This window comes from Elaeis guineensis, chromosome 4, assembly GCF_000442705.2.
Source record: "Elaeis guineensis isolate ETL-2024a chromosome 4, EG11, whole genome shotgun sequence".
Taxonomy (NCBI): domain Eukaryota; kingdom Viridiplantae; phylum Streptophyta; class Magnoliopsida; order Arecales; family Arecaceae; genus Elaeis; species Elaeis guineensis.
Window position 1 is genome coordinate 18,108,726 of NC_025996.2, and position 72,089 is coordinate 18,180,814.

At 37.3% G+C, this 72,089-nt stretch overlaps 3 protein-coding genes and 1 pseudogene across 3 annotated transcripts in view; 3 read left to right on the forward strand and 1 right to left on the reverse strand.

Annotated features, from left to right (window-relative positions):
* Positions 1-13,147: 13,147 nt before the first annotated feature.
* LOC105043601 (probable trehalose-phosphate phosphatase F) lies at positions 13,148-19,112 on the forward strand. The gene is given in 14 exon segments (XM_073255748.1): positions 13,148-13,264; positions 13,351-13,474; positions 15,993-16,095; positions 16,165-16,614; positions 16,617-16,657; positions 16,752-16,892; positions 17,027-17,098; positions 17,232-17,360; positions 17,746-17,802; positions 17,892-17,993; positions 18,116-18,193; positions 18,295-18,435; positions 18,549-18,641; positions 18,749-19,112. Coding segments are annotated over 11 exon segments (1,167 nt in total). The 5' UTR covers positions 13,148-13,264; positions 13,351-13,474; positions 15,993-16,095; positions 16,165-16,355; the 3' UTR covers positions 18,803-19,112.
* A 1,554-nt stretch (positions 19,113-20,666) lies between these two features.
* Positions 20,667-23,206, reverse strand: LOC105043861 (beta-ureidopropionase-like; annotated as a pseudogene).
* A 3,941-nt stretch (positions 23,207-27,147) lies between these two features.
* On the forward strand, positions 27,148-40,405 carry LOC105043600 (small ribosomal subunit protein mS47). The gene is made up of 14 exons (XM_010921183.4): positions 27,148-27,432; positions 27,537-27,617; positions 27,774-27,842; positions 27,970-28,033; positions 29,624-29,703; positions 31,057-31,140; positions 32,795-32,879; positions 35,058-35,143; positions 35,258-35,379; positions 38,390-38,450; positions 39,528-39,626; positions 39,704-39,805; positions 39,880-39,921; positions 40,000-40,405. Exons 1-14 carry the CDS (start codon positions 27,310-27,312, stop codon positions 40,117-40,119), a joined length of 1,218 nt encoding a protein of 405 aa, XP_010919485.1. The 5' UTR covers positions 27,148-27,309; the 3' UTR covers positions 40,120-40,405.
* Positions 40,406-67,304: 26,899 nt separating this feature from the next.
* LOC105043596 (uncharacterized) overlaps positions 67,305-72,089 on the forward strand; it is an 11,106-nt gene continuing 6,321 nt past the window's right edge. Inside the window, exons 1-6 of the mRNA XM_010921178.4 lie at positions 67,305-67,457; positions 67,546-67,660; positions 67,738-67,816; positions 67,900-67,975; positions 68,133-68,216; positions 68,282-68,386. Of these exons, the coding sequence (XP_010919480.1) occupies positions 67,407-67,457; positions 67,546-67,660; positions 67,738-67,816; positions 67,900-67,975; positions 68,133-68,216; positions 68,282-68,386 (510 nt within the window). The 5' untranslated portion in view covers positions 67,305-67,406. The remainder of the gene's footprint in view (positions 67,458-67,545; positions 67,661-67,737; positions 67,817-67,899; positions 67,976-68,132; positions 68,217-68,281; positions 68,387-72,089) is intronic.

The following is a 72,089-nucleotide window of genomic DNA, read 5'->3' on the forward strand; positions in this document are numbered from 1 at the left end:
AAAATAAAAATAACTCAGTCTATATAGAACTCAATCCTTATTTTTTTCTATGAATTCAAATTTTCATTTCAATTTCGATTCCAACTCTTATTTCAATCACGGATCAAATATTTTAGAAGATTTGACCATTTCGATTTCAAACCATTCTGATTCTCATTTTTATTTCGATTTTGATTATGAACCAAACACCTCTTTGGACCTGTGGTCCTTAAAATGCTAAGGTGCTTTCTAGTTCCTAATGAAATCTTATTAAATGTTATCATAGATACTTAAAATCAAAATTATCTCGTCAGGATACACCAACTCAAAAACAAGAAGGCCTTCAACGCATGGTCTTCCCAGCTTTGTCTCTCGTCTTGTTTTTGTTTTTCGATTTTTCTGTTGTTATTCTTTCCAACTCGTATCCTTTAATCTTAGACAGGGACAGGAGCTTGTTTCATCCATATTTTGTGACACGGAAACAGAGTGCGTCTTTTACCATTTCTCTCATAAATAAGAAGAGCAGAGCCCTCGACACGACTGCAACTATTGTCGTCATGGGAAGCAACGTCACATGCTGGTGTTCTTCATCTGTTGGATTTGATATTGATATTTCTGTACAGAAAAAAAAAAAAAAAAAGAAAAAGTTAGATGCGAGCACAACATTCTCCCTACAGAATCAGAGAAGAAGCAGAGCTTTGAACAATCGTACTAGTTGAGAACCTTGAGCAGAAGATAAATTGTGAACCTAGATTTTACCCCATCTCCATCTTATATCGAAATTAGATATGAACTTGTTTTCAAAAAAAAGAAAAAAGAAAATTACATATAAATATAACAGATCACCAATGGTGCCCTTGCATTGGTTATTTTTTTTAATATTTTCAGTATTTATGTAAATAGTAGAATTACCTCAACTCATAGTCATATCACAATAAACAAAATCTCTCTCTCTCTCTCTCTCTGCGCATGCGCGCATGTGTGTGTTTTGTAAGTTTGATTAAAATAATCATGTTGTGCCCGTTTTTGTATAAGACAAAAAGAGTTCACATTGTTCACGTACATCGGATGATTTAACATCGCCAACGGGGATGCACAACCGACCCTCAACATTTTTATGAGCCCCAGTTTATATCATCCATAATTATGTTGTGAAGACTTTAACAATGGATGGATGTTTGATCGGTACATTATTTTTTAAATTTTTTTTAATATCATATGATATAATAAAAAAAATAATTAATTAATTAAATATATAAATTAATAAAAAAAATTTATCTTTACAAGACATGTAAATTTTACTATGAAAAAAAAATATTACAAAAGAAGATCTCATCCCCAACCTTCGTATATTCAATTTTTTCTTCACAAAAAATTTTTCCTCACAAAAGCTATCTCTCTGATAGAACCCTTTGAATTTCTGAAACAATCGCTGTCTGCTGTCCAGAAACTTCCCTGCTCCTCTCTTCAGCACCGCATCACCTCTCTCACGAGTTCTCGATTTTTCTGGGTCTGCATGAAGCCGTTTGCATGGCACCAAAATCACGCCGCGCTACCAACGTCCTCTATTCACCAGATCAGCCTTAAAAAGGCTTAAATCCATGTTAGATTAGGGTTAAGAGTCCTAATCAGACCCAAACAACATTCAGAAAAATTTCTGAGCCGTCGAATCAACACGGGGATCAACCCACACCCTCCAATCGTGCGTCGGTCCATGAAACAGTACCGTAGACCATGAGAAATACCCATGTAGCCCACGGACCTCCCTGTGCACCATCCGATCCATTGTGGATCGGGCAACAGGCTCCCAGCGCAGCGTGCTGGGCCTGGGCTGGCCCGCGTGTTCGCACGCCTGGGCCTGAGCCACTCCCCACGCGTCTGGGCCCAGGGACCCCTGAGCCCTATGCAGTCGTGCCTGGACCGTGCCACACCTCACGCAGCCGCACCGTCGTCGCTCCGCCGGCCCACCGGCGGTCCTCCACCACTCCGGATTTCGTGTAGACTTCTCTCACACATATCTTCTCAGTCCGAGCTCCGTTTGAGATGATCTTGATCTTGTTGGATTCCGTTTTTCGTCACGAACCTCGCTGTGGGCTCAATATAAATCGAATCTCGAGATGTCAAATCCTAATATTTAATCTCTCAACATCTTTATGAGCCCTTGATGGACAATAAAAAAGCAGCTATATAAAATCATTATTTATTTATATCATCTATAATTATATTGTGAAGGCTTTAGTTCCATATCAATTATACAATGGATAGATCATGAGCATTTATATAAAATTTAAAAAATTAAATAATATTTTTTATTAATCATTTAAGTGAGATCTTTGATTATTATAAATAATATCAAAATAAGTTTAATTTATAATTATTAATATATGGGCCTTAAATATTTTTATATGGACCATCGATGGCATTAGAGTTGGTCTTATTTACTTTCTTCGTGTAGATTTGGATCGTCACATTTGAGTGCATAATATCTTAGATATCATATCTTCACCAAGTAATATTAATATGGTTTGCAGGACATTAAGTATGATTGTCGACATTTTTTAGTACTTCTTCTAGTTCTTCATATTTGTAATATCTTTTAATATTTTTTGTTTTTGTTTGCAGACAAAAATTTGAGTGATGTAGGTCATCCTTGAAATGACGGCATATCTTAATGTTTCAGTTATGACTGTTCATGGTACGAACGGTTTGTAGGTCCGCACGAGCCACTTTTTTCTTGTGGGTCTTACCATGCCTTCCTGTAATTTTTCGTTGGTCCTTGTTCGCGTTATGGGGACGGGAAACAATTCCATCTCTAAAGTTAGAAGCATAGGATACTCTACCGGTCATCTATCTTTATGGTACAAATTATTACGTTATGAGTCACAAGGCTTGTAGATCCTCACCATGTTAGCTAACATGTCTTGTAAGTGCGGTACTTATCTTTTGTCCACATTAGGAGGGTGAAGCATCAGTGTACTGGTGATTTGTCTCCACCATCGCTCATTTCTGCAAAGGAAAAATATCTATTTTTTTTATCTTCGAATTATCTAGATACCATAAATAGGAAAAAAATTATTTTGGACAAGTGCACTGCAGTTGGTCTGCCAATTATTGTGATGGTGCATAGCAGCAGCCATTTCTTAAAATTAATCTTCATTGTCGTTGCTTACCATCCCATCGTCTCAAATGAGGTCAGTTCAGTCACTAAATAAACAGGGAAAACCACCAGGCTAATTTTCCTAACTCTCCTGTTACAAATAACCAGTATATTAATTGATAGGGGGTAGAAAATTCTTTCTGTCATAGGTAGTGCCGGACCGAAGACACTAACTAACATTGATCGCAATCGATCCAAAAATCGGCTGCTGACCCATACTTCGGCTGTTGGTCTGTGCATCGACTACCAACCCCTATCTCCAATAATCATTATGTTTCAATCATAAATCTTTACTTCAATCGATCTCTATTTTGATCGATAAATTTGAAAGGGTTGATCAGGAGACTTCGCATATCCCTTCAAACTATGAGATTGCTGGGAGCAGCTGGCTACGGGTCGGATAAGGCAACCACAACCACTAAATCTCAAAAAATATGGTGAAAATTTTCGAAATAATGTGCCTAAAGAAGCTGCAATAGCCTTCCACAACTCTTCCTTTTTACGGCTCTCGCCTTGATGTATAAATAGAGATAATTAGAAGACATCCAGGTACATAATCTCTCTCTTATGCGTTTCTTACCATTTATTCTACAAGTTTCTAACTTGAATGTCAGAGGATTCCTGCTGGAGTCAATCCCGATCAGGGACTTATTTTACATATTCGATCATCATCACCTTATTGATCGCTGCCCAACTCTAGCTAAGCTGGTCAAGCCAAAAATTTACAGCAATATTTTTCTTGGTTAAAACCGATGCATAGGGAAGCTGAGCCCTATCTAATCTTAATGCTGGTCGACCCAAGCTAGAAAAATCTAAAAATCGATGTGACAACTTGTCGTGAGCAGATAAGAAAGAAAATAATAAACATATGATATATTGCCAGATAAAGTGGGAGATAATGAACGTATCATCCCCAATGAGATAAGGAATAACAGCCTGATTCTCCTTCTTTATCACGGCACCTTAATGTCTATCTATAAAGATCCATAGGGGATCCCAAAGTATGTCATCTCTTCTCTTCAATATATACTCATATATTTCCATCTGTTTTAGATTTCTGACTTGAATATTGGAGGATTCTCATCGAAATCAACTTCGGTCAAAAATTTATTTTGCACGTTCAGTCGTCACCATCTTGTAGTCGTCGTCCAACTCCAGCTAAATCAATCCGAGCTGGTAAGGTAATCTGCAACAACACTAATCCACATTTTGTTGAATGAGTGTGAATCTTTGTTAAATTAATGCATACTTCCATGGACCAAGGTGTATCTTTTTGGCTTGTATGCCATGGGTAATTGGTGTTTACATTAAGATTTTCACAAAATGATGGTAATGTGTTAAATTAACTCCTCATGATCTAACTACATGATTCAATAAAAAGATCATTAATCGCAAACTAACACCATGACTACATGGTGCTCCCATGTGCTTTATGACTCCTCCATGAGTTGGCAATGACTGAAACTTTCGACAACCAATCCCTTGAAGATGCTTGGAACGCAATGTGCGCACTTGCCAACACTATTAGGCACACCTACTAATTGAATGTGCACCGAATTATCGGTGCAATCAAATTAGTTCCAAGTACCATCACTGATCAATACTTCCAACCACAATGTCTCGAAACTAAGTTCCAAGTATCACACATCCATGGGACTCACCGCGGGTTGTTGCTGCATCATTGGCGACGAGTCTGCAAGGCCTTGTCAAGCTTAAGGTCATTGATTCAATCATGGTCATCAATGTTTGCTTAAGGTCTTATGGAGCTCTCAGCGGCAAATTTTACAGACACTTCCATGAAGCTTCCCTTCAGCAGTTGCAGGCCTTTGTCGGTGGACTTGACCCAAAGCGATTCTTGAAGACGACTCAAGAGAATCATCGCACCGCATACTTTGGGGTAATTGTCACCTGAGGGGACCGTAACCGGAGTCAATTCTTCCTCCTAATTGTAATCATAGGCGCGTTTGGAGTTGGAGGGGGAATCGACGACTTTTTTAGGTGGTAGTCGACCTGGCGTTGGTCCTCGTCAGCACGGAGTCAAGAGGGTGCGGCGTCGCTGCCACGTCATCGCGACAGCTAAAGCTGGGTGGTCGCGGGGTAGTTAGTTAGTTGGACGTGCGCGAGGCAACGGTGGGGTGGGCCCAGCGCGCCACGTAGGCGCCGTACACGGCGGTAGGGTCCGATGATTGGCTCGAGCACCGGGACACTTGGAGACAAGACGAGTGAGCGGTGGGACCCGGCGGGTCTTGTCGAGCCGTGGTCGACGACAAGCTGGCCTCGTGGATCCGAGGTGGATCCGAGGTCGCCTCACTCCATACGTCGCCAGTTGTCGGGCGTTGATACAACGGCACCCGTATTTTTTATTTTTATTTTTATTTTTTGGTAGAACGGCACCCGTATTTAATCTCACAAAATGGAACGGTTTAGTGACTTTAATCACCAGTTCTTTTGTCTTTTTATCCCATGTAGACCGGAAGCAGCTCTTTCTTTTTCTTTATTAGTAGTTTCAGGTAGCGTCAAGCGTGGACGGCGGATGTTACATCACATGATGGACATGGGAGGTTTGGAGTTTTGCACGTGTGTCCGTTGGAAGTTAGTAGTAATTCAAACGCATTTTGTTGATTTATATATTATTTTAGTGAGATTTTGGTCTAAAACCTAACAAATGCTATGGGTTACGTGGAAGTAAGAATCACTAGGGCGTGGACATGTGCTAAGTGGTTACTCGTGATGTAACTATCGATCTGCAGCTTCTTCTTCTTCTTCTTCTTCTTCTTCTTTCAAGTATGATGCAACTATCCTATGCTTCTTCTGCTTTTGGGTTTGTTGCTACTTAAGTTAGTTAGAATAGAAGATGGACATTTGAAAATCTCGTATGGCAATACTAGAGTCACCTACAAAATAAGTTTCAAATCAGAGGTTGTGGCTCTAGCGAGGACCCTCCGACATTCGAATCGAAAAAATAGAGAAAAAAGAGCAGCAATGGGTTCTCTAAGAGGAATTCAATTGAACTTACCTGGATCCTCGGCGCTCTGATTGTTTATATAGAAAGATGCCGGACAGCTGGATCGTTAGCTGTGAGATTGCACGATCTCGAAATTGCCGGACCTTAGATATGTCAAACTGGACTAGATAATTCAGCTCTTAATCGCTCCCGTAAAGTGAGGAGATCGTTACTGGTAGCATATTGAATGGAAGATTTGAATATCCCTTTTGAATAACCTCGAAGTTCATGTCTGATCTTTTAGCTTTGTTGAATGAGTGGTGTTATCTCATGGCAGATGAGGATCCCACCTATTAATTACATAGGTTGTCAATCAGGAGAGATTTTAGTCTGCCTCCATGTACTCTCCACATAGGGATATTTATTGCTTTTGATCTCAGCTCATATCAGCATAAATACTCAGGATACCTCATATCAGTATAGAAAAGCTCATATCATGGTCAACTAAACTCATATCCGGATTAGCTCAACTCATATAAAGGTAGCTCTTCACAGCATAGTCATAGTCCATAAAGCTGTAAATTCGAGACATCCATGATACCACTGTAACAGGATTTTTGATAGATTGAAAAGTTCTATGCATTTGAAATTTAATTGCTTTATTTTATGCAATTGAGTAATAAAAGATTATTACTTTCCTAACGAAGTGTACTTCAATTTAATTTTTTAAGTTTCATGGTTTTGGTCTCATAAAAGATTTGGATGTCTATTTTCAAGAATATTGGAGGTTATTATCTGGTTTTGTCAAAAACACTTAATTTTTTAGTTGAACAAAGAAGGAATGATCAACCCACATTTCTATTGAGATAATGAAATCAAAAAATTTAATTGCATTGTGTTGGCCTTCTTTTCTGCATATGATGGAGTATCTAGAATGAATCTTAAAACTTAGGGAAATTCATGTTATCACAATAAGATGATCCTTCTTACACTACATGTATTAGGAAGAGATTCAAGGTTTGAACATCAAAAGTAGTTTTCCTATTATAATTTTTAAAAAGAAACAAAAAAGAACTTGACAAAAACACAAGATAAAATTGCATCCATAAAAATTATATGAATCTCAATAATATTAGGCATGAATACAATTCACTTCCAATAACGCCTTTCATAAATTTTTAGATCATAATTGCTTTTCTAATATCTTTAATCTAAATTGAGTGGTGCCTCACCACATGCATATCATATTGTTGCAATAAAAATCCATCTTGAGATCAGATTTAGTAGAGCTTGGCAATGACTGCAGGTCGGCGACGACTAAACGATGGCTGCAAGACATACAAGAAAAGTCCTCGATTGGAATTAGTTTCAGTAGGAATTTTTCAATACTCAAATCAATCTCTAGCACATATGGGAAGGAGTGAACGTGTTGGAAGAGAAGAGATTTTCATAACTTTGGAAGTCCTCTGTGGACCTTTATTTATAGACGAGGCTAAAAAGTCATGAGAAGAAAGGAGAATCAAACGGTTAGCCTTACTTTATTTGACGAGATTCGCCTATTTTTTTGTACTTTATAGGAAGAGATATATTTGTTATCTCTTATCTCGTTGGGAATGCTGGCTTCAAATGGTTAGCTCTGACTTATCGGATGAGATATGTCCATTACTTCTTCCTTATCTGCTCTGTAGTCAGTTGTCATGTTATGGTCATTTGAATTTGAAAAGAAGTGCGAAATTTTGAGATCAGATCGGATCCGACATGGAGACTTCGGATTGACCAACGATATAGGCTAGCAGAGATGTCTCTCTGGTGTTGAAAATTAGGATCAGCGGTTGAAATTAGATCGACGATCGAGATCAAGAGACTGATAGTACCACTCAGATTTCGATCGATAGATGGTTTGGGCAAGTTTCCGAACTTGTTTGGATCTTCTACTTGTCTCATTTTTCGATTAGTACAAATCACCTCTAACACATATAAAAGTGTTCCTATATAAGTAATCCCTCTTGAAAATAGACGCATATGAATGCCAAGTCAAAGGGTACATGAACAGCATCCCACTCTGAAAAAGCTACGTTGGATAAAATATTAGCAGCCCTCAAGTTGCATTCACATAGAGGATCAAGTTAATAAATGCCCTTTAAAAGGACTGGCCTTGTAGGTTTGAATTTTGCCATAATCAAAGTTGGAGAGGTATATTAAAGTTTTGTTAATTATATAGTACTTCACCATACATTCATATTCCATAGGACAATGAAAACATGAGAACGGGAAAGTCAAGGGGCATTTGAAGAGAATTCCACTCCGTAAAAATTGGAAATTGATGAACATCACCAACTCTTGTGTAGCTTTCACCTGGAGGAATAAATTAATATGTGCGATGTAAACGGATGATATTTATATATTGCCATGTCAGAAGTTGATAAATAAATTTAAGTTTTATTATATTTTAATATTATCTGGATTTTATGCCCATGTTAGATAAACTTAACATCAAAAAAACATGCAAATAGCCAAGGAAAAATTTTTTGAAGTGCAAAAAGAAAGTTCTGACTCCTTTCCGGTGAGTAGCAATAAAGATAAAGCGACCTCCTAGCACCTTTACTGCCTCATCTCCCTCTCCTTTATACTATAACTAGTTTTAAACCCACACATTGCATATGGATTCCAGAGCTAATTTTTTTATCAAAAAATTATTTATAAATCAAAAAATAACATTTATCTAGAATATTAATATTAATTCATATTCTCAACTATATATATATATGAATGAACTTCATACTTTAATAATATCATTTAATTTACATAAATAATATTTAATATATTTTTTAATAATATAATGTTTGAATTTAATATTTTTTATTAAAAATTAAAATTATTTGGAAGAAGAGCTTGGATACATAGCCTACGGAATGTTAATTTTCTCCGATGATATTTATAGATAAAAAATGGTTGCTTACATGGATAGTCTCAATTATTCATAAACTTTCTCTCACTTTCTATATATATATATATATATTAGATTTTGGTGAAATCAAGGTATCTATAATATTATCTCAATAATTTCAGCTGCAAATAAAAGACCATCTCTCATAGCATCAAATATTTGATAAATTGCATTCAACAAAAATATGGAGATAACAATTTGATTTTGCAACAAAACCCAACACTTCAACTTCTTCACCTTAATGTATATTATCAAAATCTTGTCTTAGCATCCACTGTGTATATATTCTAAGTTGAAAGCTAGCATGTCTCTTTCTCCTAGATATATGCCCTCCTTGGGCGGATGGCCCTGGACTAAAGATAGCATGTCATTATCAGACATGTCTAATTAACACCCATTCACCCTCATCCATCTACCATGCCATCACCTAGACTAGCATAGATATTCATGTTGTTAAGATAACTTATCACTTTCCATATCCATGTAAATATCCATGAGATCTATTTACCAAAAATTAAAAACATCCATGAGATCAATACATAGCTAAAATTGATTAGGTTCAACAGATATAGTTTTAAATAAAACTTCTATAATCGGATCGATCATGAAAAAATTATAATTGAACTGTCATGGTCTGCCACATCTCCAAAGCACACCACATGCGCTTACGCGGTGCGTTAAAATACTAAGAAAATAAGAATGATAAATCTTAGAGAATAATATGATATTTATCAAAACTGTTCAAATACTCCTAGATTTATCCATTCTTATTTTTTAGTATTTTAATGCACATGCGTAGTATCTGTAGTATGCTTCGTTAAGCACGCGCAGCATGCTTCGAAGATGTAGCAGGCGATGATGGTCTGATATAATTTCTTTTATGATCGATCCGATCATAAAAATTTTATCCCGTGATTTTTTTTTCTAATTTTAGAATGGATATTTTCTGTATTTGAATGTGCAACGATAATTCTAGGCTAGATCATTATTGGCTCGTCGCCATTGACCAGATGGCATGACATTTGGGCCAGCTACCATCAGGACATTTTGTTTACCATCTTAAATTGCGCAAGAATAGTGAAAGAAAGGAACGTCTACATTGTTCCTGTAATGCCCTTGAGAGTCTTGACCATTTCCTTGATCTCCTCCTCGTGATCTTTGCATTTCAAGGTAGAGAAAACTGGCAAATCTCTCAAACTTTACATGCCTTGCCTTTATTGACAAGCAAAAGAATATTAAAAAAATATCAGTTCGTTCTATCATATGCCAAAGACTTTTTTTTTTTTTGGGGAAAAGAAGAATGATTTGATGTCCATAGCTCCATATGAATGGCTGGAAGAGGAAATACTTATTCTTAGCACATCCACATCCACAATATAGGCAAATATCCACGGAATATACTAATCAAAAGAATCGTACTTATTTGTTAACAACGTCGTCATTGCTGATCGAACACTTGTCGCACAATATTATGATGTCCTACCAACTAATCAGGTAATTAACCTGAGAAAGGTGTTTGGTTGAAAATTTTATTTCCCTATTAATGTGACAATTGCTTATGCCTGCGACCTCTTCCAGTCTATGATTGCAACACAACCACATTTTAATACGGAAGGGAGCTTAAAGTCATGCCCACCTTTCCATCACTCTTCCTAAAGTCGAGAAGGTATCCTCCCCTGTTGGTTTAACAGATCCCAGCCTGATAAATCCCATTTTTCCACGTCTGAGGCATCACCGACATCTATACCAGCCAAAAGGTTCAGTCGGACCCACTCTTTCCTTGCCAAGTTTCCATTTGAATAACCCCCCAACCGACCTTCTTCCGCCTAAAAGTCCCTCTCGATCTCGGTGGGAACCGGAAATAAAACGTCCTGTACTTCCCTTCAGCATGTCTCTTTAAAAGAACAAAAACTCTCTAATGCACGGTGGAGATCATCTTTCTTTTCCTGCTATTTGTCCTATGGTATGGGGTCAAAGTAGAATGGAACTTCTAATAATAAAGCTCATCCATTATGTGATTTAAAAAAGAAAATGCGTGAAACATCATCTATCAAGTTGTCTATTTGTATCCGCAAAATATTCCTTTTTCTCTCAACAAGATATTCGTCCTCCTCCATTCGTAAGGCCTTCTTTCTCCTTTTCGAGTTTCTTTATCCTCTTCAAAAATATCGAGTCCCTTCCCTCCTATGGCTGTAGATTGTATTCATCATTATATAGTATATAAATAGATGATACACATCTAATAAATTAATTATTTAATAACTCACATATGCTTCTAAATAAATTAATATATGATTTTTAGAATATCAGATTTATTCACATGTGTGGTATATTTCTAGGTAATAAATACTCGATGAATTTCTAATATATATTTTATATTTTTTAATATATACTCATTAGCAACATAATACATACCTCTACGTGCAAATTAATACAAAGTTTCTAGTATCATATTCATCTGTATATAGTGCATATCTAGATGATATATTTTGACTGCTTTTTGATATTGTAAGCTTTTAATATGTATTTTCAAATAAATCATTACAATAATTTTTAAAATATGATATTCATCGATATGTAGTCCTTGATCATATAATAGATATCTTAGACTTACGTATTTGTGATGAAAAATATTTAGAGAAAGAAAAATGACTCGAGGAGTAGGAGAAAAGTCTCACTGACGGACAAAGAAAGAATGACGGTGGCTCGACGAGTAGAGGGCTTCACGAACAATGTTTCATGTGTTTTTTCTTTCTTTTTTATTTCTTAAACGTCACAAGATGGACGAACTCACTAACAAAATAAGTTATATCCTATTATAATTATTTGGTTTCTGTTTTAAAATGGATGTGATAGAACACATAACCAAAAACAAAAAAAAACAAAAAACTGCTTCACACGATATTCTGTGCACGTGCAGATAATTTTTATTCTCTTTAGTACTATTAACTTTTCCCTTCGCCTCTTATGCCCTGCTAAAGCTTTGAAGTGTGAACTCCTGGTAGATTTCTACCACCCTCAATCTCCCCCTGTTGCGCCCTGCTTTAGATACTGTTCCAAGTCCATTGCCAGCCCCGCGGCCCTGTTCCGGGGAAGAATACTCTATTGCCGTGTAAATAATGCTTTGACGTAGCTTTTCGGACCCCAATTAAAATAGAGAGCTTACTTTCTTACCAAAAAAAAAATAGAGAGCTTACTGGAGAACAGCAGCCAGAAAAATCCAACTAGCTTTTAGAAGATTTGGTAGTTTAAGGACACTGTTGGGAGCCTACTCTTGTTCTCCCTTTCTGGAAGAAAGTGGAGGAGTTACCGGTTGGGTCCAAGGAAACTGCCCGAGTTGACCCCCTTAACTTTCTACGACCTTTCCTTCGCCTTTGGATGGCCACGTCGCGGCCAGCGCGGCCGGGCCCACCAGGCCCCACGGCACGAGCTTTGAGGTGATTGACACGCCCTCCGATCCCCGCACGTGACATCACCGGCACGTGCGGGTCTCTCGGTTGATCAACTTTTTCTATCTCAAATAAAAAATGATTAAAATTAGACAACCGAGGGCCGACTGCCGGGTCCGTTTTTCCACCATTACGTGAGGGCCCGTGCGTCCAGAACGGTGCCACGAGTCTAACACCGAAGCCCCCGACCCCACGGGTGTCAGTCTACAGGTTGCTGAGAGGGAGAGCCACGTGTCGGTATGTACCAGCGAGGCGTTGGTGCACGAATCGAGACCAGGGGAGGGGCTTCTTGCTAATTAATTTCCCCGAAAAAAAAAAAACTACGCGGATTTTCCGTGTGCTCCGGGACGTCACCGGCGATTTCCTCGGGAACTAAAAAAGGCAACACTTGCTGGCGCCACGTCTGATAACACCAATAGTTTTGGCCCCACTATTTCCCTAACTACGTCACCATTGATATGTGAGGTCAACAAATTCGCCACGTTATCTGGTCACGTTAACTTAAGTGAATATAGAGTCATTGGAGTTGGCGGGGGCTTAAATTTCCAGATTTTCTGATATTATATTTTTGGCGTGTGTGATTCCCCGTGTTTCCTAAATCAACAACCGGTTACCTTCTGAAGCACGTCTCCTGCTCCTGCGCGGCAAAACTCTATAAATACAACGCCTCGCCTTTCACTCCTTTCTCCTCTCCCTTCTTTCTCTCCCTAATCTTGCGTTGAAGTCGCCCTCGCTCTCCGCCGCAAGTCTCTGGGGTTCGTTACGACCCCTTCCCTCCCTCTTGACCGGTTCCTCCCTTTCTTCCTCTCTCTCTCTCTCTCTCTCTTTGCCTAGCCTCCTTATTCTCTTCGCTGATTTGATTCTTTCTTTCCAGGGTTCGGATTTGCTCCGAGCTCGCCCAATCTCTCGCCGTCCTGCCGCATCACAAGAATCCGATAGCGTTCGATCTCGATGCCGTGGGAATAAGCTGGTGTCTATCCGGTTGGATTCTCGATCAGGTATTCTGCGACCTTATTTTCTTCTCTTCTCTCTCTCTTTCTCTCTCTGTCCTATCCACCGGCGATGGCTTCGGTCTTTAGTGCGGTAGGTTCGGAATCATGTCATTTTCTTGATTTCTTTTTCGAATCTTCAGTATTTTCTTCAATTGTCGATTGTTTCTTTCATCGATCTAACCTATGATAGTTTGTTTGGATGATCTGACATTGCTTTGATTTCCTTTTCTCCCTTTAATGAGAGTTTTTCTTGTTTGTTTGATGGGTTCTTGATTTGATCAATCTGATGTCTTGTTTGGATCCAAGTGGTGAGATCTTAATATTTGTTGTCTCTTACTCGATCTCTTTTTCCGCGCTTTTCTTTATTACGATCGGATGCGAGGCCTTGGTTGATTATGTGAAATCTGGGGTACTTTGCAGAGTCTATGATTGCCGAAAAAAGTCGATCGTCTTGCAGCTCTTGCTGTATACGGATCGGAGCGTTGTCTAGCGCTCGCGTTGTCGCGTTTAGTTTCCTTGCATCTCTCGTAATGGGGCTATATACGTTTAATGGGCGAAAGAGGGGGGGAGCCCCACCGTCCCTCCCCCCACCGTCCCCACTTCGGTCCCAATCTGTGTCCCCTGATGGAACCCCAGTGTCCCAAAAACAAACGGTTAGAAAAATATAAATCGGCTGAAATATTACAGCTTTGGCAATGCTTTCGTTTTTATATATAGATTATTATTTCTTGTGGCTGTGGGGGGGGGTGGGGGGTGGTCCCCGGTCATCATCCGTACCCTTTGTTAAGTCGTTTGGTAATGTGTTTTACTTGCGTATTTAACGAAAGTTGTTTGTTTCGGCCGTTGTTGATCGTTCTGTTACATCTTTCTTTATCACATGTGATGTGGGCCTTCTTGGCATGTCCCACCGTTTCCAGCCGTCTCTTTTTACCATTGTTGCAATTCAATTGATTTTATGTGGTTTTCTTGGACGTGATTTACCTTTCTTGGACGTGGCCTATGGTGTACGAATGAATATAGTCCAGTTTTTCTCACACCTGAGGATGTGCTCTCTCTCTCTGAAGGATTTGTTTGAATGTGTACCATCTCATGACGGCTGTCATGTTAGCGATCAATCAATTATATATATATATATATATATATATATATATATATATATATATATATATATATATATATATATTTTTTTTTTTTTTTTTTTTTTTTTTTTTTTTTTTTCCTCAAGGCGCCCAATTATATTCCCGTGTCATTTTAATCATTTTTAGTTGCGTCCGATCACCATTTTCATGAGGGGTGTGATAAACTATTGTGGAGATGATTTGATTTAGTTAGGTGCAGTAGCTTGGCATCTAATGTTCATTATAGCATGGCCTCTTTATTTTGCGTTTTTTTAAGAATATATTCACATGCTTTTATTTTTTGATGGTCTCGGATCCAGATGATCTGAAGCTAAGTTGTTCATCTCATTATATCAATATAAGAGAACTTTCTTTAAAATTGAGTTGTCTTTCATATATATATATTTTTGGGGTCAAGGTGTATGGGCATTTAAGTGATGCCATAGAGCGGGTGTTCCCATTATGCATCACCGGAAGAGTGCAGTGACCTTGGTTTGCCACATGCAGATTAATAAAGTTTTTATTCACAGCTCTTACCTGCATTCTGACAACGAGCTTGATGTATAATTATAAATTAGTGAAATGGTTTGTTAGTCTACGTTAATTTTTCTGGATTGAGCATTAGATTTGTAATAGCAGCTCTCTAGTACCAAGCCCCATTATTATAAGACGATCATGTGTCCTTCCGCACTTCTTAGGCGTTTGACTCTAAATATTGATTGGTTGCCGTGGAATTTGTACATTTCACTCACTATATTACTGAAAACGAAACATAATATTAGAAGGACGATTGGTTTTCTTCCCCCCCTAAAAGCTTTTTTTATGTTGCATTTCTTTTTTTGTTTTGGGTCTGCTTATATATGAGGACCTATGTTAATAGGTTAAAAGGAAGCCGTCAAATGTACAAATAGATTTATTGGAACAATAAGTTTCTTTTACCTTGGAAGATTTATGTTAATTTTGAAAAAAAAAATACTTTAGAGGTACATGTGAAAAATTTACTTCTTTGAGCTGTGATTGTGTGCTAGGGAAGGCAAACTTCAGCTGTATGATTCATAAATCCTATGTTTGGTGAGCAACTTTTTTTCGTTGTTTGTGATAATTCCTGCTGGTAATGGCATTCAAGGGATTTTTCTTATTTTCAGTTAGTATGTTGGTATTTTTAGTTAAGATGGATATCTTGATTATGAAATATTTCCTATTTTTTTTTCACTTGAGGATTATTATTATAACACTTCTCTGGTTCTACGTTTCTGGTATCTCAAAACATATATATTTTCTTCAATATTGGATAAAGATTCCCAATAGCATTCTAGCATCACTTTGCTCCTGTTTTCTCCCCATAGATATTTGTACTCATCTATGTCCAGTGGCTTACGTCTGTTCTTCTTTTCCAATATATGCAGGCAATAATTTCATCTGGTCAAAGTGGTAGACTTTTCTAGACCACTTCCTACTCAGATGTTTGATTGCATGATCTAAATGCTCTTTTGTTCTGGAAATGAGAAGGTATATCTTCAGTTGATCTTAGATTTTTATGTAGCTTTTATTTGATTATAACAACGTTTTGGACATCAGCTTTCAGGAAGCCCTCGATTAATGGACTGCACTCACAACTGCAGTGACAAGAAGACGCTAAAGAGGTGGTTTTTCATTGACAAAAGGGTTGGTTAAATAATAGGAGCATAGAAGGCGATTTATTAGCTTCTGTGCTAGCTGTTAGATATCATTCCTCTGTTGAGCATAATATGGGCAGTGGTCTGGATTGAATGGATTTGAAGCCAAACCATAGTTCCCCTGTTCTGACTGACCCAGTGCCTGTAAACAACTCAAGATTAGGATTGCCTTCTAATATTATACCATATTCACCTCAAGGACCTGCATATCCTTCTTCTAGTATGCATTTCACAATTTCCAGAAAAAAGCCCATACCCAGTAAGCTCGATGATGTCCGTCATGGTGGTTGGCTAGATGCCATGAAATCTTCATCACCTCCTTGCAGAAAGTTAAACAAGGATTTCAGCTCTGAGTTGTATCAGTTGAACAAGAGGTTGCGTATCATACCTGGATGGTATGTTTATTGCTCGTGAATATAGAAATATCTTGAGTATAATCTATATAAACCCATGCATATAACAGCTTATGGAACTAAACTCTGTTTGCAGTTGAAATACCCGTCAGCATTAAATGCACTAGAACAGATCACAGCCTTTGCCAAAGGCAAGAAGATTGCGTTGTTTTTGGATTATGATGGAACTCTTTCACCTATTGTGGACAACCCTGACCATGCTTATATGCCTAGTGCGGTAAGCTGATTTCCTACTGAAATTATTGCATGGCTAATTCAGTAATAGTTAATTTGTTAATATATCTATACTTTTCTTCTTTCTGGTGCTTGAGTTGCAATTATTTGTCATTGTAACTGTGTCTTTATTTTCAGATGCGTACCGCTGTTAAAAATGTTGCAAAATATTTTCCAACGGCAATTATTAGTGGAAGGAGTCGTGATAAGGTAATGCAACTTGGTTTTCTTTTTTATTCGATGTTTTTCTCATACTTCTGTGAGCATTAAATTGAGTTGCCTGTTCAATCTGAAAGCTTTTAACAGGCCTGTATTCTTTCATTGTTTTGTGGATATTCTTCAGGTGTATGAATTCGTTGGACTAACTGAATTGCATTATGCTGGTAGTCATGGAATGGACATTATGGGCCCAGTCAGAGAATCTGAGTCCATTGGGGACCATCCAAACTGCATTAGGTCTGCTGACAAGCAGGTGAAAAATCCCTCATACATCTTAGGCTACAACTTCAAGTAATCGTGATTCCTTTGACCCTTGTCGCATATTGTGCAAACGTTATATTATTTTTTTTTAAAAATTATCTTTTATGATGACCTGAAAAACTAGAACTCTATGAGATGCTTTGTTGTGTACGCAGTGTGAATCATAGATTTGGAGATCTAAGACACTATCAAACCAAATCTCTGCTCTGATAATATTTTCCAGATACCTTATCATGGTCATCAATCAAAAAGATGATAATGATAGGTTGATTTATCAATATAAATGTATTTTGTTCTTGATTAAGAATTCATATTTCCTAAATTGATCGCAGTTCTGGTATCATCTATTCATTGCTGACTTTTTTATCTCCCTCTAGGGTAAGGAGGTAAATCTCTTCCAGCCTGCTAGTGAGTTCTTACCAATGATCGACGAGGTACATGATCCTTGTTATCGACAGCTACATTTCATACACCACATATTAATTTGAACGACTGATTCCTGAGTGCATATTTGTCTCGATAGGTTTTTAGATCCCTCGTTGAGAACGTTAAAGATATAAGAGGTGCTAAAGTAGAGAACAACAAGTTTTGTGTCTCTGTACATTACCGCCTTGTAGATGAAAAGGTAAATGCTAAATTTTTGAGTCAATGTTATGTTTTTTCTGATTTATTGTTGAAATCACATTTTGCATGTTGTTGGGCTCGTAACTCAATCGGAGCTTTTCTTTGTTGGTCTACGGCTTCCAGAGTTGGCCTGCCGTTGCACATTGTGTGTGTGATGTCCTAAAGGACTACCCTCGTTTGCGATTGACTCGTGGGCGGAAGGTAACAAATAACAAGACAATATACTAGTATGTATTTGTTTCGTATGTTTCTGTTGAAGCTAATCATCTCCGCATTTGGCCGTGGTTGTCCATATTGTTCAGGTTTTAGAGATCCGCCCTGTGATTGATTGGGACAAGGGTAAAGCTGTCGAATTTCTGCTTGAATCACTTGGAGTAAACAATTGCAATGATTTGCTTCCTATTTATATTGGGGATGACCGTACTGACGAGGATGCATTCAAGGTATAGGAAAAATGATTGATTTAGAAACGTACCTAAATAATTTGGCGGAGTGCATTTTCCATTATGTCCACCACTGGATAGGATAATTATTCTTGATGGTTCATAATTAATAGGTTCTAAGGGAGAGAAACCGTGGCTACGGTATTTTGGTTTCATCAGTGCCAAAAGAATCCAATGCCTTTTACTCTCTTATGGACCCATCGGAGGTATATCTTTTCTCTCGTTCAACTTTGCGTTGCTAACTGGCGGAATTTATATTTTTTTTACAGAGAAAATAATAAATCTCTAACATGCCCTACATTCTTTTTTGCAGGTAATGGAATTTCTGAATTCCCTGGTGAGATGGAAGAAGTCGACAGTATCATAAGAAGAGGAATTTCAAATAATTCCACCTCCAATAAATGTTTATAAATAATATATAAATGTAAAGAGTTATATATATATATATATATAGGCAAAACGTGAAGGAGCTGAATTTTCACGCTGCCGGTCAGAGCTTGGCATCTGGTTTTTATTTGTTATAATTTTATGGGGCCCTGCGTTTCTGTTTATGCAATCTCTTCTATTTTGTTCGGCAGTAGATTCTCAAGTTATTCGCCCATCTTCAGTTCGTACTGCATATTTGTTTGTTCATTCATTGTTGACAGTTCAAAGCTTAATGGATAGTTCTTTTGTGATGTATTATGTTTTCCAAGGGTTTGGGAGAAAATCTTTTTGGATTTCTCATCTCCAGTAAAAACTGAGGAAATCTTTTGTTGGTCGAGATGCAAATATTTCATCCTTGTAAATATTTCCTCATTCCACGTAGGAGGAGATGAACTTTCCATTAACTTTACTCCATAAATGAATTAGCTGACTGGTGCGATTTAATTGGCGACTTCTTATTCTTTGGCCTGCTTCTCATGTTGGAGGATAACGTATTAAGCCTTGTTATTGGCCCTATGGCAATGACCAATATTCATATCTGCGTGGCAATTAAAAACCCTCTTACCTATATCCATCCTGTACTCACGTCACATCGAGTGAATAAAGTAGATGGTTCGGATCGGATAAATAGGACTGATTGGGAACTCATCATTCCAATATCTTAAAATAATTATAATCCGTTATATTAGTTCATATTGGGAGCAGCACATATCTTTATTCGCACCTAATCCAAATTTATTTCAAATATTTTTTCTAGAATCTATATCCATACGGAGTTTAATCGGGTGAGTAAAACCTACACTATTTGGATCAGGTATCTTATATGTCAGCTATAATTGCCGTCCCTACTTCTGTTTTTGAAACAAGTTTAGGTTACTAGATGCAGCCCATATGTTGCAAATGTTACAGGCCATAAAACAAGCTTAACTTCTTTTGGGTGAACGACCACTGAATACCAGTCCCAAGCAAGAACGACCACTGAATACCAGTCCCAAGCAAGCAAGCCTTAAATCCCACAGCGTCGATGCTAGTGTACAGGAGCGCACAATTGCTAGCTATGGCACCTTACCATCCTCACCAGATCAATTACCACCTGAATTCAAACGCATTCAGGCGTTCATGATAGCAATTTACAGTTTATGAAATGCCAAAGCTAACATGTAGATTGCAATTCACAATACTCCAACTCGACAGGAGTTTTGCAGAAATTCATTTTAGTTGCATTTTTGCCAGACTGAATCACTTGTATTTGTGCAAAAACAATCCATGTCAAGCTTTTTCGGCCTATCATGGTCATCAAACTGATGTGGCAAGGTAAAGGTTATCTGCTTGCTGACAAGGAGAATCTCGTCCATTGGTTTGCAAGAATACTCAAATTCCAATCATCACCAATCAAATTTATGGTCTCTTGTGCAGCATGGGGGCAACATAGACCTAAGGAGAAAAATCCGATTTCAACTATTGAGGGAGTGTTTGATTCACAATCAGAATTGGAATGAACTGGAATCGAAATTAGAATGATCAAATTTCTCAAAACGTTTGATTCATAACTGGAATCAGAATCGGAATTAAAATTTGAATCTTTAGAGGAGTGTAGTAATTGAGTTGTAGATAAATTTGGTTATTTCAATTGTGTCCTGCAATCAGAATCGGAATGAGACTCCTTCCAATCAAACAATTAAAATAGAAGCCATCCATTTCTATTTTGATTCTAAATCCCTACTCTCTCTAACCAAATGTCTCCTAAGAAAAAATAAATGCATATAATTCACAACCATTCTGAAATGCCAGCTGTGATTTATATGTCAACAGAGGTTGACATCCGTGTCTGAAATCATTAACTAAGCCATCCTTGTAGCGTGAGAGGGATGGGATGCAAGATGCATCAGGAGAAGAAAAATGGCTAGAACCATAAAATGCCCAGAATCTGAATGTTGGGGCTTCCCATCACCAGAATTGAACGGATTTGGAAACACCTCCGTCCCCATACGATTCATCGACCCACTGAAGTAACTACTTGCTATTGCAGTGTTCCGAGCCTGTAACATCACAAAGATCAATAATTTCTTTCTTACATGAAGGAATTAAATTGTGAAACTCGCAGAGAATAGGGGAAAAATGATAAGGCGGAAAAGGGAACCAAAGTGCAAATACCTCGCATCGGTTCACTTGGTTCTCCAACTGTAGCAGAGCTAAGTCCGAGTGCTAACCAATTTAAAGGATGGTGCCTTCCGTAAAAAATGTTTACTCGCAACTTGAGCAGTTTCAGAAAAAGGATGCCAGCGTTTCCTTTCATATGGTATGTGTTCTTATCGAAATCCCCAACCGTAGGAATGTGATGCTAATGAAACTTTCAGCTGGGAGGGTTTTTTTCGGGTATCTGCCCGGTATCAAACTCTAATAGCATCTAATTAGCAAAATTATTTAGAATTTCGGATAGATTTAGAATTTAAAACTAAAATCCGTTAGAGTTTCACACAGGGTTGAGATTTGCCCTCAAGTATCTGCTATCCAAATCTGATGGCACATAATATATTTTTAAAATTTTTTATAAAAATATACATATCACGAGGAACTTGAACACCAAACCTTACCTTTTCAGTAAAGGTACAAAACTAACCTACATTTAGAATATTTGCCAAATTAGTTATATCCGTTTTTACTTGATATTATATTTGTTTTCATTTTTTTTGATTCTGAGTTGGGTGCCCGACCCGATTTGATCCAATCCGAATAAAGATTAGTTAGATAGGTTTGGATACTCTACGAATTTATCATTTTTTGAGAGAGCATACTCGGATTTTTTGAATAAATTTTTAATTGGATTTGGACGGGTTCGGATGGTTGGATTTCAGAAGGATTAAGATACAAGTATGACAAATTTTGCAGGTACTCTTCTTGTTGTCATTCCTACTAGAGATGTACACGGAGACAGGTGATTGATAATAATGCAAGCAACAATTAAATAGCACAACAACGGTCTACCTTGCGATGGATGCCAAATAGTTACCATGGTTTCCAGTTATGACAGCAGTATTCCGAGTTATTTCTCCGTGGTTTACATCCCTTTTCGAGAATTGAATTCACAATTACCATCTTATACTTCCGTGGAAGGTCCTGAAGAAATTTATTTGACTCTCCTTCAGCGGGCTTTGCAAATTCACACCATCTCTTCTCACGGGTGCAGAAGGCAAATGGCATCATCCAAGCCTCCTACCTTTATAGAGACGAAGTCAATTTCAGCATAACTTTATTAAAAGGATTAGGAACTAATCTGGCAAGAATTGTAACTGCCAGATCTAACATTTTTTTTTTTTTGAAATAAAAAAAAAAAGAGAGAATGAGATGTAGATAAAGGAGAAGAGGCCCAGATATTGGATTTTTCATGATTCAAGATGATACAAGGTAAGAAAGATCTGATGAAAATTGAAAGCATCGAGACATTGTGTACAAAACTAAAATACTACTTTTGGAATTCATGAAGGGATGAGGGAAACCTAAACGGTGCATAGAACTTACTTGCAAGTATAAAACATTGACACCGGAAGCACCGGCTGCATCAATCATGGGTTTTACTTTTCTGCATGATAGCTTTCTTCTGGTCTGCAAAGTGGGCAGTAGTTGGAAGGACAACGCAATAACCCTTGGTCAGCATGGAACCCGTAAGCCTGTGAAAAAAAAATAAAAAACCATGCACATGAATCTCCTTCACTAGGTTCCACTTTAGTTACAATCAGTGAGCTAATGCTGCAAGCCTACAACTTCAAACATGACTTTTATTCCCTTTTTTTTTTTTTTTTTTGATAGGACTTTTATTCATTCAAGTACGTAATTATGGTTTGGCATTGCATTCACGTCGGGATCACTAGCCCAGAAAAATGTAATCTTTGCATTTATTCAGATCCAACATGAAAATTAAATCATTTTCTTCTCCGAATAAGTCAGGTGGCTTTACCTCCATTTCTAAAAGAAATGTTTTTATTTCCCATGTCTTACCTCATTTTAAGAACATCTTGCTCGTCGATGGAAGATGGTCATGAACCAATTTCTAGAAGTGATAATCAAAAGTTATTACTATCTTCACGAAACTCCTTCACGTGAAAGAGAGAAGGCAAGAAAGGGTAAAATAGAAGTGAGCCTGTCACCGTATAAACCCAAGGGCTTACATTTTGCAAGATTAATGGCTGGTCTCAACAATCCCTCAATCCAGGCTAGCTGGAGATATGGGCAGGAATAGGAGACCCATTGAATCCACAATCTTAAGATTCATGAGATATTGCGAAGCAGACAAAGAAAGGGATAGGTAGGAGGACCTGTCAATTTCTACGAGGATCAAGTGGGCCATGGTGGCATCAGATTACGAGAGCCCACCACTCAAGAAGAAGATTGGGGATGAGAATCCAAAGGTCTGCTTCTGGTCGTTCACCCATCTAGAGAGATGTTCGTTTCACGAACGAGGCCTTCCGAAGGTCTGTTTCCAGTCGTGTCCTCTATTCTCTTCCATCTGGACTGCAATCTGCACCAATTTAGGTGTGCTTCATCCAAAAACTTCTTTTAATTTTTTATACCTTGATTAGATCAACAGATCTTCCTCAAAGAAATTTCATCCTATCATCCGAATGTTGCTTGCGGCGGTTACCCGATCATGTTGGAAAGAGAGGAATGCCACCATCTTCCTCCGCAAGTCCTCTTCCTCATCTTCTGTTGCTTCTGAAGCAATCTGGACCTTCAATGGTTGGTCGGTTCTCTGCATTCACTCTGCTCTTCCTGAATTCGGACGAGTGTGAACAAACGTCAAAAGCATTCCCAGTGACATCTAGCCCCCCTACCTCCCTGCGGCTGCAAAAATGAGGGAGGGATCAAACTATTCCAAGTTTCAACATGTTCATCTCTGCATCATTGGCGTCTGATGCTGCCTTCTTTCGTTCACAACATCGCTTGATGCTCTGATTTCTGTAACCTGTAATTTGAAGTGATGCTGATCTCTGTTTTTTCGACTGTACACAGGCCATGCAGTCTTTTATCTCCTTATAAACCCATCCACTGTAAATAGCTTAGTTAATAATAAATGATGGGTGGATGTTCCTTTTTACAGCCTCCCTTCCTTTCAAAACGAAAAAAGTGCGGAAATGAAGAATCCATCTGTCCTTGGGAGGACGTGTGGATGGATGCGATAACATTGTGCTCTCGGTTTGAGGAGCTTTATGCAGGGGTATTGAAGCCAAATCTCCCCATTTCATCAGACTGGAATTCAAGAAGCCTCAGATGATATCTGAATGGCTTCTCTGAATCTGATTGGCCTCTCTACAAACAGCCATGCTCGGCGCCAACTCTCATTCTGTCTCATTTTGTTCTTTGAAAGCTCTGTTGTGAACTTCAACTTCGACTCTTACTTTTCCTGTAAAACCTTTCAATACAATCACCGTTCCTGTATCATATCATTGTAAATACTCCGTATAATACATTCGGGTGAAAAAAAAAGATGAAGCCTGACAAGAGTTGAGATTCATCAGTTACATATTTTACATTGCCCCATTGTGTCGGTTGTGCTGTCACGATTTTCCTGTTTGGAAGCTGGCTAATAATATGATCTTGATGGTTGATTCTTTTGGGAGGTATTTGGTTCTCGACTAAAATCGAATCGATTAAAATAGAAATTAGAATTGAAATGGTCAAATCTCTTAAAACATATTTTACAATTGAAATTGAAATCGGAATGAAAATTTAAATTTTTAAAGGAAGAAGGGATTGAGTTTTAGATAGATTGGACCATTTCCATTCCACCTCAGAACTGGAATCAGAATGAGACTCTTCCAACTAAATAGTCGGAATGGAAGCCATTCATTTTCATTCCAATTTCTGACCCCAACTCCCTCTAATCAAACACTCCTTTATTCTTTTCTGAATTTTGATGGTTTGAGATGTCCCCACTACAATGCCATCTGGATGATGCTTTGTCCCAAAAAGGTGACAATGTTCCTTTAGTTGGCAGCTAAGAATAGGTTGCATACTGGGAGATTCTAAATAAGATGATGGAACATTTCTGCTCGATGTTGTCTATGTGGATCTAACATTCAACCCACCAACCACCTCTTCTTTAGATGCTCTTTTGCGGGGAGCCTTTGGACCATTATCAAATGACAGTTGAATTTAAAAGGGAGACCAATGGCATTCCATGATCTGTGGACTGTTTGGAGAAGAAAAAAGACAAGGTGTCCAAAATTTCTGGATACCAACTGTTCGCTGTGGTTTGCTGGGAAAATTTGGAGGGAGCGAAACACACGAATATTTATGAACAAATGACAATCTGTTTATCCAGCCTTACAGAAGATCCTTCATTATTTCTACCGTTGGAGACAGTTGGGGTCTGCAAAAGTTTCAGGAACAACATCTGCAACTGTGGAATAAGCTGAAGTCGCTAGTCTCTAATCCCGGCACTTAATGACCATTTATTGGATCAGAACCCTCTATTCTTTGGTTGCTTTCGCGGTTTCTTCGGAGAAGGGGTGGGGTGGGGGGCTGTGGCTTTCTGCTGCCTCCTATTCACATCAAAAAAAAGAAAAAAACCTACAATCACGAGCTTGCATAACCTGAGAATGCATATTGATGGCTTCTCCATCTTTTCTCTTCTATCCACACAAACCTTTAACCAATCCTTAGTCATGCATGGGATACAGAAAGAATATGGAATCCAGGAGGACATACTTGTAATGGCCATCCATGGCTTTGCGTATGCCTAGCCACTAATCCGTGGGATATCCCTTGGACGAGTGGAAATTAGTTGCAGTACTGAGGAGGTGGAGCGAGCCAAAAAGAAATAGTAGGAAAAAGGTAGGACATTAGATTTCAGTAGGCAGGATTTTGCTGTATCAGTGTTCATCTAAAGATGATTTGAATGAGACAGAGATCCTGGGATCAGAAGATCCATGGCATTCCAATCCCTTTTAATATGGTTGGGGAAATAGGCCCATAAAAGGAGGAAGGGCAGAGGAGACAGAGAAGTTGAGGAGGCTGGCAATCTTTTTTTTTTTTTTTTTTGAGTAAAGGCTGGCAACCTCTTAGTCTCAAGATTTTTGACATTCATAATTCATCTAAAAGAATGATATATAGTATCTTGAAAAAATTGAATTTACAAGACCATTGGTCTACCCTGATCCTCCCCGACCCCCATCCTTTTGCTTCCTCTTGTATGTATGTATGTTGTATGTAAATATGTTTATATTGTTTCAAAAATGCTTTTGATAGAATTTATTGAGCACTTGATTTTTTTGTAAAAAAAAATTTGCATATACATTTTTGTTTTTATTGGAAAGATATACATCTTGTTTAGTAGCAAATGCACCATTCTATTTAGGGGTGCATTGGAGAAAAGCTTGATCCAGCTTGACTCTAATCAAGCATAGTTTGAAAATAAATATAACTTGAGCTTTGAGACCATATATACTTTGTCTACCATCATTTCAAGTTTAGATTGAGCTTAACTTCTAACCAAGCCAAGCACAAACCTAATTCATCAACTTGGTAGTCCTGAATCATACTAAATCAAATCAATCTTGAATCAAGCTTGTTTGAAGCTTGAATTCAAGTTTTGTTCAAGCCTTAATTAAGACTTAATTGATTCAAAGAACAAAAAAATGCAATGGTACAGTATCTAGATGATACATGATACATAAACACAATTACATTCGAGCTTTATCAAGTGAAATTGGGTTTGATTTTTGGTTTAGCTCGAAGTTAATTTAGAGCCTTTTTTGCAGCTTCAAGTTTGGTTTTGTTTAGCCTAGCTTGATTGGAGATTTCTTGGGCTAGGCCCAAAATACTTAGTCCGTTTCAGGGAGATAACCCTATTTCCTGTTGAAGGTTGTCTACCCAGTCCTCTTAAAATTATATATAAACGTAGCTTAATTTCTTAATTTTTAATGCCAAAAATACTCATAATTAGATTGCTCCATTAAAAATTAATATATATGGAACAATCTTAATTAGAATTCGTTTTTAAAACGTTTAAAACATAACAGTATACAAGAAGGGAGTTTTTAGAAAAATGTATCATATATGGACTTAAAAAACCCTTTTTTTTTTTTTTTTTTTTGGTAAATGACTTAAAAAACTTTCAAGAGAGGGGGGAAGCCCAATACTTTTGAACATAGGGATGAAAATAAGGTATGTCGCATCAATAAAAAAAATTAATCAGAAATTAATTATTTTTAGATATTTTTATAATTTATATTTTAATTTAATAATGTCAAAGCTATAATCTTAGCAACCACGTGCACCTCCAAATTCACCACAAATATCAGTGATGGTGTTTCTTCTTCTCTCCTAAAACCCCACGCGGTTACGCATCGGAAGCGCAAGAAGTGTATCGCTCAACCGCGCGAGGAGGAGCGGGAGGAGCAGCGCCAGCCTCCTTTCCCCTTTCCAATTAACGAGGAAACCCAAACGAAGATGCGAAGCCTAAAAGCCCTAGCGTTGGCTAGGCGGTCCCAACCCGCCTTGCGCCTTCTCTCCAACCCCCGTACCCTCTCCACCCAACCCAGCGCCGCCCAAGATGACCCTCTCCACAACGAAGTCAGTTTGCTGATGGGCCGCTCCTTTTTGTTTCGTTCCCTGTGCCCTTTTGATTCTCTCCTTGTAGCTCTGTTTCTATTTTTGCTAATGGCGATCGATTCCAGGTACTCGTGGAGGGCAAGGCGAGCGCAAGGGCAGCGATCCTTAACAGGCCATCTTCTCTGAATGCTCTCACGACGAACATGGTATTTGTTTCTCGAACCCCATTTTGTGATGGGTACTTTTTCCTTTTTTTTTTGTCCCCTTGCATGCAGTTGTGGTGTTTGAGTTTTTGACTTAATGAATGCGGAGTTAGATTTTGCTCAATAAAAGGTCATATATCAATGATGATTTTTGTTTAGGCGCGTCGGTTGAAGAAGCTGTATGAGTCGTGGGAAGATAATCCTGATATCGGGTTTGTCATAATGAAGGTAGGATCTCAGTTCGTTTGGATGCTAGGTTCCTCTTTTTATGTTGATTCGGGTTCGTTGTTCATTAAGAGAACTCATTTTCTCTAACAGTATGAGGAGAACTTAGATTTGGTTTTAATTTCTGAAGGGCAGTGGCAGAGCATTCTGTGCCGGGGGAGATGTTGTCACCCTGTACCGATTGCTCAATGAAGGTCAGTATCGCTTTTAGTTAATGGCTTGCTGTTCTGATTTGGATTGAAGGCTTTCTTTAATTTTACATTTATAATTGGTACATGTAGTGTGATATTTTTGTGCTTAATGTATATGGTTGTGTATATGAATTTGTAAGAATGCATCGAAAGGGACAGAGGATAATTCCAAGTATTGCTAGTTCTTTCTGCTAGAACTTGAACATTTCCAGAAGACTTGCATCTAGGAAACTCGTATAAGATTTTGGGGTATCACCAATTGAACAAAAATATTATGCAAAAACTTTTCATTTGTAATGTTTTAAACTAGTTTATGATCCATTTAGGAAGAGTAGGAAGATACGATGGCATGTACCCAAGTAGAGAGAAAAATTGGTACTGGGATTCAATTGATACCTTGCAGCACCTCAGGCTTTGCATCAATGATAATAAAATTGGGGCAGGGGGACCAAGAGAGAACACACTCTCTTCTTTTTTGGATGGGATAGATAAGATGGGGTGGTTTCTTTTGGTAGTGGAGACAAAGTAGAGAGGAAATTGACAAGAATAAGGTGATGAAGACTATTGAAACATCACCAAGATGAGAATAAGAAGGGAGAAGCAGAGAAAAGAGGAAAAGAAAAAGGAGATAGAGGATAGGAGGATAGTTATAAGGAGAAGAAATAGGAAGAAGTGAAGGAGAAGTAGAATAGAGTAGAAGAGGATGACGAATGATGATGATCTAGATTCATGTGGGAGCTGGAGGTTGTTAAATCATGGAGTTCAAAATGACCAAATGAGATATTAAAGTTCCACCTTGGAAGCTTTATTTAGCAGGACCAACATGTGATGATATCTATCGTTGTTTCCCTTAATGCCTTTAATACCATGCTGATTTGTTACCTCTGGGCCTGTTTTTCATGCCATACCTTAATAGGAGGCCAAGGTGACAAAGGTTTAAAAAATAATAAAATAAAACTTGTGCATTAAAATTAAAATTATTTGGCTGGTTGGGAAAAACAGCAACATAGACAGAAAACAAGAAGATGACTTATAAGGATATCTAAACTCATTCCTTGTACTTTGAAAGGTAGAGAGTATCAAGAGGGTAGTCTGACTGTTGGCTATAATCAATGAGGATACTATATAAGCACGATGTTCCCACAAAAAACAGGGTTTGGATCAGACCTGATAATAGAAGCTATTTATTAAGATAACATACATAGGGAAACTGTAAATGGAAAAAAAAAATAAAAGAGAAACTGATGCACTACTCAGAAAAGTTAAATTCCACTCATCAATCCCATGTAAAATATTTGTGAATAACGAAATGCATTAATATGATGGATGAAAACTTATTTGTGTACAGAACTAATTTTCTGCCTGTTTCTGATATTCCGTTGGTCCAAAATTTTAATTTTGTCTTATGCCATCTGTATAATTAACTGCTCAAAAGTCTAGTCCCTGAAAACTGACATTTCTCTTACATAGAGTATTATACATGACACCCACTACACATGTTGTTGCATGATTTTGATTTATATATTGTAGCTTTATTAGATCAATTGTGCATATCATTTGACTGTATTACAAGTTATTTTTAGTTGTGTGCAGGGAAGGTTGAAGATTGCAAGGATTTTTTCAGGAATCTATATATGTTCATTTACATTTTAGGCACATATTTGAAGCCTCATGTAAGTTTATAACTTTGTTAAACCTTCAGATGTTGGAAATGTGTTAATTAATCTGGACCTTGGAGTGTATTTTTTTTTTAAATTGATACACGATGGCCATGTTCACTGTAATTTTTTTGAAGATATTTACTGTAATAGTAATTAATTGAAATTACATTTAACCAGTTCTGTAGAATTCTCTTTATTGTAATAGTTGGACTGTGAGAAATACTCTCCCTGTTTTTTTTTTTATAATTATTTTGCTTGCATATATGTAAGGCTGTGTCTAACCATAGTCAGAGGATCCAGTTTTAAAATGATTTTTGACACCCAAGTATTAAATTATATTGTTTAAATTGAAATGACTTTCTATTCATACACGGTATCATTACTAGTGTGTACATCAAGAATTTAATTACAAAATTGACAATTTTTTCCTCTACTCAAGTGTGAAGTTGATTAGGCATTACTTGATTTTTGCTCTGTGCAAATAATTTTTTTTTTTCAAAGTTGTGAAAAAAATGCAATAGATTCTTATTTTTTTTTCTATGATAATTTAGTAACTCTATGAAAATAGGAAGAGGAGAATCAACTTATTATTATTATTTTTTTTGGTAGGATGGTTCATTCAAACAAATCTTGTATGAATACAACCAAGAGAATCAAAAAACAAAATATCCCAAAGCTGCTCTGGGATAACCCCCATCGCAGTCCAGAGGGTTTCTCCTGTGTGAGAATCAACTTATTAGCCCATGCAATTTTCCACATGCTTTGTTCTCTTGATTAAAAGTAGTAAAAATAAATAGGATCATCAATTATGAAAAAAGTTTTACATTTCAAATTCCTGTTTCCTGCTTTCTTTTGATATAGCAAGATGGCAATAGAAATTGTTTCCCAAGTAATTAGAATTTGAGATGAGAATAGTAGAGTTCAGCATGAACCATGACTTGACCACGTTGAAGTCAGGTATGCACATAATATTATTGTGGTTAGTTTTTATTTGCACAAGCATTAAATATGTTCATCGTCAATGCTTTATACTAGTGCATCTCTGGTTTTAGCTTGTATAGATGATAATATTTTGTACTTCCCTCGAAAACTGTTAATGATCATGGTGTTCCTCTTTAGAAGGAACTAGACATACTCATATGTGGTGGATCTATTATTCTTTTTTTCTTTCTTTCTTTCTAGAATATTTTTGCAGAAGACCTTTCTTACCCTTCTATAGCATTTATACTTATTTGACATAATCTTTTGACATATTGTTTAGAAATATTTCCTCTTTTATATTAAAAGTTGTTTGCTAGACATTTCATTTTTGCCTTTCATCAGTTTGGCTGCTATGCTAAGTTGTAGTTATCTTATTGTTTGAAGGTTGCCATTTTAGATGGTGTTACCATGGGGGGTGGAGCAGGAGTTTCAGTTCCTGGGGCATTTCGTATTGCAACTGATAAGACTGTATGAGTAATATACATCTGCTCCAAGAAATTGTAATGTTATATTATTTTCTTTTGTACTCAAATTGTCAACAAATAAGTAGACAAGTTTCAAGTATGTGATGTTATATAATTCTGGAAGCATGCTACATGACTGTTCCTTTGTCTGGTTAAATTGACATGCCTTATATCTGGGTGACTCCATGGACAAGCATATAGATGCTTATGTCACAAGCAAACAAAATGTTGTCTTAAAATGAAGGCTATAAATCTTTTGAGGTTTCTTATACAAGAAAATAAAATAGGCATAACAGTTTGTGCATTCTTTGGGGTACTAATTTTATATCCTTGACATCATGCCCAAAGGCCAATAGAAATCCTTTAATATTTAGTTAGTTCCTAGATAGACATTGTCAGTTTAGGCCTTGGGGAAAACTAACCTGATAAATGCCTTCAAGCAAGTAGTTTTGATAGGAGACCACCTAATTTCTTTACATGCAAAGTTAGCAAGACCCACGTATCATGTCTATTGGTATTTTTTCCCTTGTTGGACTTTGTGCTATTTCTTCATGTTGAGATCAAGCCATGTATTTCATTTCATTATCTCATTTAGCTAATCAGGCATATGACCATAAGTTTTCTGGTCTGTATACTGGACAGCATAACATATTATATTTCCAGGCAAAATTTAAAATCACCAAAATGGCATCACTAGTAAAGATGTGGCTACATCCACCTTTCCAGCCAAACTGATGTTTATGTAGCATGCAACAATTGATTAACAGTTAAATTGCCATGTTTCTGTCAGTAAATATTTTTATAGATTTTTCATTTGTTTTCATCAATATCTTGTCTGTCTTTGAATGGTCTCATGGCTTCAACCTTCTTATTCATTAAAATGGTATTATGCTGTTTCCTTATTCCAACAATTGTGGCAGGTAACAGTTATTTAAGGTATATGGTGAGAATCATTTGATAGACTTGTTGATTGACTTTGTATCAAAGGCCTACCATTTTTTTGTAGCCATAGAGGACTTTGTAATTAACTTGTACAAGTGATGTACATGTGAGAGTGAACTACTTCCAACTAAGGTCGACAATCTCGATACTGGGCACTATACTGGTACATTATGATTCGATACAGTATGGTCAGGGACATTATTTTCTCACTTTGTATGTCGGTACAGTGTGGTATAGATTGGTACATCTGGGCACACATCTCAGTACGTCTCAGGATGCCTCGGTACGGGGCGGTATGAGGCCTATACCTACTTGAACATGAGTTTTATGCCGGTTCTGACTTGGTACGGTATGGTATGCCCCATACTAGGTGTTTTGGGATGGTATGGAAATCTATGCTTCCAACACATTATTAAATTCAGCTTAAGCATATTTTTTAAACTTAGATTTTAGAGCAATGCATTCGTTACCTTGGTTTAGGTGCATGGTTTTTGTGAGAAATGGTTTAGCTTCATGTTGAATGTTATGCATTTGATATTATGCTTATTTGAGAATTAGTAGCTCAATGATGAACTGGAAATGGTTTTGTGCAGTATATACATTAAACTATCCTAGTTGTCTGCATGCTTTAAGATTATATGATTTTGTCATCTTTAGTTGAACATAGACTTTTGACATTTATTTAAATTACTTTAAGATTATATGATTAATTTCAGATCTTCGCCACTCCCGAAACTCAAATTGGCTTTCATCCTGATGCTGGGGCTTCCTTTTACCTGTCACATCTAACTGGTCATGTAGGTAAGTCCTTGGGATGAAATTTGCTGCACTTGCTTATAACTTAAAAGTTCATGAAGAAACTATTACTGTAGTTCACTTCCTAAAGGTACCATCATTTGTCATTGTCGGTTATTGCTTGATATTTGAAGTTTGCACAAGCTTCATGTGGATGCCCTTTTTGTCACTATGATATATTAATTCGATGAAAGTTAAATGATAGTGTAAGATTTCAAGTCCTACTTATGATGTGGCCGGAGACTTAATAAGATATGTATTTCATTTCATAACTCTTACATTTTCTGATGAATGGAATGCTTTTGACACTCCAATTAACAAATCCAGTGTAGCAATTTTACTTAAGCCTGCTAAGTAACAAATTCATATTCCTTTCTCTCTTAAAAAGGTTCCTTGTGTCAGTCCATCTTTTTGTAACCAAAATCACTTCTTTATTCTTTACTCTGATCCTACTTGTGGTATAAGCTGGATTATATGTACAATCTCCTCACCGGATATCAACATGTTGCTAGCATTATTGTTACCATCCAATGGGATTATGGTTGACATTGATTTCTCACTTGGGTACAACTTCTGGAAAATGTTTCATCCCTCGTCTCGCAAGTCCAAGAGCTATTCCTTCTTGTAATCCAAAAACTTTGGGTGTATGATTCATTTTTCTTTTTAACAGTGTTTATCCTGAAAACTCTTAATCCTTGGCCACAGACTGCCAATGACTTTGACTTCTTACTGTGCAAACTTCTAAAGTATCAATTGGTACTTGGCAAAGCTTGAAATCTATGTAGCCTTGCCATCATATACTATAGCAATACACAAATATACACTAATAAAAAAAAATTAATTGTCATATATAGATGATTTCAACCAGCCTTATAAAGATGAACAGACATGTTCTGCGCACTCAGAATACGCGATTGTTTTTTATAAACATATCATCACAGTGCATCATGTTGGACGTGTTCTTACTGAAAAACATCACTGGAAATGTGCAAACCACCATAGCAGTAGCTCTCAACTAATGCACATTTTTGTACTTGCTATTCTATAAATTTTAGGTTAATCACTATATCTAATGTTATATGGTGTGATAAAGAACGATAATAACTGATGGTATGTCTGTACATGTTATAATATTTGACGACCTTAAATATATGGCAGGTTATAAACAATGTTTTGAAGCATGAGTTGAGGGTTATTCCAAGTATTATTGACAACATACTATATATTGCATGATAAATTCTAGAGAACTTGTGATTTATTATTTAGAAAATATATTCATGTTTCTGTTTTTTTCTCAATTAATGTAAATTTATGTATTTCGGTAGTTCCCACACATAGTAAATGATTAGACTAATCTTTGTTTTAACATGAAGTGGTCTATCAATCCTCATCCAAGATGAATCTCTGCCTTAAGATGCATTTCTTGTTCCCATTGTCATATGCGTCCATGTGTTTATGCAGATGTTATTAAAGCATGCACAGTGGATCGATATTAAGAATTCATCTGATGTGCATGCTGGTGAGACACAATCACCTTGCACCATGGTGACTAGTTTTGCATTCAAGGAATCTATTTTCGTATTTATATTCTCTTTCATAACACTTTCAAAACCTAACATTTCATTTTACTAGGGCTAGCAAATGAGCAAGCCATTTGCGAGCTGGCTCAAGGCATGCTTGAAATTTGGCTTGCTCAGTTTGGAAACAGGGGGAGCTAGATTTAAGTTTAACTTGCTCAAGATCAGCTCGAATTAGCTTGAAATATAAATAGTATATAATGTATTATTATTTTAATTATGATTATATATACAAATAATTTTTCCCTATAAATTAATATATGTTATATAGAATAGCATATATTTTAATTTTAAAATTAAAATATAATTAAGCTTATTACTCCAAAATATATAAATAAATTATTATTATTATCATTATTTACTTTATCTCTTAAACAAGCTGTTCGTGAGTAGCTTGAGCTTCGCTCAATTATAAAATGAGCCAAGCTAGAGTAGGCCTTGCATGGCTCATGTTCGACTTTTTTGCACCCTTACATTTCACATTGTTTATCTATTGCTTTTAATGACTGTCTTAACTAGTGTTTCTGTTTCAGCATACTTGTTGCTTTTCTTTTCTCATCGCTATTGTGCAAAATGGTTCTTATTTATGCCTGTATTCATTTTGCAGGGGAATATCTGGCTCTAACTGGTGAAAGGCTCAATGGGATAGACATGCTTGCAGTTGGCCTTGCTACTCATTATTCAATGAGTGCTGTTGGTTCTTTCAGTCCCTACTCTATTTTGAAACTCTACCTCTAGAATTTTTACAATAGCAATATCTTCTTTCACCTCCATATTAATGCTCTCTTTCTTTTTTCTTTTTAACAGAGGCTTAATTGGATTGATGAGAGGCTTGCTAAGTTGGTTACTGATGATCCTTCTGTCATAGACTCTTCTCTTGCACAATATGGTGATATCGTGTATCCAGATAAAAAGAGCATTTTTCACAGGTGACATTCATATTTTAAATTCTTTGCAGTTCTTTATTAGATCAAGTTAATGATCATTAGCCACAAACGTTGCTACCAGGTAGAACACATTTACAAATGCTGATTTTGAAGTTGAATCAATAATATGTTACTTTATTTTCCTCTTTAAACACTAAAAGTTTGGTGTTAGAAATAGAGAGAAGAAATTTAAGATGACAGATGTAGATGTTCTGCAAGGTATATAAAGTTTGTCTGTTTCTACTATGTATCATAATGTCCTTGTTCTCATGATTTTAGCACACCAAACTTTATACTGAAAAGACCAAAACCCAGAAAATATTATTGATTCTGCCTACTGATTATTAAAGAAACTTCTCACAAGTTCATTTCTTTTTTCTTTTTTTTTTTCTTTTTTTTTTGCAATGGTCTTCACTTTATCAACATACTTTGTGAAGCCACATATAAACCCAAAATTATTGCTTCATAGATTCCATAATTTGTGTAATCGAACTTGATTACAGTTGGGCCTGTGGAGTTTCAACTTAAAAAATTTTGGCAGTTTAAATACTTTCCTCCAAGTTCTGTAGTTTTGGTTGCAAAAAGGGTAAAGAAAAAAGAACAAAATTGGGATTAAATTGAAAGAAGCCAAGCTATTATATAGCATTTTGGGACCGAATCATTCAAAAATTCATTATGTATAACAGCTTTGAACCTCTCAGCGCCTCATGTATAATTGAAATCTATTTCTGAAAAATTTTGAGTACGACATGCAAAAATTCTGAATCTGATTGGTTTATTCTCATATATATTTTTTTTGAGGTTTTCTGGCCATTTAATTAAATGCATTCAGTTATGAAACATTTATTTGTGTCAAGTAAAAACATGCCTATTGTTGTAGAGATGATGTTTACTATTTGGTTGTTCACACTAGTCTCTTTAAGGTAGTGTAATAGTGTTCTATAATTATATGATAAATCTTGTATAATGGCTTATGCCTGAACCCTGCCTAAACTAACTGAAACACGAAAATGTGTTTTCCCCTGTTTGGCCAGGCTAAAACCATTATGTCTCTCAGCCAAAATGGATCAGTTTCGGCTGAAATTTTGATCCTTCTGAATTATTTGCTTTTCTCTTTATGGATCAATTTCTCAAGTTAGGAATAGCATCTTTGACATTCTTTCTGTGGATATAAACTAATTCTCCGATGTTGCATTTATGAATAAATCTGTAACTTCTTTATGTATTTATGACTTTCACTCCAGACTACTTTGTGCATTTTTAAACATCACGCTTATTCTTGTATCACAATACTTTTACATTTTGTACTGATTTAAGTTCTTTTTATTTATCAAACTAGTAGCCTGACCTAATTTCTATTATGAATGAAGACAATTTCTACTTCACCCTTTTAACTTGGTGAAACAACAAGTCGTGTCCGCACTTTGATTTGTCTGAACAAATTCCTTTGGCAGAGTCTTCATTCAATGCTTTCGGAAATAATTTATCATCCGTCTTGCTTTAGCTTCCTCATCGATCCCAAAAAACATGCTATTCTACTTCAACACATTCATTTGTATGCCTCTGGTTTTTCTTCTCTCCCTTGCGATTGCTGGTTTGTAGATTTCTTTATTGCCTTTTATATGGTTCAGTCCATCCAGCTGATTCAAGATTTATGAGATTAGTCTTCAATCATCTTGAATAGCACTAAGGGAATGTAAACAGTAAAATACTTCCAGGTCCTCAGGTGATTATTGTTAAAATAGAATATGTTGCCTATTTTTATATCACCCAAGAGTACAATTAAACAAATCTTGTTGACATATCCCCTTCAGTTTTGTTGGTTCAAAAAAGGAGTCCTAATTCTTGAATATTTTCATATTATTTGTTCTTTTGCCTGTAGCCTAAACTCGTGTCAACTCTGTACCTACACCCACATCTTGATGAGCTTATTCTGGATTCTTGTACCTACACCCACTTCTTGACACATTACATTTTCTAACTTAGTCATTGATGACATGTTATTACAAAAATGGACCTTGGTTCAGATAGTATTTTCCTGAATTTTTGAATATTTATACTATCTTATTTTGCTTGAAATAAAATAACTAAATTCGCTTATAGTGAAAATGTACCCACAAAGTTCATGGCTTTTATCTTTAAAAGGAATCAAATAACTGCAGAAACACTGCCACTTCCTAAAAATTTTGAAGAGCTCTTCTTCCATGCTGCTGAAACCAATCCTAGTTTGGACTATAACTTTCAGATTTTATCAGCTACTTGTTTGAGAATTTCAGGCATGTAAAAAAGGCTCATATTCTAGTTCAGACTGCTTGACCCAAACCTTTGAAGGGACAACTCACAGACTAAAAGATGATCAAGACTCTTGGATTTCTGATATAAAACAAAATAAATGAGATCAAAGGAAACCCTTTTCCTTTCACTTTGTCTGTTGATAGTTTCTGATGCAGAGACATCCTTATAAAGAAAGCATCCATGAATAACTTGCTTGTGAAAAATTTAATTGGGAGTAAGCATGGACTGCTCTGTCTTCATAGTATAAAATTTAGCAACCATCTGTGTAAGGGCCTGTTTGGATGTCTGGGCCCAAAATCGCATGGGATTTGTTGGTTGGGCCAAAACAACCCGCTAAGTCAGGTTGATGAGGTCCTTTTTTCTACCTATGGGATTCGGGCTGGCTTGCTCCAATAGTTTTTTGGGTTTTTATAGATATAGGCCTAACCCAGTCTGACTTAGCTGGCTGTCTTGGCCTAACCTACAAATTCCATGGGATTTTGGGCCCAGACATCAAAACAGGCCCTAAGTTGATATTTTCATCCTGAACAGTTAAAGGGCATTGAGAAGTCTCTACTACTATTGACAATGAGTTTGGCTACCTTGTAGTTCTTGCTTTGAAGACATAAATTGTTTTCCTTACCATACAAGCACTTATCTGACCTTTGTGTGTGTGGGAAGAAAAAAGAATGTTGGATACCATATCTAGTATGTTGACTTTGTGGTGTATTTTGTTCAGGCTAGAGGTCATCGATAAATGTTTTGGCCGTGATACGGTTGAGGAAATTGTGGATGCTTTGGTGAGTGTTCCTGTTTTATATATTAATCTCCACAAACTATTGACAACTTATGCAAGTGTCATGTTGCTCTTATCATCATATTTTAGTTTATTAATTGAGACATGAAAACAAAAGTATGATGAATACAACCATGCTAATGAATCTTAGAATATTGGGATCACGATTAGAGTTCTATTACAGCATCCATTTTTTATAGGTCTTACTTTCCATCAAGGTTTGCATACCACACTGAACTGCATGATTGGGGGCCTACCAAACTGTATCAAGGGCGAATTGGCATGGTTTCGCTCCTCAGTTCAAAAAATCCAGTTAGGGAGGGGGAGATGGAGAAGGGGAGAGAGGAAAAGAGAGAGAGGGATGCGGCTCTCCCTTTGTTGGTATGGCCTGCAAAGACATGCATGGTACCATATGATATTGTACCATCTGGTAACCCGTATGAGTCCTAGTACCAGTACAACCAACCTTGCTTTCTATCTTTGTGATATGTATTTTCTCTATCAGCCTTCCTTTCTGGGTATTCTTAGCACCCTTTGAGTGACATGCTTGAACTCAGATGTTGTCTTTTTGCACAAACGAAACCAACTCATTGTTTCTCTGGTACTGTCTTTTTTGAGAAGATTCTCTGGTACTTTATCAAATTTCCTTAACATTTACTTAGCCTTTTTTGGAAATGAACTTTTTGACTGTATAACTGCCTGGGTTTGTTCTCATCATGGAAACATTCTCATTTCTGCCTTGTTCCTTTGTGCATGATGTGACATGCCTACTGATTCTGTGCTAGCAAAGTGAATTTAGTGCCCTTTGATTCCCTCAAAAGCAAACAACTTTTGCCAAGTCCTTCGGAAATTCCTGGAAGAAAATATGTTCTCAGCTTCTCATAACTCATTTGGAAGATTAGCCAAGCTTCAACCAAAGTCTTTCTGGTAGTCGCTCACACAAAGTTGAAGCTAGAGAATAGGAAATTACAGCGTGTTTGTATGCACCTAAGATGCAACAGTCCTCTTGTTGTGCCACATAAAAATTATTTTTTAAGTATCATCACTCTCTCTTTCATTACTTTCTTTGTACATGTAACAGGAAAGTGAGGCAGCTAGATTAAATCAGGATTGGTGTACATCTGCACTTAAGAAACTCAAAGAAGCTTCTCCTTTGAGTTTAAAAGTTACCCTGAGATCTGTAAGCATCTTGAGCACCTTGTTAGTTGCTTCTTTATTGTGACATGCCTGCTGATAATGCTAGCGGCTGCTGAGTAGATACGGGAAGGTAGATTTCAGACTCTGGATGAATGCCTTGTTCGTGAATATCGTATGTCTCTTCATGGTATCTCGAAACAGTTTTCTCATGAATTCTGTGAGGTATTTGGAACTATTCATCTTCATGAAAAATGATATAGTTTGTTCTTTGAAATTACTGACGTATGATTCTGTAGGGTGTTCGAGCACAATTAGTTGATAAAGACTTGGCTCCAAAGGTACGAACTTTGATTCCTTGATCTATTGATTTGTTTATTGTAGTTGATAGGTATGTTTCTGATTTAAATCTGATGCAGTGGGATCCTCCGACTCTGGAACAAGTTCCACATGACATGGTTGACTACTACTTCTCACCTCTTGGTGAGTTCGAGCCTGAACTAAAGCTACCCACCCATCTGCGAGAAGCTTTTATCTAATTGTAGGTGGTGGACGTTGGCTCGTCATACATCTCCTTGCGGAGTTGGGAGCAGATAATTTTTTTTTCAGTGTCAGTTCAGAAAATGTTGTATTATAACCACACTGCTGTGCTGATGACAATCTTGATCCTTAAGATATAGTTGGCATCAGAGCATTATCATTATTAGATTTCAGCATGTGCAGAGGCATGGTTTACACAAGGGGCATTTGATGGCTGCCTGTGATCCCATCAATTAAGATCTTTTTGCAGTAGATTTGATAATTACAATCCAATTTTAGTTTCTACCTCTTTTATGGTCATTTATTAGGGAGGAGTGTATGTTGGGCCTGTCTCTAATGCTTTGTATTGGGATATATTGATGCATGGCCCAAGGGATGGGTCTCATCACCTTGTAGGCAGAGGCTCTAAGGAATTTGCTCATAATATTGTTAATTTTTCTGCATGAATTTCCAAGCATATAATAATGAGGCAAGGTGCATGACAAGCATCTGAGGCTGCTGGCAGAGTGGTGAAGTGTTGGTGCATTCTGTTCGGGAATATCTCAAGGCCCTGTGCATTTGGTTCAGAAATGCCTGGCAACCGAATTCCTTTTGCAAATATATGCTGCGTATATTCAGGAAAAATGTATTTACGTGCAGCTGTCAGCTGGTTTGGCTGACTTGATTGCCTCTCAACGCAGTGTACTTTGGTAGAGACTTAAACCATTGATGTGTTACTTGCATGACTGTATCTGTCAGCAAATCTTGCTCTCCACTTGATTAGGTGTCTGATCCATATGCAAGGGTGTCTTCGTGTGTATCCATCGGTTCTAGGTGTCAGTCTCGGCCCTCCAGGCTTCTATAACAAAACCGACTCAAGGACCAAAGCAGGTCTTCTCTTCCTGTGTAGTGAATCGAAGTTTCACGCGTAATTGAGAACGATCAGGCGTTAAATACTTATCCCCCTTTGGATCGTGTTTGTAACTATGCCTTCCTCGACAGCGCCAGTCTTTGTTGCAGAAGAAGAAGCTGTGAGGCGTTATTTTGCATGGAAATAAAAATTACGTATGGCCTCGTTCACCTTGGTAAAGGACTAACGGAGAGGAAGTACAAGACGCAAGGATGACTCATTTCTCCACAAGCACTTCTTGGCTAGAGTTCACCAGGTTTCAGGTAAAACATTACAACCATCCAAGAGTACTATGGACAGCGATGGCTTCATTCTGCTTTTCTAGAGCAGACAACGATTACCTGGTTTCAGCCTTTATAATTTTGAGAAATTTTTTGTGCACCGTGGGTGGTGCGAAAAATTCAATATAAAATGTACTGTTTTATGTGATTAAATCATACGGCTATCATTTTTCAATATATATTTAATATTTATAATTCTATTTTTTATTTAAAAATTTTATATGATAAAAATATTTTTGCTCTTTAAACAAATTATAATATCGATATAATATATTTTTTATATGCAGATATCATAATATGATCTAAAAAATTATGATATCCTATGACATATTATGATATTCTGCATCAAATTATGACTTTCTGCATGTATGACATCATAATATAATCCAGAACATCATAATATAGAAGATTATTTTTGTTCAACTATTTTCTAACGGTATTTAATGGTTGCAGTTTTATTTTTTTGTTTGAAAATTTTGAATGAAAAAATATTTTTATTTTTTGAAAAAAAATTATGACATTCTGTAGTAATACCTTGCATCTTCTAACACGTAGGATATCATAATATATATATATATATATATATATATATATATATATATTATATATATATGTATGTTGTGTGTGTAAGATATCATAATTTTTTATAAAAAATAAAAATATTTCATCATTTAAAATTTTTAAATTAAAAAATAAAATTATATATATTAAATATATGTTAAAAAATAATGACTATACCAACGGTGCATCCTACGCATATTTTTTGCTCCACATCATATTTTTTATGCCCCCGTGACTCACAAAGAATTTTGCTTATAATTTATTCTGCTCTCGCGTAGATAATAATGGTTTTTGAAGGCAGTCTATTACCTAAATAATATTAAAAAAATTATTTACAAAATAATGCATCTTTAAATTTATTTACAAAATTAATGTAAAATCATAAAACGTCATTTGAAATGGTATTTTTTTTATAAAAATATCATTTCAAATGGCATTTCTTCGAGTCCACGTCATCTCCCTCCATCCCTATGGAATCAAAAGATCACTAAAAAAAAAAAAAAAAATATTATTTATAATGGTGTTTTTGAAAATGTCATTTCAAATAGCGTTTTCAAATAAAGCGCCATTTGAAATGGCATTTTCAAAGCCCCTTCAATGGCCAAAAAAAAAAATAGAAAATCAATCCGTATCATCCCGTACCGAACGTACTGGTACCGTACGATCTATACCGATATCATACCGCATCGTACCGAGCGATTGGTGCCTGCACCATACCGTACAGGTGCCGTGTTGACCTGTACTGGTCCATACCGCACCATACCGAGATGTACCAGTGCGTCCGGTTCATATTATTTGCCGAAAAATCGACCTAAACCTTGCTGGTTTCCCACCGATACGGTATAGTACAGCTGTACCGATCGATTTGGACCGGTACGGAATACATGCATCTAGTTGTAGCCCCAGTAGACTTGGGCCGACACAATCATCCCATCATTTTTATCAACTTGGAATCCTCGTCTCACCATGATTCAGAATGCTTTTTTCATCAAAATCATCGTAGTCCTTCATCATCCAATTGTCAGGCTTCAATCTTTCATCGAAATAAACTCTCACCATCTGCTCCGTGATGCACACGTAAAACTGTATCACACCCTCAATGAAAGAAGATGAGAAGAGAGAGCAAATGAAAGCAAGCGTACAGACGGAGAGAGAGGTGTGAATATCAGATGCCATTCTATTACAGTCCTCCTTCATAAACAACTGACTTGTCTGATTTAGCTTATTTTTACTATTTCAAAAGATGTAATTAAATTACTCAACATATTATTATTATTTGTATTATAATTTTTATGGTCCTTTTAGCATAACTTTTTCTCTCCTAATCTTTTGAGACACATGAGACTACGTGTATATATATCCATAAAGCATAACATCCGATAACTTAAAATTAAACTAATCTCTGATAAAAATAATAATTAATAATATAAAATAGAATAAATGTCAAGTGTATAAAAAATAGTATAATAAAATTTAAAAATACTAAGTGTAAATCTAAAAAATACTAAGTCCCACAAGGACACCATGGTGGCCGTGGTTGCTTGGACCTTCTCAGGAAGGTCCTCAATGGCGCTCCTGCTCCTGTATCTGCTGTGATGGCTCCTCCCCCATATCAGTGGACATCTATTGGTCATGCTGCTCAGAAATAACTGGTGCAGTTGAAGCATCTACGAGCTGAGTGACCCCCCTCATCTGGATATAAGGATGGGTCTGAAAAGAAAGTGTCATATTATGTGGCCAATTGATACCCGATGATATCATCTGGGGTATGTAGGAAGAAGAAGACCTTGCCATTTGTGGATCAAAATGTGGTGGCATCTGTGCAGCGTGTAGTGATGATATCTGGAAATATGTGGTGATGACATACGTGGAACATATGGTGACGCGTATATCTCATATCTGACGCATCGACTGCTTCATGCCAAGGCACATAGCTATCTGGGTCAATGCCAATCGCCATCAATATTTTTAAACATGATCTTTCCATCTCACACAGTATCCAGATTCGCTCGTCCTCATCAGTCGTAGATAAAGCACGACGAGTATCCAACATAAGATCTGACATGGAATCTATCTACATAATAAAAATAAAATTAGCAATATACTGTAAAAATAAAATAAAGATATAACAGAACTACATAAAATATTTTATAATTTTAATTATTAGAAGTAAAGATATTGATATAAAATATAATTTACGTGGTCTTACCAAAAGACGCACAGCAGAACTCTCACCCTCGTATCCTGGAACTGCATACCAAGGCTGTCCAATGACTCACACTATAATGCTAAAAAATCAAGCCATATAGTCCTCGATATATGGACGCCTCTCAAAATGTGATCATCATGAACTATGTGATCTCGACGTGCATTCCAAATGCGATGTACTTTGCATGTCTGATACGCCAGTCAATATAAGCTCTCCCTCATCGATCAATACAATGAAGTCTCTGATTGGTATCAAACTGCTTTGGATGCCCTAAATCTGGCCAAACTGCCGTAGCACAAGATCAGAAAGATGCCACTCCACATCAAAATAAATAAGTGGCATCCTAGCAGTCCATATGTCATGTCTAACTGTACACATCTGCGGTCATATAGCCAATATCTCATCTGTATATGGCTCCCACAAAAATTGATAGAGTTAAAATAAAAAAAAATTAGTAAGCAAAACTTTTAATAGATTATAAAGATTGTAAAATGATATTTATAAATAAATCAAATTTATTCGTCTATGTGTATCAATGTATCTAGCTGACACCTATAAACCATGCCACTCTCGTCGATACGTGGTGAATGTTGAATGCAACGTTCTATCTGCTTGACAGTGTATTCATGTTAAATAAATTTTATCGGATTTAAAATGATACTAAATTTCAAGTAAAGAAAAATATTTTTATCCCAATGGTCCGTCTAGTCTGAATGGACATCAGGATCATGCTGCTCTGGTGGCATCTTGATGTGTCTTAAATTTACTGTAAGCGTATGGTGTGCAATGTAGCAGTCCATGAATACGGATCGATCTCACGAGGAATTAAATTTTAAATTATTTTAAATACTTGCTCAGACGAGCTTTAAAGAAAAAAAGAAGAGATTGTTTGTTGAATTACGAACTACCAAAACAGTAAACTAATCTATTATAAAGATAAATTATCTAAAAGATCTAGGGCTCTTGAATCCACTAGACAATGACTTAGAGAGCTTTCTATGATTTCTCTTATAATATCCCTTGATCAAGGTGTAAAACATGAACAAGCATAGATTATAAATAGATTTAACTCAACTATGATCCATCAAGCATTTTACTTTTATCCTAATTAAGAGACTTTTCTTTCTTTACTTCTCTTGTGTTGTCTAAGTATAGGCTATAAAAGGATTCTGATCCAATATAACCCATCAAGGTTTTTATAAGAAAAAAGAAGAAATGGTTTAAAAAATTATGAGCCTTCTACCAATCATCCACTCTTGCATCGAATCAAGTAGGGACTTTGAAGGGATTCTGACCCAACGATAGTCCATCAAGTCTCTTGACGAGAGAGACGAAGGAAGGACTCTAAAAATTAAAAGTTGAAAAGAGAGGTTCAATGGAGCAGACTTTTATTTATGATTTAGCTTCATCGCAAACTCCAAAAAATTGCTTAGCCAGACATAGTTGATTTAAAGTCCGAAGAAAAATTAAAATAAAATCTAATTCTATTTGCTGAAATTTAATTTATAAAAATTAAAAATTACAGAATTAAAAGATACAGAAATTTAAACTGTCCTATTACAGAAATTAAAATTATAGAAATTAAATAGAAAGAGAACAACTAATTTATTACTGAATAAAAATTTTGATACAAAATTTTTCAATCCTAAGCCATTAACAAGGCTTGAAGTTTGAACAAAAATTAAATAAAATTTCTTACAGAACCAGACTTTTCTCCTTCTCTTGACTTGGGACCAACCTCCCCTGGCTGACTCTCCTTCTCATATGTTGGAAGATGGAAGAAAGTGGAAACAAGGTGGCTAAAAAGATTTAAAAGATGAGTATATCTGCTGTCACACAGACCCTCTACAAGAATTATGGAGTGGAGAGAGATATCTCCCGAGTAGAAGCATTAGACTTTATTTATAGATATTAGAGGGAGAGAGGCTTTTGTTTGTTTCAGATGTGGGACTAAAAAATTGCAAATATTTTTTTCATACGGCCAAGTTTCTTTCCTCATTTTTTTAAAAAAATCGTTGATTTCGCTAATGCTGCTTGAGCCTTCACGCATCGCGCCCGCGGCCCAGATGTGTCCGTGTGAGACTGTTCGCCTAGGAGTCTTCCGCATGCCCACTTCCTTTTGAAGCATCTTTCGGCTTTATTCTTTTGGAAGCCCGCTCGCTTGAATTTGTTCCTGTGCGCCGGCAACACCCACGTCAAATGCAAAGAACGTCTTGGTCCCACTTTAAGCCCTTTAAATATAATAAATATATATATATATATATATATATATATATTTAAAAAATGCCATCGGAACTCTTATGAGCCATTAGTATTTCACGGCTCATCCACTTTTCTATGGACCAAGTGGTCCATGGTGGACCAATAATTTATAAATTAATATGATTAAATTTTGGCTTTGATTTTAATTCTATTTTGACTCTATTCTTTTTCCTGTTTGATACCTTTAAACCTATAGATCAGGCTCTTCATATTGGTGTACCTCTTTCCTACAAAATATATGAAAAAGCATCAATTTTAAAAGAATAAAATAATTTGATTCATAAATTAATACTTCTATGGATAAATTTATATACCTATCACACCTTCCAATTTATTTATTGCTAGTCCCTTAGCAATGCAATATATATATATATATATTAATAATATTTATTAATTTTTTTTTACAAAAATAGATATAGGATTGAAAGTCAAAGAGTTTAGCAAGTATCACTAACTAAATATTGAATTTTAGAAGTAAATTTTGTATTAGCACAATTAGATACTTCCTTAAAATATATTGAAAGATCTACAGCACTTATGTTTGTGATGACCAACTTAGCATTTGAGTGCTGGTTGTAAAGGACAAATGTATCTTCTCTTATCATCTTATTTTAGTTAATTTTCTATATACTCTTGAATAAAGTTTATTAACTAAGGTAGCTTTCACACTGTCTTTTTTTTTTTAGTGCTGAGCATCCTAGCCTTTCCTTCATCATTTGACGCAAATTTTCACACTTGACTTAGATACAGAGATTCGCTTACTAAGCTTAGGTGATCCATATATACTCTGTGTTTTGCACTTTTATTTTAGGCAGGTAGCTCTTTCCTCAAGTTTAAATTTTTGATTGAAGTGTATGTCAATCATCAATTTTAAGTAATAATTGAGTCTTCAGTTGACCTCTCAATCAGCACCTATTTTGCCTTGTCAGTGTGCATGTGCAATTAGAAATGCTAATAACCTTTAGATGATCTAAGCAAGTTACTAAAAGTCTACCTAACTAATTTACTCCTTAACTCGTTACAATCATTAGCAAATATTTTTTATCTCTTATTATTCTTTTCTTAATCTATTTTGCTCAAGACATGATTATTCAAAGTTTTTTTTTTAACCCCCCAACTTAAATATCATTATTTCTATTGAAGGAGGAAAGATAATGCAATGTAAGAAAAAGAATGATATCACCTGGTGAATATGTGTTCTTTGTTGAAGGTGATCTGGTGCGATGTTGGCTTGAAAGTCTAAAGTCTGAAACGGGTATCTCTATTTATTCAATAGAAAAGATATTAGTTTAAAGAAATTGGGTTGTCTCCAGAAGTGCTAAGTTTAATGTCTTCAGCCAGATAAAATATTTCAAGCAATTTAGTCATGATGAGTTGGCTCATAGAGAACCACGACTTCGTCAATAGATTCTTTGGGTAGTTCTAAGAATGATTTTAATCTTTGACCATTAACTTTAAACACAGCATAATTACTTGAATTTTAATTTCTATAGCTCCATATGGGAAGACTTTTTTTAACAAAGAATGATCATGTCCATCTAGACCTAAGCTTTTCAGGAAAAAGGTGTAATCTAGAATTGGATAAGAGAACTTTTTGTCCAGGAGTAAAAGAATTTCTCATAATTGCTTGATCATGAAAAACTTTGATTCGTTTCTTGTACACCCTAGTATTCTCATAAGCTTCATTTCTAAGTTCTTCTAATTCATTAATTTGAAGCTTCCTATGATTTTCGGCTACGTCCAAGTCCATATTTAAATTTTTAATGACCCACATTGCTTTGTGCTCTAGCTGAACAGGCAAGTGACAAAGTTTTTCAAATACAATCCTATAGGGAGATATTCTTTGGTTGGACTTGAAATGATTCGATATGCTCATAGTGCATCAACTAATTTCAAAGATCAATTTTTTCTATTGACATTAACAGTTTTCTCCAGGATTTATTTGATCTGTCTGTTGGACACTTCTACTTGTCCACTAGTTTAAGGGTGATAAAGTGTAGCCAACTTGTGGATGACATTATATTTTTTTATTAATATGGCAAAGGGTTGGTTGCAAAAGTATATTCTCCGATCACTAATGACTGCTCTAGAAGTATCGAAACAGGACAGAATATTTTCTTTTAGAAATTTTATGACCACTTTGCTATCAGTAAATCTATAAAAAATAGCTTCTACCCACTTTGAGACATAGTCGACAGCTATTAAAATATATTCATTTTCAAATAAGTTTGAAAATGAATCCATGAAATCGATCTCCCATACATCAAAAATTTCAACCACCAAGATTGGGTTGAGAGGCATCATGTTTTCTTGGTGATTCATCCCATTTGTTGGCATCGAGTACAATTTTTACCGTACTCGTATGCATCCTTAAATAAATTGAGCCAGTAAAATCCACATTAGAGGACTTTGGCTGCTGTTTTCTTGGATGCAAAGTGACACCACATGCTTGATCATGACAGAAAGATAAAATGCTTCTACCTCATTGTCCAGGATACACCTTCTAATGATTTGATCAGGACACTGTTTAAAGAGATATGGATCATCCCAAATAAAATACTTCACTTGGGCAAAAAATTTATGTTTGTCCTGAGTGGTTCAATGAGAAGAACTTTACCAATGGCTAAATAGTTGACAATATCAGCATACCATGATTCAGTGGATACAGACATAAGCTGTTCATCAGAAAAAAGTTTATTGATGGGTGGTTCACTAGATGGTGTGACTATAATTTGGGACAAGTGATCTGCTACTGCATTCTCTGTTCCTTTTGTGCCCCTGATTTCTAGGTCAAATTCTTGAAGGAGTAAAATCCATCGTATAAATCGTGTTTTGACATCTTTTTTTGCTAAGAGATGTCTAATGGCTGAGTGGTCAGTATAAACAATGGTGTGTGACCCAACCAAATATGATCTAAATTTTTTTAGGGCAAAGACAACGGCCAGAAACTCTTTTTCAGTGGTAGTGTAATTAAGCTGCCCATCATTTAAGATTTTTCTTACATAGTAAGTAACTCTAAACAACTTATTAATTTTTTGACCTAAAACTGTGCCCACAGCATAATTGGATGCATCACATATAAGTTCAAAAGGTTCAGACCACATAGGAGGATGAATGATGGGAGCTGAAATGAGTGCCTTTTTAAGAAATTCAAAAACTCTAGACACTCAGGAGTGAATTCAAACTTTATTTCTTTGGCTAACAAATTTGTTAATGAGCGAGTCACTTTGTTGAAATTGACAATGAATCTTCTATAGAATCCAGCATGTCCTAAAAATGAACGGATTTCTTGACAGACTTGGATGGTGGAAGACTTGCAATCAAATCTATTTGACTTTATCCACTTCAATTTCTTTTTTCGAAACTACATGGCCAAGAACTATCTTTTCTCTAACCATGAATTGATATTTTTTTCAATTAAAAACTAAGTGCTTCTCCTTATATCTTTCTAAGACTAATCTCAGATGATCTAAGCATTCGAGAAAGTAGGGCCAAAACAGAAAAGTCATCCATGAAAATTTTTAAAAATCGTTTAATCATATCTGAAAAAAATACTGATCATACATCTCTAGAAGGTTGTTGGTCCATTACATAATCCAAAGGGCATACACCTATAAGCGAAGGTTCCAAATGGACAAGTAAATGTAGTCTTTTCCTGATCTTCGAAGCTATGGGGATCTGATTATAGCCAAGTATCCATCGAGAAAATAGTAGAACTCTTGTCCGGCTAATTTTTTTAACGTTTGATCAATAAATGGTAATGAAAAGTGATATTTTCTATCGTAGTATTCAATTTTCTATAGTCTATACGGACCCTTCATCCCATTTGAATCTAAGTTGGATAAGTTCATTTGCTTCATTCTGGACCACTGTTATCCTAAACTTTTTAGGTACCACTTGTACAGGACTTACCCATGAGCTATCAGAGATGGGGTGATGATTCCATTATCAAGTAACTTTAAAATTTTTTTTTTACTACATTCTTCATGGCTGGGTTAAGTCTTTTTGAGCATCTCTAGTTGGTTTGGTCTCTTCCTCTAGGTGTATCCTGTGTTGAACTATGAAAGGCTTATTCCCTTAATATCGGCTATGGTCCAGCCTATTGCTTCACGATTTTTTTTCAGAATGGCTAACAACTCCTCTTGTTTAGAATTTAGATCAGATGCGATAATTACAGGCAAGATTTTCTCTGGATCTAAATATGCATATTTAAGGTGCTCAGAGAGGGGTTTCAATTCTAATTTGGATGTCTCCTCTATTGATGGTTTGGATGATGGTTTAATCATTTTCATGATTGGTTCAATGGGAGGCTCTTGTCTCGGCTATTCCTATTATCTATAAAAATTTTATTGATTTCTTCAGATTCATTGATTGGCAGAAACTAGACTCGAAATCGACTTCTTTATCGCTAATATCAATGGATTCATAAATTTTCTCTTGAATTATATTACATCAGCATACTGGATGGATTTCTGTTTAAGATTGAATATATTCAGTTCAATGGTCATGTTCTCAAAAGATATCTTCATAAGTCTATTTCGATAGTTGATTTCAACATTCGCAGTAGCTAAGAATGATTTTCCTAAAATGATGGGGATATGACCTTTAGAATTTGCAACTAGATCGATCTCTAAAATAATAAAGTCTACAGAAAGATAAAATTATCAATCTTGATTAAAACATCCTCTACATTCCTTTAAATAAGGATCCTCAGAGATCTATCTGTTAATTGTAATGTGATTTTGTTGGTAGAAGTTCTCCTAATCCTAATTGCTTATAAATTGAACATAAAAGAATATTTATACTAGCTTCTAAATCTAGCAAGGTCTTCTCAATGTGAGTCTCTCCAATATCACATGAAATTATCGGAGATCCTGATCCTTATATTTTATTAGCACATAATTAGATAAGTATGAGCTCACACTTGCTACTAAAAATACTCTCTTGGGTACATTGATGGTTCTTTTTTGGTACAAAGATCTTTTAAAAATTTAGCATAGGTCGGAATTTATTTAATCATATCTAGAAGAGGGATATTCACTTGGACTTGCTTAAACACCTCTAAAATTTTATCTAAATATTTTAATTTTTTATTAGACCTTCATCGATTTGGAAAAGAGCTCTAGGGATTGTGGGTTTTGGGCTTGGTGTACTATCAATTTCAGGAGCTTGAGTTTGTAAGGTAAGTTGTTCATAAGGTGACTCAACAAATGAGTTCTTTTAGCATCAGAGGTACCTACCTTATTATCCACTTATTTTTCAGATCTGAAGGTGTGAATAGCATTCACATGATTAACTTAGTTTCTTTGTTGGGGTTGTGGACCATTTTGATTTCTTAGATTAGGTTCAGGTTGGCTAGGTAGCTTACCTCGTTCTCACTCACTCATAGCAGAGGCTAGCTGACCCACTTATATTTTCAAACGGACAATGGCTTGGGTGTTAGTGTCTATGAGTTGACCCATAGTTTATATGAAATTGCTCAGTGTGGTATTGGTATCAGCACTGGATTTGATCAGAACTTTTAGACTTTTTTTAGAAAACAAGTTTTTGTCATTATTATTAAAGCCTAGTAGGTTGTTCATCGCAGAGTTAGGCCTTGATTTTGCTGATTGAAACTAGGACCACTTATATTTTGATTTTGTGACCATGAAAAGTTTGGATAATTCCTCCATCCTGATTATATGTGGGTGCATAGGGATTATTCACTAGTCTTTGGTATGTGGTTTACCTGAGTATATCCATTATCTATTGGATTCATCAGGAAGGGGCATTCCTCGAGGATATGGTCGGATGCACTACATGCGTTGCACATAGGTGCAAAAACTTGATTTGCACTGACTGGTCTCTGTAGCTCTAAAGCCTCTAACCTACGTGCTAAAATTACAATTTTAGCCTCTGCAGTTAGAAAAGTTTGAATTTGATTCATTCCTCCTCTTGAAGGTGTTGTCCTCTCAAGTTCTCTAGTTATTTTCCATTGTAAATTTTTCTCAGCTAGATCTTCTAGAAATTGCCAGGCTTCAGTGGGTTCTTTGTATATGAATTGACCCTAGCACATGGACTCTAGCATCATTCTAGAATTTGAATCTAGCCTTTCATAAATTATCTGGCAAAGTCTCTAAGTTTCTATTCATGGTGTGGGCATTGGGTCAAGAGGTTCTTAAAGCGATCAAATATTTTCAGAATGATTCTCCAGCTTGTTGGTAAAATTGGTTTATTTCATTCTTAATCCTAGCTATTTTATAATGGGGAAAGAACTTCTTTAGAAACACTCTTACAAAGTCTCCCAGGTTGTGATAGATTGGTTTGGAAGATTATAGAGCCACTTTTTAGCATTGTCTTTAAGGACAAAATTGATCAGTCTTAGCTTAATCTCATCCACTGATAGTTGTTGCAGCCTCATGGGTGCACAAACCTCTTCAAACTCTCTAATGAATATATATGCATCCTTTATTTTCGTGAATTTTGGAAGCATGTTGATAATTTGAGATTTAATTTTAAAGTTGTTTGCAGTGGGTTGGGACAACTTGATGTAAGAAGATTGGATGAAACTGACTGGATAACATAAATCCTTAAGGGTTTCGGGTTGATTGGATTCTCCCATTGTAGAAGTTTTTGGATTTGAAAATAAATCTAATTAATTTTTATTAGTCGATCCGATATCCTTTTCCATGAAGGAAGTGAAGAAAGTACTTTTTTTTATTTTTTTTTTTAATTTTTTTTTCAATCAAGTTTTATCAAAGAAAAAGAAAGAGGAGTCCTGACTAGGTTTTTCTAATTCTAGACAGCTCCTAACTGTCAAAGTTGCCTTCGAGCACTCCAAGTTTGAAATCGGCTAATCAAATCGGCTAGATAAGTGTAAGATTGTGGGAGGTTCTCCATACTTTCGCAACGAACCTAATTAGATAACCATCTTTCTTTGGAACATAAATTCTGAACCACTTTTTAGACATCGACAGGCTAACCTACTTAAATCCGATCCAACTTTTGGTTTTCTTGTCCTAATGAGCTCGGATGTCCCTAGGGCTAGCGTCTAATTAATTTTATTTAAGGGTTAGGTTATATAGATGCAAGGAAATGATTTATGGGCTAAAAAAGGATGATCAAATCCTCACCTTATCTGATTAATGGGTAATGCCCTTAAGATATATTATGAAAATGTAATACAAAGAAAGTAAGGTGACCAAATAAAGTGGATGGTTTTTAAAGTTTAGGTGTTTCTTTATATTAGTTAAATCTTATGCGATTAGTGTTTTATTCTTTTTATGTTAATCTAATTACAAAAACTAAGGTAAATATTGAAATTTAGATTAGTAAGTTATGAAAGAAATGAAAAAAAATCCAACTAACAAGAAATTAAATCAGCTAATAAGAAAATAAACTTATGCAATCTAAATATAATGATAGAAATCTAATCTAGATTAAAAATAAGAAATTAACTAAGCAAATAAAGTAGTAATTAAAAAAAAATCTAAGAATTAAAGGTAATAATTTTTTTTAATGCAAATCAAAATCTATCCTAAGACAACCATTCAACGTAACTTTCTGTTACACCAGGACAATCTTATGTCAGGATAGATTTTGATTTGACTAAAATAACTAAAAAAATAGAAAAAAATTACTAAAATTAAAACTAAAAGTAAAATACAAAGAATAAAAATCTGAAATACAATTTAAACATGTCAATTCTCCGACAATGATGCCAAAAACTTGATGTATCTTAAATTTATGCAAGCATATGGTGTACAATGTAGCACGTCTGACGATATGGATTGATCCCACGAGAATTAAATTTTAAACTGTTTTAAATACTTGCTCAGATGAGCTTTAAAGAAAAAGAGAAGAGATTATTTGTTGAATTACGAACTACCAAACAGTAAACCAATCAATTATAAAGGTAAATTATCTAAAAGATCTAGAGCTCTTGAATCCACTAGACCAATGAATTAGAGAGTCTTCCTATGATTTTTTTTATAATATCCCTTGATCAAGGTGTAAAATATGAACAAGCATGGATCATGAGGGATTTAACTCAACTATGATCCATCAAGTATTTTGCTTTTATCCTAATTAAGAGACTCTTCTTTCTTCACTTCTCTTGTGTTGTCCAAATATAGACTATGAAAAAATTTTGACCCAACTATAACCCATCAAAATTTTCATAAAAAAAAAGAAATGATTTAAAAAATTGTGACCTTCTTCTAATCATCCACTCTTGCACCGAATCAAGTATGGACTATGAAGGATTCTGACTCAATGATAGCCCATCAAGTCTCTTGACGAGAGAGATGAAGGAAGAAGGACTCTAAAAATTAAAAGCTCAAAAAGAGAGGTTCAATGGAGCAGGCTTCTATTCATGATCTAGCTTCATCGTAAATCTCAGAAGAATTACTTAGCCAGACATAGTTGATTTGAAGTCTGAAAAAAAATAAAATAAAATCTAATTCTACTTATTAAAATTTAATTTATAAAATTAAAAATTACAGAATTAAAAGATACAAAAATTTAAACTACCCTATTACAGAAATTAAAATTATAAAAATTAAATAAAAAGAAACAACTAATTTATTGTTGAATAAAAATTCTGATACAAAAATTTTCAACTCCTAAGCCATTAACAAGGCTTGGAGTTTGAACAGAAAATAAAATAAAATTTTTTACAGAACTAGACTTTTTTCCTTCTCTTGGCTTGGGACCAATCTCCCCCTAGCTGACTCTCCCTCTCATGTGTTGGAAGGATGGAAGAAAGTGAGAACAACGTGGCTAAAAAATTTAAAAGATGGTATGTCTGCCTGTCACATAGACCCCCTACAAGAATTATGGAGTGGAGAGAGATATCTCCCCGAATAGAAGCATTAGGCTTTATTTATAGATGTTAGAGGGAGAGAGCCTTTTGTTTGTTTCAGATGTGGGACTAAAAAAATTTAAATATTTTTTTCATACGGCCACGTTCTTCCCTCATTTTAAAAAAAAAATCATTGGTTTCGCTAATGCTGCTTGAGCCTTCATGCATTGCGCCCGCGGCCCAGACGTGTTCATATGAGACCGTTCACCCAAGAGTCTTCTGCGTGCCCACTTCCTTTTAAAGCATCTCCTGGCTTTATTCTTTTGGAAGCCCGCTCACTTGAATTTGTTCCTATGGACCAGCAATGCCCACGTCAAATGCAAAGAATGTCTTGGTCTCACTTTAAGCCCTTTAAAAAAATATTTGTTTAAAGCAAGCCACCAGAACTCTTCTAAGCCATTAGCATTTCATGGCTCATCCACTCTTTTATAGACCAAGTGGTTCATGGTGGACCAACAATTTATAAATTGATACGGTTAATTTTCAGCTTTGATTTTAATTCCATTTTGACTCTATTCTTTTATCCTATTTGATTCCTTTAAACCCATAGATCGGGCTCCTCATATTGATGTACCTTTTTCCTACAAAATATATAAAAAAATTAATTTTAAAAGAATAAAGATAATTTGATTCATAAATTAATATTTTTATGGATAAATTTATATACCTATCACATCTCGAGCAACTATCACCGTAATGGACTGATAGTTGGCATCCTTTTCCATACCTAAATCTCCAAATTTTAAAAAAATCATATATGATATACCCAATCAGAGCTATAATAGAATATTAAAAATATAAATTTTTAATTCTCATATCTGTAATAATACAAGATAACACCAATCTCACTCTGGTCAGCATAAGAACCCCGACACATAGCCTGTACAGAAAAGCTAGTACTGCACTACCCTAACTGAGCCTATGAGCAAACTCTAAATCGTCCAATAATGATAAAAATATCAACTTCATCTTATTCGATGAAGTATCAAGTAATAGAACACCACCTAACAACCACAGCACCTGACCCCTGACATACTGCTGCACCATCTCCTCTGGTGCATCATCTCCAAATAAAAATATGATAACGATCATCGAAACACTCTATCCTCAATCATGAATGATCGAAAAATTGGACCTCGGGCTCAAACCCTAGCAATCGTAAGCATAAAGCCTGCTACTCCAGAATGGTAAGCATGGGATCAACTCCGATAACTGGATCGTCATCAACTGATAGTCTAGTAAGGATGCTAACATCCTATAACGTGATGGTCGCCTCATCGAATGGAAGATGAAATGTGTGTCTCTAGACGCCATCTCTCAAGCAAGACAGCAATAAGATCAACGTCCATCTGTATGCGATCAATTCGATACACTCCATAGAATCTCAGAAATCGTAAATAATCTAGCACTCTAGGTGGAATGTGCTATGTCTTCTAAAAATCAGCATTGGATCGTCATAGTCAAAGGTGTCTGGGCTCCTGCAATAAGATATAATAACTAGATAACATATATGACTTTAACAAGATTTTTTTTATAAAAAATAAAAATAGTAAGAGTAAGATTGGAATACTTACACCATCATCTAAAATAGTCTGTAACTGATGGTGCTCCTACAATGTAAGAATACTCCTATCTCGAGGGTTTGGATGCCGTAGATCGTAAGCTATAATATGCTAATGAATCTAAAATAATGATATATATCCCAAGTGTATTAGAGCATGAGAAATATGATAGCCATTTATTTTATGAGAAATATAATTTTCAATGCATGAAAATGATGATGTCACTAATTCATTACTAGTAAATGTCTGGTAGCACAATATTATCACATAATACAACTTAAACACACAATACAGTTCATCTCTGGATATAAAATATTATTGAAAATATAATCCACAAAAATACATAATAATATTGAAAATACATCTTCTGAGCCTTTAATTTCTTCCACTACTTGAAGTTAAAATGTGTTGAAGTATCTTAGGACAGCGGCGGCGATCATGATCCTGTTTCTTACAAATGCCACAGTGATTCTTACTTTTTATTTGCCTATCATCCATCTCATTTCGCAGTTTTATTGACTTTGATCTGCCTTTCTGCTTGGATCTCAAACGATGATGATCAGAAATATATTTGAATATACGTGTATGCATCCAATAATCTTCATGTGGTAATAGATTAAACTCATCACTCCAAGCATTCATATATGCTGTAATTGTATATGCATCATCCACAAATCTACTAAAATATACAGTAATTTTTTGACGCACAGCTAAAATGTATGAACATGGATATTTGTACATGCTTCACTTTTCATAAGAATATTTTTTTTAGTTAAAGTAACAGTATGAAAATTTTCTCCACCTCGTAACCCTGCGCTTGCTCTCCTCGTAAGTACTTCATATATGCTTTTTTGAAGGTTGAACGCTGTTACTCGGTGCTGGTTAGCTTTAACTTGATCTTCAGCAATCTTAATAGTAACATGAGAAGTAAAAAGATTATTTAGATTCTCCTGTATATATCTTAAAGCTGGAGCATATCTCATATTAAAGTATTTCATAAGACAGTAAAATGTCATTTGAACACAAGCTGTAATTGGCATATTTCTAGCTCCTCCTAAAATACTATTAAAAATCTCCAACAAATTTGTAGTTAAGACACCATAGCGCAGGCCGTCATCATGTGTCAATATCCACTTCTCTTTTTCTAACTCAGACAACCAACTTCAAGCCTCTTTATTCACTGTTCTGATCCTACCTATGATAAAGTTGAACTTGCAAACTTTATGAGTACTTCCTGCTTGCCATACTGCTTTTTTGAGCTTCATATTTTTAAAATAAGTGTTGAAATTACTACAGATATTTCTTTAGCAGTATCGATGATAGACATGTGGCAGACTTTATCCAATAGACTCATCTGCGATGGTATTTAATATACCTAGATGTCTGTCAGAAATTAAGCATACTCCATTTCTATCTTTGACGACATGTGTTTTAAGTTGAAAAAAAAAACCAACTCTAACTGACAGTCATTTTCTCATCCATAATTGTATATGCTCAGAAAAATATCACATTCTCTGCATCAATTTCTATTGCAATTAACATCTTACCTTTAAACTTTTCATACAAGTGCGTGCCATCAATATTGATTATAGGATGGTAGTGCCTAAAACTCTTGATGGATGATTTGAAAGTCCAAAAAATATAATTTAAAATTCGAACATCAAAATTTATAGTTTAAAAAAAATCTCAGGAAACAACAATATCGAGATTTGCATGTTGGAGTGCAGCCATATAATAGTATAATTTTGCATAAGACAGCTCCCATTCTCCATAAATATCAACCAATACATTCTGCTTTTCACACCATACTTTCTTGTATGACACTGTGTATTGAAATTGATCATTAACAGTTGCCACAATAGCTTCAACTCTAACACCGAGATCTTTTTCAATAATATGTTGGACTAATGTGCCAATCATCCTTCCACTGATATATTTGTGGTCTCGATGCAACTCCGTAAATAAACAAGTATGAGGACCCTTATATTTTATGATTTGAAAATATCTATACTTTTTTAACAATGTAGCACGAAGCCTCTATTTATAATTTTGAATATTACCTGATGATGCACATTGTACGGACCACAACTTTGAATGTGACTGAATTATATAGTATGTCCGATGCTTCAGAATGTGATAAAGATCAACAGTTCTCTTTAGATAATTTTTACTCTCAAATATTAAACCTTTAAAAAATTCAGTCATCGAAAAATTTCAAAACTGATAGTCAGAGTTCAATCTTCTAGCGCTAACACAACTACCATCTAAATTTATGTTGTTAAAAAATTATTGGGGTTCGTAAAAATGAGGTTGAGATTCTCCCATATTAATATCAGGCTGAACATCTTCATCACCATCTTCATTTTCATCATCAACATGACTGCTACTGTCCTCATCCATCCAATAGTCTTCACCCTCACTTTCATCTGACTCAAAGCCTAGATTATCAAAATTTATTACACCGTCTTTCCAGTCATCATCTTCTATATGAGTGTCGTATCTCACATTTACTACTACTTCCATCATAGGGAAAGTCACCATGGCAGAAGACACAGAAAAAATTATCATAGGACTTTGAATAAGTGGACAATTTAAGCCAGCAGTAGTAGAATGTTGTTCTGCAAATATGACCTCAACACTATCGGTTTGCACCATAGGAGTTATGAAAGGCGAGGAAGGCCCAGAAGTATTGCCTTCTTGGGTTAAAAGCCGACTATAGTATCCAAAGCTCGGTACATCTTTATTTTCAATATATAATTTTAAAAATTAATATTCTGAATATTTTAAAAGAAATATCAGTATTTTTTTGGACATCTTCATCGTCATCAATTGGAACTAAGATATACTTGCTCTGCATTAACTGTCCCGATAGATTAGGAGATCTTCATTTTAATTTAATTTCATATTTTTCTTTGTCTACAGGAATACTACTGTATAAATGATCCAATAATTCTTAACGTGATAATGATGAAGATATCATAATCATCCGATTTACAGGGTGACTGTACTGCACGCCAGCTTTGCCATTATGTATTATGCCATTATAATACAATAGTGGTCGAATTTGAGTAATTGATCATTTTTTTAGAAAAATCTATGACAATATTAAAATCAAAAAATTTAGTATTAATAATTATTTTATCATTTCAAATGACTTATATGATAAATGCATCCTATCATTAACTAATAGGCAAAGATAGATCCTATCCTATTCAGAAATTGTATCAATTTTATAGGTTAATCACAGTAATCAAACGATACACAATCAGAACCAAAAAAATTTTGACAGTATTTTTTCTTAGTTTTCTCCACACGGCTGAAAATGTGTGAGGAGAACTAAAGAAAAATACTATCTGAAATTTTTTTCGAATCCTCTACGTATCGTTTGATTATTGTAATTACCTATAGAATTAAATGCAATTCTCAAACTGTTCAAACTAGACAATCAATTGATCAATGTATATATTTTACAGCATCCATATAAAAATATATAATTAAATTATAAAAATCTCTCTGAGTTTAGATCAAGATTATACTTAGGTCCAGTATTTTGAAAAATGTACACCTACAGCCCAATATTTATGAAAAACCTACAATTTAGTCTCCACCTTAGGGGGGTACGTGTAGATTTTTTGTAGACGTTAGGAATGTAGGTGTAGGTTTTTCAAAATATTGAACTCATGTGGTAATTTCGATCTAATCTCAAAAGAATTTTTATAATTTATTCATATATTTTTGTACGGATGCCGTAGAATATCCTATATTGGTCAACTGACGGGACTACGGTTCTATGAAATGCAACATATTTAAAATTCTTAAATTAGCCTCGGATCTATTTTTAAATCAAGTCCGAGTCTATTTCTAAAAAGAATATAGCAAACAACAATATTAACCAAATTGATTAGAGATCCCTTATACATTGCACATAAATAATAATAATAATAATAATAAGATAAAAAAATAAGAAAAAATAGTGGTAGTGGGGTAGGGGGTCGACGGAAAGGCATCGAGCGGGGGTGCCACGATGGGAGGGCGTCGGGCGGGGAGGGGACCCGCCAGGGGGGTGAGGGGGGCAACCGCTGCTAGCAGAGGGCCAAAGGGGGGAGGGAGTGGTTGGGGGAAGGGGGCCGCTGCCGCCCGGGAGGGGCTGCCACCAGCCGGAGGGGGCGGCCATCGCCTGTAGAGGGCCAAAGGGGGGGCACCGTCGTTGGGGGGGTTCACCGCCGAGCCAAAGGGGGGGGGTTGGGGATGTCGTCGGTCGGGTGCCGGGGGGGGGGCGGGGATGCCGTCGGTTGGGGGCTGGAGAGGGGGGCGACCGCCGTCGAGCCAAAGGGGGGTTGGCCACTACCGGGATAAGGGGACGGCCGTTGCCCCAAAGAGAGGGGCGGGGATGCCACCGGTCGGGGGCCGGAGGGTGGGGGGACAGCCACCATCGGGCCAAAAGGGAGGGTGGGCGGTCGCCGCCAGGGGGGCCGCCGTCGGGCCAGGGGGAGGCCACCGTCGGGCCAAAGGGGGGGCTGCAGCTGGGCCAAAGGGTGGGGCGGGTGGGGAGGGGGGCGGTCGCAGCCGGGTCAAGGAGGGCAGCCACCGCTGGGCCAAAGGGTGGGGGGGGGGCGAGTGAGAAGGGGGGTGGCGGCCGCTGCTGGGCCAAAGGGGGGGCATGGCTGCCACTGTGTCACGGGCTTATCCGCAGGCATGTCGTAGGGGGTGTCGGCATGGGCGTGGCACGGTGCTGTGAAGGATTTGGCTTGACAAAAATTTGTAATGCTACTCGATCATTTGGAACCCCCAGGGTGAGATTTAGGGGGATGCCTTACTGGGATAGTGAGGGAGCAATGGTTCGCCAAGGAGCGGCATGGCCGTGGCATGATATTGGGGGGCTCAGGATGCGTGATATTTGGAATGATGGTGATCCGCCATGATATATGTGGATACTCAAGGATTCCTCTTGATTTGAGGAGGGGCGTGGAGCTTTGATCGCGACCCGACTCCCCCAGATCCATAGGAGACGGGTCTGCCGTGGCACAGTTGTGTGGGCAATGGTGGTGCCACGCCCGAATGATCTCACGTGGAGGTATTTGGGGCAATGTTGGTTGGACAAGCTGGCCACATTATACGGAAAGGGGATATCTCTAGGTTTTATCCTTCAGGGGTTTGTCTAGACTACTCTATGCATTCTTGATCTCTGTAGTGGAGCGAAGAGGCGATAGAGGGCTAGTCGGGCAAGGGTGTGGCCTACCCAAATAGGCAAGTCTTGTGAGCATCGCAAGATGATGTCTCACGGGGATCCACGAGAACCGATCGATCGTGGAGAATAAGGAAGGCTTATGATAAATCGATCGATATATGTGCCTTGGAGCTGGGCCAAGGATCATGGATGGCCAAGAGGGTCATGCCAAGGAGAGGACGGCTTGATGCATTTATCATCCGATCGAAGATATTTACTTGATGGGGCAGACTTGGATGCCGATATCGTGGTAGTGCTCAATGTGTGAGTAGGCTGTGGATCGAAGATATTGGGTGGTGTGATCATGTATCCCCATGATCATGGTAATGCACAGTGATGGACGAGCAGGCCATGAATATTGTCAAGCGATATGATCAGGGATGGAAAGGCATATCAAGGATGCAAGACCGGGATCGTGGCACAAGAGTTTGTGGGGGAAGCTTGGATAGTCGAACCCCAGAGGACTCGGATGTGTACGATCATCTATAGCTTGGGAGAGCTACAGGTCATGTCAGCTTGGTAGTTTTGCTGGGCTGCATTAAAGATGGGTTTGCCCGGGCCTCATGCATAGTGGTGGCGTTGCATGGTCGTGCTATGTGGATTTGATATGTGTAGTACTGAAGGACAGCTTGGTGGGTTGTGGATCAGTGACATAGTGGTTATATCTTGGCACGAGGGTATGCTGAGGATCAAGACATCTGGGATGAGCAGTGCTTGGCTTGAGGGGCAAAGCCTTAGAGTTGACACAGAGGTGTTGAGCTGTGGAGCACTCTTGGAAAGAGTCTATGTTATGGCACGGAGGTGTGCATGAGCATTGCAGTTGATTCGAGGGGTCGGATTGCTTATGGGCACTTGAGGGTGTCATCTGTATTTAGTACAACAGTGTTGCCAGGCAGGGGCATAGAGGTGCAAGCTTGGCTCTGTGGCTGGACTGCTGCGTGCTTATTGGTATGTCCGAGGAAAGGACTCAAGAGGGCTGGCCTTGGTGTGTGGCATGCTGGGGTGCCGCACGGGTGTTTGGGTAAGAAAACACTATCTCGTGACAATTGGTATCAGAGCCAGGTTGGCTAAGTCGATGGTCGACATTATGCTTGGTGTTAGCTTCTGATACGTGTGGTATCAAGTTGCATATTTTGGTTGCAGATACGGAGGTATCCAAAGCAATGTGAATTTGAAGGCTAAGTTCAGAGGAACTAGATGTTTGAGTTTGTTGTGGGTGTCAACGACTCAGAGTGGGGGAGCATGTTGCAGGACAATATGCTCAGTGCTAAATGAAAAAGGATTGCTCATCAATGGCACTAGTGGATGGAGGCCTGTGAATGTGAAAGTCTACCAGTTCATGGCTGAGGAAAAGGAATTCAGGGTAAAGAGTGCTCGTGAATGCTAAAGCACTTGGGCTGCATGTAAAGTTGCAAGGCAGAGCATCTCGAGGGACTAGAATTTCCAAAGAGGCAGAGCTGGGTAAATAGACTGAGGTACTTGGGTGTATCTATAGTGCAGGGAATGATGTAGCACTCATCTTAAAAGTGCAAGCTGAGATGAGAACTTGGAAAGTCATGGGACTCAGTTGCACAAGGTATGGGAACATTGGAAAGAGCCATCTCTTTTGTGTGGATGATTATGGGGCTGAAGCACTTGAATGGTATGAGATATCAATCAAACATAATGAAACTGCTCTCAGGATGAAGGCGTTGGTAAGCCGAGGTATTAGAGGCAGATATTTGGCTTAGTGAAACTGCTCTCAGGGTGAAGGCATTGGTAAGCCGAGGTACTAGAGGCAGACATTTGGCTTAATGAAACTGCTCTCAGGGTGAAGGCATTGGTAAGCCGAGGTACTAGAGGTAGATATTTGGCCGAAGGTGTCTTCTCGCTACATAGGCATGTGATGTCAGGGTGTAGGAGATGAGGCATGAAGGTTGTTTAATGTTGGCTGGGTTGGCCATGTGGTGGTCATGCTGTGAGTCATTACAAGGCCCTGATGTCGAGGCAAGTGGGTGTCGATGCACTGGAGTCGTAAGAGTGAGGCAAGCCAGAGGGGTAGCCTTGCATTGGCATTACAGACTCGGAGTCAAGACACAGAAGCAGTCGAGTTGGGGATCGTAGGAAACAGCATGGACAAATGATTCTGTAAGGACAGACAACTGGTGCTCGGAGTGAAGACTGGATTGTCTAGGCACTTGAGCAAAGTGGAAAGTGGCGTTGATCGGATATCAGGATCCCGCTTGGAAGCAGCCATGGATTTGTGTTGGTATGGGACAGCGCAAAGTTATGGAGGTGACTTGTGAGTAATTGGCATCAGTGTAGTGTGGTAGGGTCCGAAGTCTTGGTGTTGAATGGAAAAGGTCAGAATTACCACAAGACTGCAAGGTGGGTATGTTGCAAGATCAGGCGTTTGGAGGTGAGTTGCCAGAGGGGACTCATGTGATGGGCCACTTCGAGACTGGTGGGTAGGAGTTATGCCTTGGACACAGTTCAAGGAGTGCCATTTTGTGTTTCTGACAATGGATCTTGCATTGGTAGAGGCAGTGGCAGCTCTTAGATTGAGAAAATCAAGAGTAAAACCTTTGAAGAGTTCGAGGAGTGCCACAAAATTTTTAGTTATGTTGATGGTCAGAGGACTGCAGCAAGCTTAGAGAATGCAGTGGCCGCTCTTAGATTGGGGCAATCGAGAGTAAAGCCTTGGAGGAGTCCGAGGAATGCCATGTAATTGAAGGTTAAAAGACCATTGGAGGAGGACAAAAGCAGAGGTCGGTGTTGGATTTTGTAGCAGTCTGATTCTGTGGAGGAGTCAGTGTGGTGTGGATGATGGATTCTCAGTGGTGGAGAAAGGATCAAAGACATCAAGACCGTGAGTCTCTGACTTGAGGAACCATATTTACAATTACTGCAGTGAAAATTTGGCTGTGGTGACTAATGTTCAAGTAGTGGCTTGGACATCGACGAGGACGTCGACAGCTTGAGTGGGGGAGAATTGTCACGGGCTTATCCGCAGGCATGTCGCAGGGGGTGCCGGCATGGGCGTGGCACGGTGCTGCGAAAGATTTGGCTTGACAAAAATTTGCAATGCTACTCGATCATTTGGAACCCCCAGGGTGAGATTTAGGGGGATGCCTTGCTGGGGTAGTGAGGGAGCAATGGTTCGCCAAGGAGCGGCATGGCCGTGGCATGATATCGGAGGGCTCGAGATGCGTGATATTTAGAATGGTGGTGATCCACCATGATATATATGGATACTCAAGGATTTTTCTTGGTTTGAGGAGGGGCGTGGAGCTTTGGCCGTGTACCCGACTCCCCTAGACCCGTAGGAGACGGGTCCACCATGGCACAGTTGTGTGGGCAATGGTGGTGCCACACCCGAATGATCTCACGTGGAGGTATTCGGGGTAATGTTGGTTGGACGAGCTTGCCACATTGTGCGGGAAGGAGATATCTCGAGGTTTTATCTTTGAGAAATTTGTCTAGACTACTCTATGCGTTCTTGATCTCTGTAGTGGAGCGAAGAGGTGATAGAGGGCTAGTCGGGCAAGGGTGTGGCCTACCCAAACAAGCAAGTCTTGTGAGCATCGCAAGGTGATGTCTCACGGGGATCCACGGGAACCGGTCGATCGTGGAGAATAAGGAAGGCTTATGATATATCGATCGATATATGTGCCTTGGAGCTGGGCCAAGGATCATGGATGGCCAAGAGGGTCATGCCAAGGAGAAGACGGCTTGATGTATTTATCATTCGGTCGAAGATATTTACTTGATGGGGCAGACTTGGATGCCGATATCGTGGCAGTGCTCAATGTGTGAGTAGACTGTGGATCGAAGATATTGGGTGGTGCGGTCATGTATTTTCATGATCATGGTAATGCACAGTAATGGGCGAGCAGGCCATGAATATTGTTAAGCGATATGATCAGGGATGGAAAGATATATCAAGGATGCAAGACCGGGATCGTGGCACAAGAGTTTGTGGGGGAAGCTTAGATAGTCGAATCTCAGAGGACTCGGATGTGTACGATCATCTGTAGCTTGGGAGAGCTGCAGGTCATGTCAGCTTGGTAGTTTAGCTGGGCTGCATTAAAGATGGGTTTGCCCGGGCCTCATGCATAGTGGTGGCGTTGCATAGTCGTGCTATGTGGATTTGATATATGTAGTACTGAAGGGCAGCTTGGTGGGTTGTGGATCAGTGACACAGTGGTTATGTCTTAGCACGAGGGTATGCTGAGGATCAAGACATCTGGGATGAGCAGTGCTTGGCTTGAGGGGCAAAGTCTTAGAGTTGACACAGAGGTGTTGAGCTGCGGAGCACTCTTGGAAAGAGTCTATGTTATGGCACGGAGGTATGCATAAGCATTACAGTTGATTCGAGGGGTCGGATTGCTTATGGGCACTTGAGGGTGTCATCTGTATTCAGTACAACAGTGTTGCCAGGTAGGGGCATAGAGGTGCAAGCTTGGCTATGTGGCTGGACTGCTGCGTGCTTATTGGTATGTCGGAGGAAAGGACTCAAGAGGGCTGGCCTTGGTGTGTGGCATGCTGGGGCGCCGCATGGGTGTTTGGGTAAGAAAACACTACCCCGTGACAACTGGGCCAAAGTGGGGGTGGGTGGGGAGGGAGGGGGCCGCCGTCGGGGGGGGGGGGCTACCACCGGGCCAAAGGGGGGCTGGGTGGGGAGGGGGGCGGCTGCCGTCCGGGGGGCTGCTGTCGGGCCAAAGGGGGAGGGGGGTGGGCCAAAGCGGGGGGCTGGTGGGGTGGGGGCGGCCGCTGTCGGGGGGGGCCGCCGCAGGGCCAAAAGGGGGCGGGGCTGCCGCTGAGGGTTGGGGGGCGGCCGCTGCCGGTGGAGGGAGAGAAGAGGAGGAAGAGGGAAGAATTGGGGAAGAAAGAAGAAGGGAAAGAGGAACTTACCAGCAAGAGAGGAGAGGAGCTCGTCGGAGATCGGTCCCTACGATGGAGTCACCGTCGGAGAGGGGGAAGAGGTCAGAGTTACCATCGGAGAGGGAAAGAGTGCTAGGTTTGTTCGATTTTTTTTTTTTTATACAAGAAGGGATAAATGCCAAATGAAATGGTGTTTTTGAAAACGCATCTGGAATGATGATTTTTTTTTTTTTTTTTATGATCTTTGATTCCATGAAGAAGATGATGTGGATTATAAAATATCATTTAAAATAATATTTTATATTAAAAACTATCATTTCAAATGATATTTTATAATTTTATATTAATTTTATAAAAAATTAAATATTATATTAATTTTATAAATATTTTTTTTAATATTATTTAGATAATGGACACTTTTGGAGATCCAGTGGCATCACCATGTGCTGTCAATCATGAAGTATAACTTATCTATTTCCAGTGCACAGCATAACAGTAGCAAGCAGCAAAACCAAACTGCCAGAACTGGTTTATCCATTCGTCAACGGAAACCGGATTGGCGTCTCTGAGAGCACCGGCGAGCGGCGGAAATGGCCGTCTCACTCCCCCCGTCTTCGTCCACTCTCTTCACCACTTCAAAGGTTGGTTTTAGTGTCAATTCTCTCTGCCCCCCTTTCTTTCTCGTTGGGATCTAAACCGGCGGTTCCTTTCTTTTTGGGATCCAAACAGTTTACAAGATGCAGCGTCTCTATTCGTTTGCCCTTAAATTTAGTCTCGACTCTGCGACGATCTGTTCCGAGGGTGTACGCCTCCATCAGCAACGCATCCTCAACTCTCGATGCCGGTAAAAATGCCCTCCTGCCTCATCTTCTTTTTTCTCTGGATTATTTTTTTTTCTAATTCCACTCTCTCGATATCAAGATTTGAGCACCGAGCTGGACGCCGTGTCCGGTTTCAGCGAGATCGTTCCGGACACCGTCATTTTCGATGATTTCGAAAGGCAAGATTCTTTCTTCCATTTCATCAATTATTCCCTCTTCAAGTCTTCTCGACTTGTTATCTAATTCTTTGAATGGGATGTAGGTTTCCACCGACAGCTGCCACTGTTAGTTCTTCCCTCCTCTTGGGTATCTCCGGTCTTCCCGACACCAAGTTCAGGGTGAGGACAGTTCTCGAGCTTTTCTTGAATTACTTACCAATATCTGGATGTTAGTCGGCCAGGAGAACCTCGCTGGCCTCTCTCCTATTAACTTTGTGGAAGAAAAGAAGGGATAGCTTTTTGATTGGTTTGACATGAATGGATTTTTGGGTTGTAGAGTGCTATAGAGACTGCATTGGCGGATGGTGAATGCTATGAGGAGCAGAATCCCAATGATAGACTGTCCTGCTTCTATGATAAGGTCAGTGGCTGCAATTTTAGGTTTCTGATGATTTAGGGAAGACATCTAATTCTATTGGCTTGCAGGCAATGGTGAATGTTGGAGCTGATTTGGTTAAATTAGTCCCTGGTCGGGTGTCAACTGAAGTGGATGCTCGTCTGGCTCACGATACACATGGCATCGTTCGGAAGGTATGGTTACAAACTTTAGATATGCTTCTTTAGCTATCCTCTTATTAATGGACCAATCCAAATTTCAGTATAACTTGATAAGAGTACATTATTGGGTGCTTATTACTTAAATAAGCTAATAATTAGCTTTTCTGTGAGCCAAGGAAAGCTGGATGAAATTGGATTTAAGTTACATCAACCCTACCTAACATTTTTAATTCCTTCTTTTGAGATCATGATTGTACTAGCTTTAATAGGGTTTCACGAGATGACTAACTCAGTTTGTTGTTTTATTGACCGTTATTGGACCATGAAAAACATGACAACTGATATTAACTTTTACAATCCACTTTTGGCAGCTACAAATCCGTATGCTGCTTTTTTCTTTCTTCAAACCATTATTTGTCAAGCCCATTAATGCTATACTTCTGTTTGGATCATTTATCTGCCACTTGGGAATGAGATTTTTCACATAAGATTTTAGGTATTCATGATCTCTTATCTCTCACCTACTTTTCAATGGTTGCAGCATTACAGTAAAATCAATTGTATATGATACACTTGATCTTAAAATTGTTTTCCACATATTTTTCTAGCTGCTGTTTGACAGATAATTTATGTGGATATGAGTGTTGGTTTACCATTATTTGTTTGGAAGCTATAGAAAGGTCTCTGAGATAAGTGATGAGGTGGGTGTCAATAAGGTACTCTAGTTGTAGCAAAAAGCAGGTTAGTTTTCTTGGTTGGAGGAAAAGATGAAGGTTGTATGCATATAAATGGATAAAGACATTTAATAGAGACACATGATTCATTGTCATGTCAGATATCATGTTCTGTTTTGTGTTGCTTCCTAAACCACTTCAGCGAAGTGTTTTTCCAAGCTCATTGATAGAAAAACCATCTAAAACGAGAATGCTCTTCACTCTGAAGCATGATTAGTAGTAAAATAATGCAAAAGAGCATACAAGGTAGATTGTTGTGAGACTTCTGTAAATTTATAATCTTTGACTCAGTAAGCTGGAATTTTGACTCAATTGTGTGTTTGCTTACTTTTTTGCTACCCTCAATTAGACTTGCAAGGCAAAACATATAAATAGAACAGCATGGGTTCATTATTAGAAGGGTGGGGTGTTGGGAGGGGGATCAAAGGTATATGGACTAACAGAATCAGTCTTTAGATTATTTCTAATCATCTAAAATGTAATTTGATCATTTCAGTAATGGTTGTGAGTTCAAGATTCAAGAGGAGCATCATTGTTGATTTCACCTTTCAAAATATTATGAAATCGCAGTGCTAGACCTACACCGATGTGTATGCAAAACCCACTCACATGCAATGAGAGCTACACAAAATTCACACCCTTACAATGGGCCTTGCATCTAATTCATGCATGCATCACCTGTTAAGTGGGGGAATGTGTGGCTCATGTTGGCTCATTTAGTTTAAGCCATTTCCATATAATGATCATGACAGGGAACAATACTGGGGTTTAATGGTCGAAATTGTTTTCAAACATCTTAAACAACCTGACAAAATTGTTTTATTTCCTGAACATTGAAGTAGCACTTTCTGGATGGGAGATTGATCTTCTGCAATGGATATGTAGTAATCTTTTTATAATAATGTTTTATTTTGGGTGGTAAGATAGTCAATATCCCATGGACCCTGATAAGCAGCTTCTAGTCAATAGAATTGTTAGCTTTTTTATTCTCTTTTCTTGGGTTCATTCCACTCACTAAGCAGCCCATACAATGGATACATTTTGCATATTGGCCATGTGAGGACTAAACCAATTTTAAACTATATTCTAACCATGTTATATTACAAGGGGTTGTGCCTGAGTTGCGTTGCACCATGTGCAGTCATGTTAACCCCCGCTATCTGGACTGCTGACTTGGCAGATTGCACTCCCATCACCTGCATTTTGAATCATGCACACTGCACTATGATTCAAAAATGGAACCTCCCACTGTAATCATTAGGCTATTGCCCTGCAGCGAAAAATTCATTAACGGGTTTAGGAAGATTTCATTTATACTTCGTTGTCTGACAACGATGAGACCTGCAATTGTTGTCACTATGAGTATTGAAAGTCTATTTATGTATGGACATGTAATGTCTGGTTTCTGAAGCTCTAATTCAATTATTGGGGCATCTGAAAATGTGTTCTAGGAAGAGGGATCTTTGTTAAGGTGTTATGTAATGAAGACTTGGGTGATTCTTCAATGGATAGAAGTCCAATGGCAGGCTGTTTTCTATTTTAGGGTTGACTACTCCTGCAAGAGCAAAAAACAGAGTGTTGTTGCTTATTCAGATGTAATGGCTGAATAGTAAACCATGGGACATGCTGCACGCAGACTGTGAGTTATCTTTAAAGATTGGTTGTTTGGGATGAAAATTTGGATCGGATGTTGATGAAAATTTGGATCGGATGTTGTTACTTCAGTAATAATCAGGATTTCACTTCATTGGATGACTATTCTGACACTATTTGAGAAAACCAAGAATTATGAGCTTGATTATCTCTTATCGTGGTAACATATTTGAAAACAAAGAAGTTTGCATCCATGTATTAATATTTGGATTTAGTTTTCAATATGTTTAGCTGAGAACTTTGACCAGGCAAGTTATACACCTTGGCAAGCTGAGATGGTTGGTCTTTTGGGGGAATTGGTTGAAATATTGGTAGCAATTTTTGTATCAGTGGGTTTATAATATCTGTACTCTATGTAATTTGGGCAGAGTTAAACTTGAGGTTTTCCTCCCCTGGCCAAATACATGACTTATTTTCCCTTTAGCGATTGATTAGTTTGTCTCTTAAGCAGCTAAGTGATTACCTTAGCTCTGTAATAAAAGAAAAAGGGACATGTAGAGTGCGGACCAAACTGTGTCTTTCATCTCTTTCTCCTCTTTCTTTTGTCTTCTCATTTGTTTCTATTATTTAATATGTTCTTTTTTCCTTTTTCTTTTTTTTTTTTATTTTGTAGCTTATCCTCTGGAGGACATTGTTTAGATATTTTGGTTTGTTATTCACCTCTTTAAGGGTGTATTGGATTTGATTGCAAAAGCCAATACAGGAATATTAAGAGTATGAGACTTGGATTACAGTGGATAATAGCTAGTCACAGTACTCAATTAGTCATGGGTGAAGACCATAATGCATGGCAGCGGCCGAGGGTGCTGGAGACTGCTGGGTTATTGAGAAGTTGAACTGGTTCCCCCATATTGCTTTCTGAGGAATAAACTTGTTTTAGAGAAAGTTTATAGGCTATTCTTTTTTTGAGGGCCGACCATGCAGCCACAGTTTCGATAAAGTGACTGGCAGTTCTCTTGCATTCCGTGTCATGCAAAAGTGAAAGTTTGGGCTTTTGAGAAAAGAATAGCATGTTTAAATAAAGAAGTGTCCATCATCTTCTTAAAAAAGACTTCACTTTTTATCTCTGATATGTCCTGCATGATGCAAATGACATAGTTTCAGGTTAGAAATATTAAAGATTCCTGGGCCTAGAAGGAGAGAAAATTGGGTTGTTTGGCCAGACTCATTTCTTTCATGTGAACCCAACACTTTGGCCTTCCTGAATGCATTTATCTTCTTTATTCTGTGGGCTTCTGTAAGATACCAGCCATATAATTTTTTTAGATATAGTTAAATATAAAATATTACTGTAAGAGTCCTCAAGAGTAAGTCCAATCAGAAAATAAAATGTTGTGGACCCTCTCTAG

Coding starts and splice junctions, on each gene's coding strand:
- LOC105043600 (XM_010921183.4), top strand. CDS start 27,310: ATGCGAAGCCTAAAAGCCCTAGCGTTGGCTAGGCGGTCCCAACCCGCC. Junction 27,618..27,773: donor ATGCTCTCACGACGAACATG/GTATTTGTTTCT, acceptor ATTTTTGTTTAG/GCGCGTCGGTTGAAGAAGCT. Junction 39,922..39,999: donor ATAAAGACTTGGCTCCAAAG/GTACGAACTTTG, acceptor AATCTGATGCAG/TGGGATCCTCCGACTCTGGA.